Source organism: Mercurialis annua, linkage group LG5 (assembly GCF_937616625.2).
Source record: "Mercurialis annua linkage group LG5, ddMerAnnu1.2, whole genome shotgun sequence".
NCBI classification, from domain to species: Eukaryota; Viridiplantae; Streptophyta; class Magnoliopsida; order Malpighiales; family Euphorbiaceae; genus Mercurialis; species Mercurialis annua.
The window spans coordinates 46986445-47057330 of NC_065574.1; the positions used below are offsets into that span (position 1 = coordinate 46986445).

Below are 70886 nucleotides of genomic sequence, written 5' to 3' on the forward strand. Positions count from 1 at the left end.
AAAGTTTCAGGTCAATCGGAGACCTTTTAAAATTTGGACGCGGATTCATTTTGGGCTAAATTGTCAATTTTGAAGAGTTCAAGGACCAAAGTGTAAATTAGCCAATTTAGCCTCGAGAATAGAAATAGGAAGATTATCGACGGAAATAATTATTTTTGGAGTAGTATTATTTATTGGGATATAAATAATACGTAGATAATCGAGTTAAAAGGATAATTAACCGTTTGGTTAAAATTAAAAGTTTAAAAGAGAATTGGTTTAAGTTAAAGAAATGAAGGATTAAAGTGGCAAATTTGCCAAACTATATATATGTTTCCTTAAGAATAAGGAATGATCAGAAGGTTATAGAAACAGAGAAATGGTTTTTAACGAACGATTTCGATCCGCCGCGGTTTCGCCGTTTCTCGTCCGAATCGAGTGATTCTCGCGCCGATGGATTGAGAATTCAATTCTCTATCTTCTACGAGCGTCAATCGAGGTAAGCTTGACGTTTTGGTTTAAGGTTTCGAGCGGTTTTATCGTTTTAACGATTTTGGATTCGAATTTGACGTTTTTGAAGTTATTATGACGTTTTTGAAGAAACCGAGATATGGGTTTTGAGTATGGATGTGTGAAGCATGTCGGAATGGTGATAAAACCCCGGAAATCAACTTCCGAGGAGCTGTGCACGTGGTGCACGACCGTGTACCATGGGTGCACGAACGTGTACTGAAAGTACACGAACGTGCACCTAGCAAGGTACACGATCGTGTACCTAAAGTACACGAACGTGCACTTTTCATGGTGCACGAACGTGTACTAGAAGTACACGAACGTGTACCCCTGAGGTGCACGAACGTGCACTTGGTTGCACGATCGTGAACCCACCTCGGGGCACGCCCGTGTACCCCGGCTCGTATTCACGAGTGTATGACGTCTATTTGATCTAGAGATTTGATATTTTCGAGAAAATTGGATTAAAATATTATCGAAGTCAAGAATCGTATTTGAAATACGATTATGTTAACCTAAGTTTATAACTTAGAGTTTTGATATTAAGCCTACGTTTATGAATTAAACGTACGTATGATTTGAATAGGAAGTGGATGCATCGACGAGGTACGAGATCGACGAGCTGGAATAGTTAAAAGAGTGAATGACGTGTGGAGCTTACGTTTGGATATAAGGAATAGCGATCGTTGTGAGTTAAACTTTACTTTGAGTATTATTACGCAATAGATAGTTTTTATATTATAAACATAATATTAAACTACATCGCATGCTATAGTATTGTATCGATAGAAATGAATTTGTACATCGTATTATCGAATATATATATATAGATTGTGAAAACTAGTATATGATCCGGGGGAAACAAGCTACCTATTGGGTGTCAATAGGCTGTGTGATCACCAGCGTCCGGGTAAGTCATAGATAGAGATTGCATTGATTGTTTATCGTACTTGTTCGTGCATGCGATACAAGGCCTACTTGGTTGAACTATCCCGGGGCTTGTATCTGCGAGTTGACTGGTTGAATTATCCCGGACTCATATCGATCGATCGTTAAATGTTGTGATGGTGTTCAGTATGCATGCTAAGAGACTAGGGTTTCGATCGGATCAAATGATTGAAGTATAATATGTTTGTATATATGTGTTTTGTTTTAAATGCGATGTTATTTTCTATAATACCTTAGTAATGTGTTATCTCACTCAGTATTTCCCCAAATACTGACCCCTCACATTGATGTTTTCCAGGTGTATAGAGTCGGATCAGACAAACCGTTTTTGGTGTGCTGGGTACAAGTCCCCTTGGTGCTGCAGTAGTATACGTGTGACGAGTCTTAGCCTAGTATAGTTAGGTCTTATAGGTTGTGTACGTGTATAATGTTTGTTTGATGTGACATCTTTTGGTTGTCAGTTTTTGTATTGATCGATAGATGGGCTAATACGTACCAGTTACGGAAGTGAAATGCCCACTACGATTGTATCGATGATGTGTTTATATATGATGTTATGTTATGATTGTAAACGTGTCTTTCTTAGTATATGTCTATAGGATAGTTGTGTTTGCGTTTCCGCGAGAAAAAAGTTAGAGTGGTTTTAGGCTTGCTACGGGTTTCGGAGCTACCACTCCCATTCCCTAGCGCCGGTCTCGGCTCAATAATTTGGGTCGTGACAAAGTTGGTATCAGAGCAGTTGGTCCAGTTACCTCTGCTAATATGTGATTTGAGTGCAGTTGGTCCATGATACCACTGCGAGTCTGTGATTGATGTTTGCTTGTTCCTAGGTATTATGTCATTAGACTAAGTTAGGAACTACTGCAGCTATAGAATTGAGCCATGTCTGATCCAAGTCGTTTGTATTATTTGTTTTGTGATCGAATTGATTGATTGTGAATTCTTGTAGGTTTCATTATGATAAGTATGATCGATGGATTGTGAAATTCTTGTTTGTTTCATTATGACAAGTATGATCGATGGATTGTGAAACCTTTGTTTGTTTCTTTGCGAAATACGTATATGACGTATAGATGGTATCGAAATCGAATTATCGAAATGTCGAGATGTGCATGAAGAAGAAGTATGAAGTTATAGAAGTGGAAGAACCTACCGTTTACAGAGTTTAAAGGTCTAGAGAACTTACAAAACTCGAAGTTTAAAACTTTTTGAAAGTTGTTTGTTTAAACAATTTGGAAAACATAATTGTGCCTAGACCCGCGATAGTTATCGATAGGTGCCACGACATTGATAGAAATGCATCACTACATATATCTATACATACATCGATAGGACATGCATCATATGCATTATGTTCAGACAAAGAGGTGAGATGTGGCAACTCTTTGGGGATGAGAGACGTCATCACCCTAGTGCACAATTTTGTTAAAATGAAAATGAAATTTGATTTAAAGTTCAAGATGAATCGTTTTGTCGAAAGAGTTTTGAAAGAGTTTTGTTTTCATATAAGTATACCTAGACCAGAACTCTGTAACGGAAGTGAAGTGCTCGCGAGCAAGCTGCGGTCAAGACCAAGAGGCGAATGAATACGTATAGTTGCGAAAACATAGACGTTATGCTTCTAGGATATGAACTTAGTTTCGAGTTAACGAGCTAGTATATAGTTAAGATCGTGAATACGTTGGACAGTGATATGTACCCGATTAGTGATGTGTTAGAAAGTAAGTATCTCTTTGACGAGATGTCAAAGATCTTAAACAAGGATATAAGAGAAGAAGTGGATATGAAGGATGAAGTTTGTATAAGAGAAGTGAATGATAGATGTACGTGAATAGCGGAATGAAAATGATTGGACGGTGAACTAGGACGTTCATATTGTATGATAGGAGTATGAAAAGAGGATAGTTGAGTATAGGAATCGATTTATAGTTTATGCTTTGAAGATAGAAGATTGCCCTTATGATAAGATGAGGTGGATATTGTGTGATATTAGAAAGACGTCGGATTTAATAAGGATATCGACGATAGATGTACAAGGATAGGAGCGACGAGTCAAGAAAGCGTGTGATGGAATACAAAGTATATAGTATTGAATGTTAAACAAGGAACAAATGAAAAGGGTCAAGAGTTTAAGATAAGTAAAAAGGTTGTATGAAAATTCGAGGACGAATTTTTATAACGGGGGAAGAATGTAATACCCTGTAAGTTCAAGTGTCGTTTAGTGCAACGTGTCCGGCAGAGAAGGACCGGAGTTGCAGAGATAAAGATATTGGATATTAAAGAAAAGGATAATATGGAGTAGGACGTAATTGTTTATGGATTGGAATAAGAAAATAAGGAAAAATATCAAGAAAGTCACAAACTAGAGTTCAGGGACTAAAGTGGTAATTTAACCAGTTAAGTCCGAAAATGAAATTATTTCGCCAAGGTCCGCGAAATGTTTTATAGTATTGGTGGTAAAAGTTTCAGGTCAATCGGAGACCTTTTAAAATTTGGACGCGGATTCATTTTGGGCTAAATTGTCAATTTTGAAGAGTTCAAGGACCAAAGTGTAAATTAGCCAATTTAGCCTCGAGAATAGAAATAGGAAGATTATCGACGGAAATAATTATTTTTGGAGTAGTATTATTTATTGGGATATAAATAATACGTAGATAATCGAGTTAAAAGGATAATTAACCGTTTGGTTAAAATTAAAAGTTTAAAAGAGAATTGGTTTAAGTTAAAGAAATGAAGGATTAAAGTGGCAAATTTGCCAAACTATATATATGTTTCCTTAAGAATAAGGAATGATCAGAAGGTTATAGAAACAGAGAAATGGTTTTTAACGAACGATTTCGATCCGCCGCGGTTTCGCCGTTTCTCGTCCGAATCGAGTGATTCTCGCGCCGATGGATTGAGAATTCAATTCTCTATCTTCTACGAGCGTCAATCGAGGTAAGCTTGACGTTTTGGTTTAAGGTTTCGAGCGGTTTTATCGTTTTAACGATTTTGGATTCGAATTTGACGTTTTTGAGGTTATTATGACGTTTTTGAAGAAACCGAGATATGGGTTTTGAGTATGGATGTGTGAAGCATGTCGGAATGGTGATAAAACCCCGGAAATCAACTTCCGAGGAGCTGTGCACGTGGTGCACGACCGTGTACCACGGGTGCACGAACGTGTACTGAAAGTACACGAACGTGCACCTAGCAAGGTACACGATCGTGTACCTAAAGTACACGAACGTGCACTTTTCATGGTGCACGAACGTGTACTAGAAGTACACGAACGTGTACCCCTGAGGTGCACGAACATGCACTTGGTTGCACGATCGTGAACCCACCTCGGGGCACGCCCGTGTACCCCGGCTCGTATTCACGAGTGTATGACGTCTATTTGATCTAGAGATTTGATATTTTCGAGAAAATTGGATTAAAATATTATCGAAGTCAAGAATCGTATTTGAAATACGATTATGTTAACCTAAGTTTATAACTTAGAGTTTTGATATTAAGCCTACGTTTATGAATTAAACGTACGTATGATTTGAATAGGAAGTGGATACATCGACGAGGTACGAGATCGACGAGCTGGAATAGTTAAAAGAGTGAATGACGTGTGGAGCTTACGTTTGGATATAAGGAATAGCGATCGTTGTGAGTTAAACTTTACTTTGAGTATTATTACGCAATAGATAGTTTTTATATTATAAACATAATATTAAACTACATCGCATGCTATAGTATTGTATCGATAGAAATGAATTTGTACATCGTATTATCGAATATATATATAGATTGTGAAAACTAGTATATGATCCGGGGGAAACAAGCTACCTATTGGGTGTCAATAGGCTGTGTGATCACCAGCGTCCGGGTAAGTCATAGATAGAGATTGCATTGATTGTTTATCGTACTTGTTCGTGCATGCGATACAAGGCCTACTTGGTTGAACTATCCCGGGGCTTGTATCTGCGAGTTGACTGGTTGAATTATCCCGGACTCATATCGATCGATCGTTAAATGTTGTGATGGTGTTCAGTATGCATGCTAAGAGACTAGGGTTTCGATCGGATCAAATGCTTGAAGTATAATATGTTTGTATATATGTGTTTTGTTTTAAATGCGATGTTATTTTCTATAATACCTTAGTAATGTGTTATCTCACTCAGTATTTCCCCAAATACTGACCCCTCACATTGATGTTTTCCAGGTGTATAGAGTCGGATCAGACAAACCGTTTTTGGTGTGCTGGGTACAAGTCCCCTTGGTGCTGCAGTAGTATACGTGTGACGAGTCTTAGCCTAGTATAGTTAGGTCTTATAGGTTGTGTACGTGTATAATGTTTGTTTGATGTGACATCTTTTGGTTGTCAGTTTTTGTATTGATCGATAGATGGGCTAGTACGTACCAGTTACGGAAGTGAAATGCCCACTACGATTGTATCGATGATGTGTTTATATATGATGTTATGTTATGATTGTAAACGTGTCTTTCTTAGTATATGTCTATAGGATAGTTGTGTTTGCGTTTCCGCGAGAAAAAAGTTAGAGTGGTTTTAGGCTTGCTACGGGTTTCGGAGCTACCACTCCCATTCCCTAGCGCCGGTCTCGGCTCAATAATTTGGGTCGTGACATGTAACCTACCGGGTTCACATCTTTAGGTGTGAGGACAACATGTCCAAACACACTTCTCTTGTTAAGAGATTCTAATTCAACTTGCATAGCGTCTTTCCATTTATCCCAATCATGTCTATTTTGACATTCAATAATTGATCTCGGTTCGGGATCCTCATTTCCATTTATGATATCACATGCAACAGCATAAGAGAAAATTTCGTCAATATTTTCCATTGTGTCTCGATTCCACACAATCTTTGTATTATTGTAATTAATTGAGATTTCTTCTTTATTCTCATTTGTGTCCTCTTCTGGGGTACTGTCTTGATTAATTACATTCATATCCTCTTCTGGGGCATTGCCTTGGTTAACCTCATTTATTTCCACTTCTGGAGTATTTTCTTTATCTTGTGTTTCTTCAGGAACACCTTTCTCTTTGCTAGCATGATCGAGATTTTCTGCTCCTTTTCTTTTCCGAGGATTTTTATTTTTTGAACCGATCGGTCTTCCACGCTTCTGGCGTGTCTTTGATTCATGAGCGACTCTATTTTCAGAATTCTCTTTTGGAATCTCAACTCTAACAGGGGCATTAACTGCTGGTATATATGATTTAGTCACTCTTTTTGTATTTGTAAATGCATCAGGTAATTGATTTGCAACAGCTTGCAAATGCACAATCTTTTGAACTTCTGTTTCACATTGTTTTGTGCAAGGATCAAGATGCAATAATGAAGGTTCACACCATGCAATATTTTTATCTGATTGTTTATTTTCTCCCCCTAATGGTGGGAACTCTTCTTCATTAAAATGACAATCGGCGAAACGTGCTGTAAAAACATCACCTGTTAAAGGTTCAAGATACCTAATTATGGATGCGGACACATAACCAACGTATATTCCCAATCTTCTTTGAGGATCCATTTCTGTGCGTTGTGGTGGTGTAATTGGCACGTATACAGCACAACCAAAAACCCTAAGATGGGCAATATCTGGTTCTTGACCAAATGCTAATTGTAATTGGGAGTATTTATGATATGCACTAGGTCTAACACGAATTAATGATGCAGCATGTAATATAGCATGTCCCCATATAGAGATAGGTAGCTTAGTTCTCATCATTAATGGTCTAGCAATAAGCTGAAGGCGCTTAATTAGAGATTCAGCTAAACCATTCTGTGTATGTACGTGTGCAACATGATGCTCAACTGTGATTCCAACAGACATGCAATAATCATTGAATGTTTGAGATGTGAATTCACCAGCATTATCAAGTCTTACCCTTTTAATTGTGTAATCAGGGAATTGAACACGCAATTTAATAATTTGGGCAAGAAATCTTGCAAATGCAACATTGCGAGTTGATAATAAACAAACATGTGACCATCTGCTGGATGCGTCAATCAATACCATAAAGTATCTGAATGGTCCACATGGTGGATGAATTGGCCCACATATATCACCTTGAATTCTTTCAAGAAATAAAGGTGATTCATTTTCAATTTTAGCCGGTGAAGGTCTCACAATTAATTTTCCAATAGAACAAGCTGTACATGACATATTACTTACTTGGGGAATTTTCTCACCTTTCAGTGGATGTCCTTGTGCACTGTCAATTATTCTCCGCATCATTATTGATCCTGGATGACCCAATCTTTCATGCCATAATTTTAGTATTGAAGCATCGCAATACTTTTTCTTTTCAGCCATATGTGACTCGACCACATTTATATATGTATAATATAAACCAGAAGAAAATGTGGGTAATTTTTCAATTACATGTTTCTTACCTGAAACATTTGTTGTAATATGAAGATATTCCATATTATCATCATTTTTTGTCTCAATATGAAATTTATTCAGACGAATATCTTTAAAACTTAACAAGTTTCTTTGAGACTTGGGGGAAAATAATACTTCATTAATGGTAAGTATAGTTCCCCCTTGTAATAGAATAATAGCTCTTCCGGAGCCTTCAATTAATTTTACCTTACCAGATATTGTACTGACATTTGTCTTACATCTTTTAAGATTTGAAAAATATTTTTGGTGTTTGAGTATAGTGTGGGTTGTCGCACTATCCACAAGGCATATGTCTTCATGACTGAACTTGGACGAAACAATATGCTGAGTATTATCCATATGCTTCTTCATTCAAACAAAGAAAAATTCACCATGAGAAATTATAGAATAACATAACAATACATAAGTAAATAAAAACATTACAATACATGCTGGATTAGTTTTCATTATTATTGTTCTCAAGAAAATCAGAAACATCTAAATGTGTCATGTCTACAGAGTCATTATGCATCAGACTGTGGTCAAAATCATCATCAGAAACAAAATTTGTTTCTATATTCTTTCCATTTTCCTTGAGGGAAGCTTGGTAAAGCTCAACAAGATGTTTGGGCGTACGACAGGTACGCGACCAATGCCCAGTCATGCCACATCGATAACATTTACTATCGACATTTTTCACTTGATGTTTGTATTGTCCACTGTTCCTGTTTTCTTGTTTCTCCTCCTTCTTATCCCACTTCTGGTGGTGATTCTTATGCCTAAAGGAGTTATTATAACCGACATGGTTGTAATTATTTCCACCTCGACCGTAACCATGACCACGACCACGACCACGGCCACGACCACGACCACGAGGAGATCTATATGCGCTCGCATTTACTTCAGGAAATGGAGCAGAACCAGTGGGTCGTGCCGCATGATTTTTCATTAACAGCTCGTTATTCTGCTCAGCCACTAGAAGGCAAGAAATCAGCTCTGAATATTTCTTAAACCCTTTCTCACGATACTGCTGCTGGAGTACCACATTAGATGCATGAAAAGTGGAGAATGTTTTTTCTAATAAATCTTCATCAGTAATTGTTTCTCCACACAATTTTAGCTTTGAGCTAATTCGGAATATTGCAGAATTGTATTCACCAACACTTTTAAAATCCTGCAATCTTAAATGCATCCAGTCATAACGAGCTTTTGGAAGAATTACAGTCTTCTGATGGTCGAAGCGTTCTTTTAAACTATTCCAGAGAACAAGTGTATTATCTTCACTGAGATATTCATTTTTTAATCCTTCATCAAGATGATGGCGAAGGAAGATCATTGCTTTTGCACGATCTTGAGTAGAGGCATTATTTCCCTCTTTAATAGTGTCCTCATGACCAGAGGCTTGCAGATGTATTTTTGCATCTAGTATCCATGACAAATAATTTTTTCCAGATACATCAAGTGCCGTAAATTCAAGCTTTGTAAGGTTTGACATGATTAAACTTTGGAATACTTTACCGAATTTTCTTGAATTAGGGAATCGTAAACTGATAGAACGATCGTGCTGATAACGTGTTATAAATTTAATACTAATATAAATAATGCTTGTAGACTAAACTAATGAATATTTAGTGAACACTTAATAATGCAATAAGAGAGCAAATATTTGGGAGGATTTTACTACTTTTGTAAGTATATTTTCACTTGTGAATTTTACATGGAATGGAACCTATTTATAGGCAATTTCACCCACCATGTAATTAATGCATTTACATGCATGTCAAATATGGAGGGTTGAAATATTTTCACCTAATTAGATAGGTAACTTTGAATTTGTCATCCATAATATTTCACACACTATTAATAACAAAAATCATATTTCATCGTGTTTGAAATTTATTTTTATATTTCTGCCCTATGAATTTTATTTCAGATATGATTTTAACGTGTTTTTATTAAAAAAATTCAAACGAATTTAAAACTCATTGACAGCCGTCTTTTAAAAACAGTTTATAGAAGGATTCCAAACATTTTTTAAAATAAAATTTTGTAACCGGTCTTGAAAAATAGTGTTGGACCAAGTCCCATTTGAACCCTAATTTTGAGTTTGACAATCAATTTAAAGAGCCTAATCATGTTTATTAGTGTGTAGGAACATATAGAAACCATCCCGGGTCGAATCAGAGCTTTCTAGCGAGAATCGAAAATTCCATATTCCGACTAGTTCCAGTAGCATATCGCGCCCGAGATCCCTTTTCCATCACGGGCGTGATACATGAATCTCGGGCGTGATACATAACATCACGGGCGCGATACACCATTCATCAAACAGCTTTGGTTTTCCAAATGTATCGCGGGCGCTACACGTACATCGCGGGCGCGATGAATATGAACGTTGAAGGTCCAACGGCTATATCAGAGCCCTCCATTAGTTGCTTGACAAGTGGCCTTCAACCATTGGTTGAATTCCTGACATTTGAATATCGCGGGCGCGACATAGGAATCACGGGCGCGACAGGGTCCTTTTCAGCACAAACTTGAGTTTTCTTCTAGAAGATTCAAGGGTTTGTTGTTGGGGTTATAAATACCCCTTGTCTACCTCATTTAAGAGGTTAGACACTCCAGCAACAAAACATATACTCAAGCATTCAATTTATTCTCTCTACATTTATTGTGCATCAATTAATTGATTGCTTACCTCTTTTGTTGATTGATTAATCATTGTGATTCAATTATTAGTGTTGTAGGTTTTTGTTTATCCTTAGAAAAACATTTTGTGAGTTTGAGATTATCTCTTGGAAATCTCTTTTGTAAAGTTTGTGTTTAGCTTTAAAGCACAATCCATTAGTGAATTCTAAAATCTCAATCCTTGATTGAGTAGTGGAGTAGGATTGGTTTGTAATCCGAACCACTCTAAATTGCTTGTGTCAATTTCTCTTCTCTTAAACTCCTACTAAATTTTAATTACTCACTAAACCTTATTCACCCCCCTCTAAGGTAGCTATTTAGGGATTTCAAATAGTTTATTAGAATTTCAAACAGTTTTTAAAAGGGTTAATTACATATAAAATCACCACCTTTACACGAAATTGCAAAAATAACTCGACCTTTAAAACATGGCAATTCAGGGCACCACCTTTCATTTTTTTTCAAAAATAACATGAACACATTTTTAGTGGCGTTTTTGCTGACGTGACATGACACGTGGCACTCCCATTGGGTGTCCAAGTCAGCAAAATTTTATCTAAAAACATGCCCATGTTGTTTTTGAAAATAAATGAAAGGTGGTGCTCTGAATTGACAAGTTTTAAAAGTCGTGTTATTTTTGAAAATTCGTGTAAAGGTGGTGATTTTATATGTAATTAACCCTTTTTTAAAAACACAATGTGTAACTTTTATCCAAAACAGTTTCAAACAGTTTATAAAAATTTCAAATAGTTTACAAATGTTTCAAACGGATTTAAAAGAACATTTTATAAAAGTTTTAAACAATTTGGAAGTCTCAAAAAAATCAAGTTAGTTTCCAACAATTTCTAAATAATTATTTTCAATGGTGTATAAAAGAATTTCTAAATCAGTTGCTAAATATTCCCTCCGTTCTAAATTTATAGTCAGTTAGGACAAACACGGGTTTAAAAATTTTAATTTAAAATTAATTACAAATTAAATCACGAACTTTACCCTAATTTGCAATTACAACACAAACTTTAAAGGCTTAATTTCTTAAAAAAACCCCACCTTGCATTTTTTTTTCGTTTATACCCTGACCTTGTAAAAACACCATTTGTACCCAATTTTGAGTTGTTATGTTTCATCTCTACCCAAAAGCATTAAATTGTACTCTTTTCATTTGGAAAAAAGTTTAAAACAATCCTTCATTTTTAACTTATATACGAATTAGATATTAATGTTATTAATAGTACAAAAATACCATCTTTTAAAAAAAATTAAAAATAATAATAATTTTTTTTAGTTTTTTTAAAAAATATTTCGAATTTTTTTTAATTTTTTCAACTTTTTTAAAAATATTTCCGACAAAAAAATTAAAAATAATAATAATTTTTTTTAGTTTTTTTAAAAAATATTTCGATTTTTTTTAATTTTTTCAACTTTTTTAAAAATATTTCCGACAAAAAAAATTAAAAATAATAATATTTTTTTTAATTTTTTATTATTTTATCAAATTAAAAAAATTAATTAATTATTTGGATGTATTTAATTATTTTTTAAGTTTAAGGATTTATTTGTATATTTTAAAATAGAAAAAAGTATGTTTTAAACTCTTTTCCAAATAAAAAAAGTACAATTTAATGCTTTTGGGTAGAGATGAAACATAAAAACCCAAAATTGGGTACAAATGGTGTTTTTACAAGGTCAGGGTATAAACGAAGAAAAATTGCAAGGTGGGGGTTTTTTAAGGAATTAAGCCAACTTTAAAACTTGACAATTTCAATAACCGACTTTTATTTTTTGACAAATTGGTACATGAACTAATTAAATGTTGGACTATGAATTGTACCTACTATTTTTTTTATAATATTTGCCTAGCGGTTGAACCCATTGAACCGGTGGAACCGCTGGCCTCAACAGTTTAGTTTTTAAAACACTGAAAAATTAAGATACTGTACATAAAATGCACCCAACACTGACAGCAACCAAGGGCACAGCTACTGAATTTGCTTACTTAGCCCATCAAGTAAAGTCTTATTTGAAGATGTCCAAGAGCAAATTACAACAAAATCTGTTCAAAACATGATTTGTCCCTAGGTGATCATCAAACGAGAAATTCTACACAGAAAATTTGACTCTTGTATTTGGAGTCTATACCCATCAGCCATCACTTTCAGTCTCTACATGCAGCAAGAATTTCAAGTTCAACAAGAACCATTACTGAATTATACTGAAAAAAACAAAAAATTTAAATACAAATCTTCCAAGACCCAATATACAGATCTTTTATTTTTCATGAGAAAATTTTGGTCATCAACTGGCAAGAGATATCAGCGGTAGAGGCTCTCAGATCTCAGGTTCTCTGCAATCTCTGTTTCCCAACGGTCTCCATTCTCAAGTAGCTTCTCTTTGTCATACAGAAGCTCCTGTAATATGCATCAGAGTATAAGCATTTGCACTTATTTCATTAAACGATCAAAAATAGGCTAAATGGTTAAAGCAACTCTGCTTACCTCATGAGTCTCGGTTGCAAATTCGAAGTTGGGTCCCTCAACAATTGCATCAACAGGGCATGCCTCTTGGCATAATCCGCAGTAGATGCACTTCGTCATGTCAATATCATACCTGCAGGATGAAAACCTGTGTGTGTTAGAAGCAACAAAGAGGCACGGGAAAGGAATGAGCTGTGGAGTATCAAAAGGGCATTATAGTTAAATCCTTCACCTTGTTGTCCTTCGGCTTCCATCTTCACGTTCCTCAGCCTCAATTGTGATGGCTTGTGCAGGACATATCTGGAAAACAATGAAGTCTCATGACAAAGCCACTAAATACAGCAAGTGCGGAAAAATATGATATTAGATGGTATCATACATGAAATATTTAGATGCCACATATAAAACAAAAAGTTACACTTTTGTGTGCCCAAATTAAGAATGTTGTTTTGAAACATGTGCAAAGCAAAAACACAGAGTAAACATAGATTGGCATATACTGAGATTTAGTTCATGTAGATTAATACTGCTCCATTAGGGATCAGTATTAGTCATGCGATGCGGCGGTGAATGGGGCTTCACTACCTTAAATTATTAAAGAGAGAGAGAGAACAGAAAGGTACAGAACACAGATGAAACATAGCCTATGGAGTTAATTTGCCGAAAACTTCATAATTAAAGGTGTGCAAAACAAAAATAATGAAATTTTACCAAAGAAGTTTCCCAAATCATACAGCAATGACCCAGATAATAAAATGATATTACTAATCAAAAGAATTATATGAAAAATAAGAATATTGCAGCTTGATGCAATTATACAAAATTTTATGTCATACAAACCCTAATGAAGTTTTTAGTTGTGACCTGGTGTAATTATTGAGTACTGAAAAAAGATTGCAAATTCTGCTTCCTGAAATTTATCAGGACAAATAAATCTAATCTAGATATTACTAAATTTAACTTCTTACAGCTTCACAGAGTTTGCAGGCAATGCAACGTTCCTCTCCAGTTGGATACCGTCGAAGGGCATGCTCCCCACGAAAACGAGGGCTCAGAGGACCCTTCTCAAATGGGTAATTGATCTGCACAACATACGAAATTATTTATATCTAGATGCACCAATATTGACTTAGTCTTAATGAAAGATGTCCAGACAGAAACTATGAAGACTTACGGTGACTTTTCTCTCAAAGAAGTACTTGAGGGTCAAACTCAAACCACGAACCATTTCAGTAAGAAATAGGGTGTTTATGCTTTGCTCAAAAACTGCAAGTGTTCAAAAGTATCAGACACCAATCATCAATTTTTTTAGTAACAGAGGATAAACCTAATAATAAACAAAATGCTTCAATAGATTGAGTATTACTAGAACTCCAATCCTTGGAAAGCTCCTTTTCAAGCTGCGCTCTCTCTCTATCCTCTGCAGTTGACGAAAGTATAATATATGAGCATAAATAATGCAGTCAGTAAGCATACAATTAACACGGATAATTCCAAATGTTTGTCAACGTAACCTATATCATGACATACAGCTCAATATGCACAGTTTATTCTAACAAATTCATTACAGGTGGTCTCTCAAATATATAATAAACATCTAACAATTCAAAATTATCAATAACCTTAGCATTACCAGTAGTTTTTACACTACAATCATCCTTTTCCCAATACAACTTTCAATTTCTTCATTTACAAATATTATGCAACGCTGCCTCCACCAATCATAAACCTAAATTACATAGCGAGAAACGCTGTAATGGTAAACTGCAGAAATTAAATAGATCAAAAGAGTACCTTGTTTGGTGGAATAAAAGTGTGCACCAGATCGTAGTGCATATTGATTGGAAACTTCTCCAGACACAGCCTGAGCAAGCAAATCATGGGAAACAAACAACAAGGATGATAAGAAGCAATGCATAAATCACTTCCATAAAAAAATGCCAATTACAACATACAAAAACTATCATAACAATTTTTTTAATTTAATAAAGATTAACATCTACAATCTATATCTGTAACATTACAAGCTAATCTTCTCAGTAATATGATGTGAAACCTATAATCCATTAACAAAACATTCATTTGCAATCACAGAGACATGAAATTAACTATAAATTGGATGAAATTTACGAATCAGATACACAAATTCGAAAACTAAAAAGCAAAGCAAGAGAAATAATGAGAATAAGAAGCTAGGGCAAAAAGAGTACTAACAAGGCGACGAGCGGCAAGTGCGTAAAGAGACTTGCGAGCTAAGATGGCAGCCATTAGCTTCCGACTGAGCCAACGAACACGAATAAAAGTTTCGTTCTGTTCTTCTGGGCGAGATTATTTTGGTAGACCAAGAACAGGGAAATTAACTATCAAATTGGGGCATTTTGATTTGGCCTAATTACTTAAAAAAAAACTCACCTTATAATATTTTTTCGTTTATACCATGATCTAGAAAAAAGTTCATTTGTACCCTTTTTTTGATTTTTCGTTTTCAACTCTACTCTAGAACACTAAATTGAACTGTTTTTATTTAGAAAAAAAACTTAAAACAATCTTCCATTTTTTAACTTATTTTTATTTTTTCAAATAGAAAAAAGATGATATAACCCTTCTATTTAATTATTTTTAATGTTTTCATCCTTTAATTAATTAAATTGTCAAAAAATAAAATTTTGGGGTACAATTGAAAATGAAAAATCAAAAAGACCTAATTACATAAAAACCCCCCACCTTTCACTTTATTTTCGTTTATACCCTGACCTAGGAAAAAAGTCTTATATACCCATGACCTTGTCTATAAATTTCGCCTATACCCCCAAACTGAAACAGCACGCGCATTCGACCAACGTGGCAGCCATGTCAACAAAAACGTTTAAACGCACCGTTTTAAGTGCAAGTCTTGTTTTTGAGGTTTACCACATACTGATCCTCACCGGAACTGACTTGAAATGCCCCTTTTGCAAGTTTTGCTTCACAAGTTCTAGTCATAGCCTGATTCTTGTCTATTCGCTGCCTGACCAGTGGACAAATAGCTTCGAAATGGTTATCCATCAACTCCGACTTCAAGGACATCCTCTCCATCAAAGATGATTGAATGTCTTCGAGCATGTTGATTGCTTGTAGCTGCCTCGATTTTGAAATGTAACCGTTGAAGGTCTCCACCAAATTGCTCGTTATCGCATCACATTTTGAATGGGGCCTAACAAAGGCTTTGCAAAAGATATTTTCTAACTGCTTCATGAAATCATCGTAAGCTGATGTCTTTTCAGCCTTTATCATGTCCAACACACTCTCAAATTCTGCAAGATTTGTGCAATTCACAGCTTTCCAAAACAGTCGCTTCAGCTCCGGATCCTTGTGCTTCTTCTTCCAATTCGCATATATATGTCGGGCACAATTACGGTGCTCCGCATAAGAGACCACTTTCCTAATTGCATTTTTTAATCCCTGTTAAGAAGAAAAAGATAACACCTAATGGTTCTCAAATTCAATAAATACAACTTCATGGCAACTACAAACAGGTAGATAGTAAAATAGTGATAAATAATTGACAACAAGAATAAAATAACAAATAATTTATTTGGCATATGGAAATGGTGAGGCAATGAATTTGGCACAATAAGACTTTTACCATACTCTTATTACTATTAAAAATTGACAAATTAATAAAACTAAACTTAAATAAAACTAAACTTAAATTAAAAATTGAATAAAATAACAAATGAACTTAAACATCTATTTTCCAGAATATAGAAGATAATCAAAATTATTTTTGGTACATATAATTAAGTTATGTCAGCCTAACAAGTTATGTCAAAAAAAAAAGCTAACCAACTGAACTTAGGAGCATATAATTATACCTAGCTATACAAATATTTGATTCATTCTAGCAACTACGAACAGATAGCTAAAACACAGTGAAACATACCAGAATCGTCATAAACAATCTATGTATAAATAAACTAATTCTATTTATATCATCAAAATACTTAACCAAGTAAAGAGAAAATCAGATAAATACCTTCTGTTGGTCGCTGATCAGAGTCAAATAGAGACCCTCCCCAAACCCCAGATCTGAAATCAACAGCTCCATGAACCACGTCCACGTTTCTTCATTTTCAGCTTCAGCGATTGCCCACGCCACAGGGTACATTTGGTTGTTCGCGTCGCGCCATACGACACTTAACAGGACACCAACAACCAATGTCTTGAGGAAACATCCATCCACACACAACACTGGCCGACAACCCCTCGTAAAGCCTTTTCTTAACCCTGAAAACCCAACGTAGTATCTCTGGAAAACTGGATCGCCGGTTGATGGGTCATTAATAAAGTGGAACCGGAATAACCCTTCCGGGTCTACCCTTCTCAACTTAGCATCATACGCTCTGAATTTGGTGTAATGGGTTTCCAGGGACCCTCTGATGATAATCATTCCTATAGTTTTTGCTCTATAGCAGCATGAAAGTGGGACTGCTAGTCCTGAGTACTTGTCCTTCAAATCACCTTGCATATAGCACGGTTTGTACGAAGGCTGTCGCCTAAACTTCTTAATAAATTCAATCGCCACCCACTCTGATGTAGCTTGTCTGTTCTTTGATGCTCTCTGACACGTGTGCTCATTGTGCAGCCCCGTGATCCGAAAGGAGGTGCATGATTTTCTCCTACTTGCATATAATCTCCACGAGCAACCAGCTATGCATCTAGCTTCAACTTTATACCGCTCACTCCTTTTCCAGCGTATGTCGTGGCCATGACAAATAGCCCACTACTGGACATCATGTTTCACTTGTACCTTGTTCATGAAGATCATGTACATTTCAAATTCCAAGTCTTCATGGTTCCACTTTGGGTTATAAAAAACTTTGGTTCGTCGCTTTCTCTTTTTGATTTCCAAATTATCGCCATCGCTGCTAGATGGCGTGAGCATCTCGTCTTCACTATCCGCATATGCACTTCCGGCGTCAGACTCTTCAACCCCAGCATGGGCATCCAAATTCCCAACTGCCCCTCCTTCCCAATACTTTCTGTTAACACTGGCAACACCTCCGGGAGCTTTAAGCATGGCATCCAACCCCAACCCATTAATGCCATCAACTTCTTTAGTTCTTAAATTTTTCTTTTGTTCCCTAGCACTTGTGTACTCATCATCAAAGTCACTCCCACCTTCGCTAACACTTACATCATCACTGTCTTCTTTGCTTCCACATACATATGTGCTGTCAGACTCATCATGTGCATTATCATTCCCCATTTCAATGGCTGTATTGTCAACTGCTTCATTTTCAGTGGCCACTGGACCTTCCTTCTCAATGGCTGCATTTCCAATACCCACATCAGCTTCCTTCTCAGCCTCATAGCTCCTTATTGCATCCAAAACACTTTCACCTCGATCGTAATTTTCAAACTCTGCAATTGCCTTCTTAAACTCTATAAACATTTGTACATATCCAAAATTGTACCCTTCGCTGAACATATTTCTAAGACTGTTATCATCCTTCACTAGTGTAACCTTATTCCAATCACCACTCGGTTTGTAGTACCCGATTCGACTGATTTCTGGGTACCCCATTTCATTAACCCTTTGTGCTATGTCGCTCATCGTAAGATTCTCGTCCTGATACCAATACTCTTTTAGTGTCTTCCCACCGGTAACGGTAAGGTATCGTGTCCCCGACATCTCCACATCGACCCAAACCTGACATGGTGGCCTGCCAAGGCAAATAACAATCACATCAACAAACAACACATACTACTACCTATACAGCCATACTAGCACCAACCAATACAACTATAGTAGACTAACTCAGCTATCAACAAGTTTATAATACATAACACCAACAGGTAACAAGTTCATAATGCAGAAAGTTCGATAAATTCAGTAAAACCCGCAATTTATCAAAACAGATTCAGTAATTGGGTAAGCTACAATCACAATGAAGTTCAAAGAATTCAATATAACGTGATTACGTAAGCTACAATCTCAAAGAAGTTCATGTTAATTGAAATAAAGAGCCCTAAACAGTAATTTACCAAAGCAGAAAAATAAACCATAAAACCCCAAATTGTACATTTCACATGAAACCCTAAAACCACAATTTTACAAAATCCCTAAAATTGCAGCAATTTACAGAAACCCTAACAGCAGACATTATCAAAATAACATACATTTACACCCATTTACAGTAATAAAAATTGTAAATGAAACTAACAGTTAAATTAGAAACCCTAAAATCAAAATCAGAAACCCTAAAACCAAAATCAAAAACCCTGAAATCGAAATAACAAACCCTAAAATCGAAATAAGAAACCCTAAAATCGAAATAACAAACCCTAAAATTAGAACCCTAAAATCGAAATAAGAAACCCTAAAATCTAACTGCTTTAATTCGACATAAAAAACCCTAAAATCACAATTTATCAAACAAAAACAACAATAAAACCATACAACCCCAAATTAAATGAAACAAAAACGATTAAACTCTTACCTGAAATTGTCGGGCCATTCTGTTGTACTTCGTCTCCCAGATGGATCTACTTTTCCTTTTCCTTTACCCATTACAGATTCAGAACGCTTCTCAAAACACAGTCTTCTCTGTCGTCATCGTCGTTTGAGGTGATGTTGTTTGAGGTGATGAACAAGTGCAGAAAATAAAGAGTTTTACGGTTTCAGGGATGAAGGAAAAATCGTTTAAGGTTTCAGGGAAAGGAAGAGTTTTAGGGTTTTGATTTTTGGCTAAGGCAGATGGGTAATATGTTTAAAATGATAAAACGCACCGTTTCATTATTTGCCACATAAGTAACCATGGTTTGGTCAGTTTTTTGGTGCGTCAGAGACCAAAACGGTGCATTTAAACGTTTTTGCTGACATGGCTGCCACGCTGGTCGAATGCGCGTGCTGTTTCAGTTTGGGGGTACAGACGAAATTTATAGACAAGGTCATGGGTATATAAGACTTTTTTCCTAGGTCAGGGTATAAACGAAAACAAAGTGAAAGGTGGGGTTTTTTTTTATGTAATTAGGCCAATCAAAAAAAGGGTACAAATGAATTTTTTCCTAGGTCAGGGTATAAACGAACAAATGTTTCAAGGTGGGGTTTTTTTTTAAGTAATTAGGCCTTTTGATAAATAAGAATATTTAATTTTCTTCTGGGCGAGATTATTTTTACTCGCTCTGCACTGGTTGAGTCGGCATATTATTTCTTTAGGGGTGGGCAAAAGATTCAACCGAACCGATTAACCGAGCTGAAATTGAAAAATCAAATCAAAAAATATATTTAATCGGTCCAAGTATTTACATTTAGATGTTATATTTTTAAATTTATAGTAAATGATTTATGTTTAGAATTTAAAGTCATAGTATATAGTTAACTGATTAACCGATTCAAAATTTTTTTATTTAATATTCTTATTTATTAAAGAAAATTAAATAAAATAGAATTTATTACACTATATTTGAAATTTATTATTTTTTTATGGTTGTATATTTAAACTTTGAATTCGATAATTCAAACTATTCAAAATAATTGTTTGTTTTAAATTTTAAGTGTTTAAAAACTATAAAAGCATGGACCGGTTTATAAATAATGCTCACTAACCGATTAACCGGTCTATGCCTACTAATTTCCTTCCTTTGAAACGTTGCGTTTTTGCTATTTCGCGTCATACGACATTATGCGACGATGTCGTTTTCCCTGAACCATAGGGTTTAAGCAATGTTTTTGTTTAGGGTACTTCTTTCTTTCAGTATCCTCCTCTCTTCTTTACCCTGCAAGTAAACACACTAAAATGGCGTCGTTTTGCAGATCTGCTTTAATGGCGGGATCAAGGTCCATAGCAGCGACTCGATCAAGAACCTTTACTACCGCAAAATCAATCTCTTCGCCATCAACACGAGCCATCTCTAACGCTTCAAGGTACACCTGTAATTATCAATTTCAAATTTAATATTTAATGTTTTTATTGTTGTTTTTGTACTGATTACATAATGCAATTGTTTGTTTGAATCAATTCCAAACGAAACCTTATCGATTATTATTTTTGTTCTGGTTTTGGTAGGGTTTTATCGTCTTTAGGAAGCGTGGATTCGTTGATGCCGTTACACAGTGCCATAGCCAATGCTCGGCTCAAATCCAGCATTGCCGTCGATACCTCTTGCTGGAGCTGGCTTTCTCAAGGTGATTTCCTTTTCTTTTCGTCACTTACTTTTTAGTGTTCAGTTCTGCTGGTCATTATTCGTAATCCGGTAGCGGAACGTATTCTACGATAGGTCCAAAATGAAAAACGGACATTTTTGTGTGAGTTTGAGCAAAATTGAACTATTAGATGAGTTTCTGTTTATGTGTTTTTGGTCAACTTCTGACTTAATTTCTTTACTACATGGAATAGGGTTTGCAACCACATTGTGACACAGCCTGCGGATCTATGTCGGATGTTTTTAAGGAAAATAAGTCCTTTTTGAAGTGCTGTATTTGTTTTCGTTGTAATTTTCAGCATAGAAATTATTAAATTTTTAAATGAAATGTGCTGTTATCTTCCTTCTTCTTTGTTATTGTTCCTCAGCTTCCGTCATTATTTTCTTGATGTGTTCTGTTATCTTTTCTCTGTTATTGTCCATCGGCTCTTATTTTGTGAAAAGAGAGAGAATCGATTTATAGAGTTGTCTCCGGTTGCTAGTGTATGTTGGGTTCTTTATGTTTTTCTAAATACTACTTTTTTTTACCTAACATTTAGCGGGATACAGAGAAGTAGTCGAGTAGTATCATTCGCCAATTTAACTGGCTAAGGTTTCGAGCATGAATCGGCTGCTTTAGATGCAGTAGCAATTATACTCTGTATGTAAAGGCAAGATTATTGGTACTTTTAGTTCCAGACATCGTTTCATTCTGGAGGTTTAAGATTTTTGATTAATGGATGTGGAAGAGTTTTGAAAATTAGTCATTGAACTTAGTGACTAGAGAAAGATTTTTTGGCTTGAGTATCGGGTAATTCATATATGTAATTTGCTCTTTGAATAACAATGATTTATTAGAGGCTTGGTGAAGAAATGAATAATGAATAGAGCATCTAACTTGAAGGTTCTATTTATGAACGCTATTTGTTTAAGTCGGGTGTTTTTTTGTCTTTTGGTAATCAAATCAATTTCCTGTTGATGTAGTCGTCTTTATCCCTCCAAATTCACTTAATTTACATGTCTTGCTTACTTCCCCTTGGTTCCAACATGTTTTAACCTTCACGTTTTGTGACCCGACTTTATTTTTTAATAGCTCCTTCAGTTACTAATTGCCTTCCATGTCTTATACTTTGGGATTTCCTAGATTTTGCAGTTCCTCGGTGACAAGTTCTTCGCCATTTCAGCCAAAATTAGCTTTGCTTCCGTGCAGTTTTTCATCCCCTCTGTCAGTTCTTCATCCTCTTTGTCCTTCATTTCATTATTTGCTTGGCACAAGTCATCTCCCCACTCTTTATCATGATCAATTGTTGGTATTAAGTGGACACTGTATCGACTACAACTGGGTTTGTTGATGGAGTTTGCTACTTTTGCTTAATTTTCATTTTCTATAGTTATTTAGTTTGATTCGTGAAAAACCTTCAAACGGCATCTCAGCACTACGAGGAACTACACTTTTACGCCGTTCGGGCCAGAGGAAAACATTGGTTATTAAACACATTATCATCCATTTTGATGGGGACGATCTTTTGTAACTGATATTCACTAACATCACCATTCTGTTATAGCATGTCACATGTTAATTTGAGGTCGAAGATCTTTCTTAATGTCAAGGAGTTGCAGGTTTATTAGCAAATTTATTTGTTTTGCACCTTTGCATCTATTAGGAAGGTAAACGAATACAATATCTAGGAGTTAAGTGGCAACGGTCGAATTCGACCCAACGCGTCCAATAATTTATATTTAACTAGTTTCGCATTACGTGCTATGCACGTGGCTCGTAACGTAACTCGTCAATGAATATATTAATAAATTTATTATAATTATATCAATTTTTAATTATAATTAATAATAAATTAGTTAAAAAAATTTGTAAAAGTAAATATAATATATTCGGTTATTAATTTTTTTTTTCATATTGAGTTTATTCTTCTTTTAGTTTTATAATAACCATAATTAAATAATTAACCTAAATTTTTAATACTAATATCTTTAAAAATAATAAAATAGAAATTTAAATAATATTATATTGATCAAATAAAGTATTTTAATTTTGTAGTTCAATCAAACTAAAAGATAGGTATTTCTACTAATTTGGAAACAATTTAGTTATTTTTTACATATTAAAAACTAAATTGGAGATAATTTAACTACCTATTCTAATTAGAACTTAATTATAATAGTGATTAATTAAATAGCTAATTACTTAATGATTATAAAATATTTATTTAATAGTAAACTGAAAAGGATTATTCAATAAATCACGACTTCCTCTACGAGTTCCAGCGAGTATTCTTTATAATTTATTTATAACTAGTTTCGCATTACGTGCTATGCACGTGGCTCGTAACGTAACTCGTCAATGTACATATTAGTAATTTTATTATAATTATATTAATTTTTTTATTTATAATTAATATTAAATTAGTTAAGAATTTTTGTAAAAATAAATATAATATGTGCAGTTATTAATTTTTTTTTCCATACTGAATTTATTCTTCTTTCGGTTTATAATAACCATAATTAAATAATTTATTTAATTTTATTAATAATATCTTCAAAAATAATAAGATAGAAATTTAAATAATAATATATTGACCAAATACAGTATTTTAATTTTATAGTTCAATCAAACTAAAAGATAGGCATTCCTACTAATTTGGAGACAATTTAGTTATTTTTTACATACTAAAAACTAAATTGGAGATAATTTAGCTACCTATTCTAATTAGGATTTTAATTATAATAGTGATTAATTAAATAAGTAATTAGTTAATGACTATAAAACCATTATTTGGTAATAAACTGAAAAGGATTATTCAGTAAATTTGCCTGTCCCCCCTCCCCCCCCCCCCCATCCGTACTTTTATATATAGTATAGAAGTATAGATAATATTTTTTCTGGGAAAGATTATATGACCCCTAAACCAACAGAGTTGGATCTTTTTTAACTACGTAATTACAGATTGAACTCCAACCTTTGTGAACATTTATATCAATACCTCCATCGGACCACTAAGGAAAAACTTGACATAAAAAGTGTCTAAGAGTATTTTTAGACGCATTAAAGGCCCATATACCTATACGGTAGTGCTCCCCCTTTCCTTCATGCTTTTCTGTAGATATGACAATAGATTTACAAAAAGAAAAGACTTAGAACTCTATCCAGGAGTTCTTGCTTATCTATAAATTGTCTTTCTTCCGTGTGTATTAATGTCACTAAAAGAAAGGGTCTTAACATACTTTAAGAAAGTTCTAATTTATTTAAAACTTTTGGAGCATCCACAGAAAAGACCTGAGTGGTTGATCTTTGATTTTGCATGAGAATGAAAAAGAATGAACAAAGGATCACTTCAGGATGTGGTACAAGATACTGTCCTGGTTATGAAGGATACGCGAGCTTTGTTTTGCTAAGAGCGCTAAATTAAAGGCTTCTAGATTCCTGATTCCAAGACCCCTTTCCACTTGCTTTTATTTTGGACCAAGCCACCCACGCCAGACGTCTTTCTTCTCCATGCTTACTCCACCAAAATTGAGAAATGAGGCTGTTAATACGGGAGCAGAGGGACTTAGGAAGCATGAAGCACATCATGGCATATACCGGAATTGTCATAAGGACTGATTTGATAAGAATCTCCTTGCCACCTTGTGACAAGAACTTTTCCTTCCATCCACTTAGTTTATTCTGAAGAGTCATTAGAAAGCCTGCAAAAGTAATATTTTTTTTATCTATAGAACTGTCCAGGAAGTCCTAAGTATTTATCTTCTGCTTTCATCAGAGAAATGTTAAGAGTGTTCAGCATATTTTGTATCACTAACTCACTTGTATTTTAACTGAAGCAAACTGAGGACTTGGATAAGTTGATAATATGTCCACTTGCAGTTCCATACATGTTGATAATTCTTCTAATGGCAGCAGAGGTTGTGGGATTTATTTGAGCAAAAATCAGTGAATTGTCAGCAAACAAAAGATGGCTCATGACCAGGCACTACCGGTTAAGTCTGATGCCTGCTAGATGGCGTCTTGAGATTTCTTTCTTAATCAAATGTGAGAATCCCTCCGTACAAAGAACAAAAAGCATAGGTGAAAGTGGGTCACCTTGGCGTAATCCTCTGGCTGGTTGGAAAAAATACCTGAGTTCTCTATTAATGAGTATAGAATATGAAACAGAGGTAAACAAAATCTAATAAGAAAAGAGTTAATGTTAAAAAAATTACAAATTTTACATGTTTTTTCATTTTAATCACACATTTTAAATTTTGTCATTTTCATATACGAATTACCTTTTTTTTTTTCAAATTCATACATGACAATGAGGTGACACTCATTCATTGGTGTAAAATGACTTCCACCTAAGCAAATTACACCAATGGAGTTGTGACACTTCAGCAATGTATATGAATTTGAAAAAAAAGTGATAGTTCGTGTATGAAAATGACAAAATTTAAAATGCGTGATTAAAATGAAAAGATATGTAAAGTTTGTGATTTTTTTTGATATTCCATAAAAAAATGAAAAAAAAGAAAAGAATAAGAATTATATTTTGGGTTAATTACATATAAAATCACCACCTTTACACGAATTTTCAAAAATAACACAACCTTTAAAACGTGTCAATTCAGGGCATCACCTTTCATTTCTTTTCAAAAATAACATGAGCACGTTTTTAGATAAAATTTTGCTGACTTGGACACCCAATGGGAGTGCCACGTGTCATGCCACGTCAGCAAAAACACCACTAAAAATGTGCCCATGTTGTTTTTGAAAAGAAATGAAAGGTGGTGCCCTGAATTGCCACGTTTTAAAGGTCGTGTTATTTTTGCAATTTCGTTTAAAGGTGGTGATTTTATATGTAATTAACCCTTATATTTTTCATGTGTTTAGGGTATTTATAATGCTTGTAAAATAGTAATTAAAAACTTAGTGGTAGTATATTTGTAAGATGAAAAAGTTATAATTGTAGTATTTTTAAAAGAAAAGAATAAGAATTATATTTTTTGTGTTTAGGGTATGTATAATGTTGGTAAAATAGTAATAAAAACCTAGTGGTAATATACTTGTAAAATGCAAAACTATAATTGTAAATAAAATGATGTTACAGTATTTTAGTAATTATTTTAAATTTTTATAGCATACAGTGTAATTTTTTTAAAAAAATTGAATCAAGGGGGTCCAGACCTCCTTTGCCCAAATGTAAATTTGTCTCTGCAGGCAACCGTATTTTATATCAGATAAATTTATAGGTAGACTACGTCCACCACGACATCTGTGAACTAAGTCTATTATAATTATCACACGTTATTAAAATAGTAGCAGTATTATAATTTTTTATTCAAATGTGTAAAAAATTAATAAATAAAATTACGATAGTACCACTATTTTAATGATATGTCATAATATGATAAGTTAATCCATAGATAATTTGATAGACGGAGCCTACTTAAATATTTTTTTTATATCATTATAGGTAAGAGATAATAGGACTATATTTGGAGAGTTATTGCATGATTTTTTGACATTTTATATGATATTTTACATTTACAGGATCATTGCATGCTTTTTTTGTGGTCTTTTATTCATAACAGTTTCATGAAAAGTGTCAATTTTATTGGTTTCAAAAATATACATTGTACGTTGCAGACTTATAAATATTAACTTCTTTTGGCATTAGTGTTCTTTTAAAAATTTGAACACTTTCCAACTGAGATATTGGTGTAAATTAATAAGATGAAGTTTATTATCTTTCTAACTAAACTATTAAACCATTTTTCATTTTTCTTTTCACTATTGAACACAAAATAGCATTTATATAATAATTATTATATGTTTCTCTACTCTAAATGTAATCTATGATGAATATTATAATAAAAGACATCTAGAAATCAGGCAAAGGCGTTTAAATTTGTACAATTTTAAATAATCACCATATCTCTCGAACATTCTGAAAAGATTAAATAGCATTTGTATAATAATTATAGTATGTTTCTCTACCCTGTAAATCTAATATATGCTACAAATGATAGAGATAATAATAAATGATATCCGTAGATCTATTAAATCTATTTAGATTCGTATAAGTCTAAATAATCACATAATTTTTCAAGATCTCTAAAAGTATGAATTTTATTCTTATGTAACTACTGTTTGTGCGGCTTGTTTGTTTGTGACAAGTGTTTTCATTATTTTTATGTTTGTACTGAAATTAAAAAAAATCAAATATTCGAAAAGCTCATCAATATGAAAACTCTAAAAAGTTTAAGAAGTCTAAAAGCCTAGAAACAAATATTCTAATCTAGCAAGTTGCACTTAGTTTATCAAAATAGTAGTTTTATTAAAGCGGCAATTTTCAAGAATTGATTTTTGTGCAAGTTGAAAAAAAAAAACCGTGGAAAAACATAAATGCCACAACCTGAAATTTTGAGTTGAGACCGGCGTTAAGAAATAGAATTGGTTAATCTAAAACCCGTACCAAACTTAAAATCACTATAAATATTTCGCTTTAAAATAGAGATGTATGAAACATTTATTAAATAATTAAAGAGACATTATTTATATAAAACATCAGAATTTAAATCCACTTTCAAAATATTTATACATTGATTAGACAACACTAGACTACTGCAGACAATTAGAACTTAAAAACTTTTTTACAGTCTTTTATCAAAATAGACTTTCTAGAAATAAACGTCCGGAAGTCTTCGTCAAAATCGGATCAGTTTTGCCTGAAAAGTTTGGAGGAGTGGGTAATTATAAAATGATGAGTTCATGCTGTTACAAATAAATATCGTATAAAGTTAAAAATGTTTTATTATTAAAATAATTTTATATTTTTTCAAAATCCTTTGGAAACATTTTATTTAAAATTCTGCACTGTTTCTCTATCATATTTTATGAACTAAAAATCATAAAATTGAAGTGGACGTCGATAGATTCGATTTGACATAAGGATCATTGAATTCTGATGTCGGAATGAAAATATATGAATTTTGGAAGTTCGACGTAACAAAATTGTTATTTTATTATATTTATCTAAAAATCTCCAAAATAATTTTTTATTATTTACATATTTTTATGGGCTTTCTTAAGTATTTAAATTCTCCTTTTGAATTTAAATATCATTTTTTATAATCCGATCATTCAAATTATGACATGTAGGTTAATTTAATAATTCAAATTTTCGGGTATTACAAAGAACATGGGAGTTTCAAGAGGAGAGAATAGATGACGATTTTCTAAAATCAACGTATAAAAGCGGGAGAAGACAATGATTGCAAAGTTCGAAAATCAATCAAGAGATAGAGATAAACTAACAATTTTTATAGTTTTCAGAATTCAACAAACACTGTAATTCTTAGTTTCTTAATGCAAATTTGTTTATTTCAATTTCAATTACAACAATTGTCTTTAATTTTAATATTCATCTAAAAAGCACGGAAACTTCGACAAAATTGCGTTTCCCGTTTCGAAAACATTTCGGGCCGTTTCCGTAAATAATACAAATTTAAAATTTGTAAAAAAAATTAAAATTATTACCCACAAATAAAAAAATCTAACTAGTTATTCATAAATTTTACATTCGCATTGCCCACAATACATCAAATATACTTATTTGTGTTGAATTATATTATATTTTTTTATATATTTATAAAATTTTAAATATTTAGTATATTAAAATGAATTATTTTGTTAATTATCATAAATATTTTTATAAATATATCCCTACATTTTTGTTATTTACATGTTTCCCCCACGTTTCGTGTCTTTCATTTTGAAAAACTTCCGTTTCCCCGTGTCCGTTTCGTATCGTTTCCCTTTCCCATTTCCGTTTCCGTGCTATCTAGTTCATAGATAATTTAGGAATTTAATATCATTTTTAGGTCTTTTTAAAATGATCACATTCACTTGGTTATCATCCAAAATGACTTAAAGGTATAACCTATAGCACGCTCAAACATAAAAAGGCCGCACGGTTTTTAAAAATTCAACTGAAATAATCCGGCATGTCCAGTGGGACTATTTGAAACATGGCTCCAAAAACTCGTAGTATTATGAGAAAATATGCAGCAAACTCTCAAAAGACGGGCAGTACACCTGCAATAACATGGCCATATGGAATTGTTCACCAAATGGTTGAATAGTTTGAAAAATAAGCCCCTCCAATGTTGAATGTACTTATTTCAAATAAAAAAAATTAATTTTTTTTTTCAAATTTGGAAAATAAAGATAAGTTGTACTTGGAGAACAGCCTCTTTGAAATCTTGTAGGATCTACATATCGACAAGATATAGAGCAAATAAACCTCAAAAATCTTCTAAGCTATTCTACAACTTTTTTGAAGAGACTCGTAAAATAGCAACATAATTCAAGGGCAAGTAAAGCTGACCCCAAATCATACAATCACCCTAATGGTAGGGTTGTGAAATTTTAAAAATCTAAGAAAATTTGGAGAAACCAAACTGGAAATGAATTCTATAAAATATGGGTTCCTAAAAGATATCTTACTTAAGGAAAAAAAACATACTCTTTTAAAGTCTCCAAGTACAAAAAGAAGGATATTACACACTTCAAGTCATCGAACTTACTTGTTATTACATAAAGGGTATTAAACTTCATTTTGGTACAAAAAAAGTCACTAAACTATACATTTTGTTACAACGAGATGTCACTAAACTATACATTTTGTTACAACGAGATGTCACTCATATAAAACTCACCGTTTTGACACTAAAACGCACCATTTTTACTTATGTGGCAAGCCAGAATTACAAATAGGAATATAACTCAGTGACTTTTTTATAATTCACGATAAGTTTAATGACTTTTTTGTAATAAAATTTGAACGAATCCGCCATAGTGACCTCCCGTTGTAATAAAATGTATAACTCAGTGACCTTTTTATAACAAAATGAAGTTTAGTATCCTTTCTGTAATAGTAGGTAAGTTCAGTGATTTAGAGTGTTTAATATCCACAAAAAGAGAAAATTTCCACATTCTCCGAAAAGACAACCAATAAAAATTCAAAAGATTGAGTTTGAATGTATAATGACCCTGGAGAGATGTACATGCTAGGACAATATTAGTAGATAAAATTCTAGTAATTTCAACAGACGGTTGCCTAAAATAAATAATAATGTTAACAAGTAGATTGTTGTTAATGATAAAGGAGACTATGGAAGCGATATACATGTCTTACAAAGAGCTTTAATCCATCTTGATACTAATGAAAATAAGAATGTTAAGAAGGAAATTAAAATAAAAGGAATTGATCACTGGTTCAATATAAAGTCTTAACCAATGACATTGATTAGATAAGTCATTTTTCTTCTTGTTAGACCCATCATTGGATTTTTGGCAATACCCACAAATATAGGCCCACCTACACTTAATGCCTATTTTATTGAGAGATTTAGGAATTTACCTAAAATATAAAAATAATAGAATTTTATACCTCAATAAGGAAAAGTTAACAAAAATACATCATAATTTTTGCTTTTTTAAAGTTATACTCTCAATATTTTAATATTTGTGGTTTTGCTCTGATAATATAACATGTGTTACTTTCCTCTCTCTATCTCTCTCCTTTTTTTTTCTCTCTATTTCTTTCTCTTTCCCCGATAAATTGCACATGCCATATTTTTTTGTGCAGGTAACATTTTTTTTGTTTTTTTATCAACCCTTTGTTCATTTCTTTTGTTTATTCCATTTTTATTCTTTAATTTTTTTTATTTTTTATTTTTTCATCATTAATTAAATTAACAAAAGTGCAGATCACACATTACCAATAAATTAAACTTTTTTTCATTTATTTTAGTATTATCAAATATTTTTTAATTTAAAAATATATACTACTATTTAAATATTTTATTATATAATAGTATATTCAAAAATTATATGAACTAGATAAAAAAGCATAGTATCACATTATTATATAATTATCACAATTTCACCTTTACATGTAATTATCAGTGTATCATATTACATTGACATCTTATTATTATATATGTAGCAGATTATTATCATCTCGTTATCATAATTTTTCTATAATTTGTTTTTCATGTCATATTATCATTTTATTATCAATAAGAACCTTATCATACTATTTTCTTCACATTATCATCTCGTTATCATAATTTTTATATAATGTTTTTCCATATAGGTATCATATTATCATACTATTATCATAACTTTGTTATTTAATTATCATCTCGTTATCACTGGTATCATGAATTTTTTTGTAATTATATTTTCACGTACGTTATCATACAATTATCATAATATTATCATACTTCATTATCATCTAGTTATCATACTGCAATGTTATGATAACGACATGATAATCAGAAACTACATAGCATTATCATTATATTATCATGAAATTCTTCTATAATTTTTTGTATGTACGTTATCATAATCTTATCATCCTTCATTATCATATAGTTATCATAACATTATCATTTAAGTACAATAATACATTATCATCTCGGTATCATATGACTGTATTATGATAACGAGATGATAATACAGTAATAGCAACATGATAATCAATTTTTTACTTTGTAAAAAATCTTTTTTTTTTCATGCAGTGTTATGATAACAATATGATTTTATCATAATATTACCAAAGTTTTATTATGAGAATTTATTTGACTCACTTTATAATAATTTTATCATTATATAATCGTAATCTTATCATTATCTTATCATTATCTTATCATTATCTTATCATTATCTTATCATAATTTTATCATAACCAAGAAAATAAAAGAATTCACTTGTTTTCGTAGTAAATGGCATCAGATACAACTTGAGAAATTAATTCTTCATTTTTTTTATGTAGATATGATTTGTATTTTTTTTAATGTTAATACCTACCTCCATTTATTTCCCTTTTACTCATTCGGCAGCTGCATTTAGAATAATCAAAGTCCAACCAATTAATTGAAATAATAAAACCCTAAATAAATTGAATTACCTATCAAAATAATGAAACACACAGATATTAGAGGATATAATGGCAGAGCCACAACAAAAGTCTTAAAGCGAGCATCAACAACGACTCTTCTCATCTACCCTAATTTGCGGCTTCACTACATCTCCACCACTGAAGATCGCCTTCCGCCGTCGAGGATTGCCGCCTCCGCCGAGGATCGCCTCTGCCGCCAAGGATCGCCTCTGCCGCAGAGGATCGCCGCCGCCGTCGAGGATCGCATATTACTCTACTCTTCTTCTAAGCTCTCTTCTACTGCTGATCTAATCAAATCATTACTTATCCACCGCTTCCCGCTCTACTGCCACCGGCGACGACGATTTGCATAATTCAGAGAAACGAGCAAATAGTGAAAGAGAAAGTAAAGAGTAAAGAAAAATAGATACAGCGTATTAGTTTTAAATTAGAAAAGTAAAAACATAATTAAAATAAAGGGTTAATTACATATAAAATCACCACTTTTACACGAATTTTCAAAAATAACACGACCTTTAAAACGTGTCAATTCAGGGCATCACCTTTCATTTCTTTTCAAAAACAACATGGGCATGTTTTTTGATAAAATTTTGCTGACTTGGACACCCGATGAGAGTGCCACGTGTCACGCCACGTCAGTAAAAACCCCACTAAAAATGTGCCCGTGTTATTTTTGAAAAGAAATGAAAGATGGTGCCCTGAATTGCCACGTTTTAAAGGTCGTGTTATTTTTGCAATTTCGTGTAAAGGTGATGATTTTATATGTAATTAACCCTAAAATAAATTATAGAGTAAAAGATAAAGCTAAAAAAACCGAGAGTATTTTGTTTAACTTTTTGCAAGTGAGGTAGGTTTTACAAATATTTTAAAAATTGGAGTATTTTTCCTAAATTTCTCTATTTTATTTTCAAACAGCCCATGTCTTTGCACAACATAGGAAAAATGGGAATGGAAGTTAGAAATCAAGAGGCTGCGAATCAAAGATCAACTTTATCCATATTACTCGACAAATATGCAGCAAATCATGAATGATGCGTACATGTAATACCCCAAGTTTTTCCGACAATTTCACCGAGGTTTAGAGGATATTTTGGTTTAGATTCCGATTGTCCACGTATTTATTGTTTTAAAGGATAATTGTTTGGTCGATGGTGTGGCCTTGTGCGTATTATGGTTAGGGTTTATTCAATAAGCTTTTGATTCTTTATCTGGTGATTATCGTTTTTGCGTTCGCGTGTTTTTGAAATGTTCGCGTGTTTTTGAAATCTGTAATGGTTTAGAAAACTATCGATATCTCCCAATTAACCGTTGGATTGGACACATTTTGAGATATGTTGTTCCTAAGAGGTTTATCTAGCTTTCAATCGTTGGGATCGTAGTTTGGAGGTTCAGATGATCATCTATTGAGGACAGACAACTGTTTGCATTTCGCTGAATTCTGCGTGCTCTAGACGTGCAAGCAGATGACTGTCTGCATGTCACAGACGATCGTCTATGATTACAGACGATCGTCTGTTGCGTCAGGTCTATAAATAGACCTCATTCGTTTTAAAAATGCAAAGCTCGCCATGTTCACTATTCACCTTCTTTCTTAGTGCGATTTTCACCCTAAATACCTAATTTCTTCAATGTAAAGCCACCAAACTCAATCATTTTGATGGATTAACTTTTCTTCATGAAGAATTGACACATGGATGGAGTTTTAATTTGGTGACTGAAGTTTGAAACTTGATCATTTTAAGTGGGTCTTTGATTTTTTTTCGCGGACTTTGATTCCTTGTTTTATCTGCTTCAAGAGGTTAGTGTCTTGCTTCATCTCTTGAATTTGAGCTTTACATGTTGGATTTAATGCTTAATTGAGTAAGTTTGGTGGATTATTCATGTTATATGGTTGATGATCATGCTCAAATATCTCTAGATGGTATTGATTTGATTTTCTATGACATGCATAGTGTTTAGGAGGTTGATTAAATTCTGATGCATGTGGGATTAGTGGGGATTGAAGATGATACAAGTTGAATTGCATGACCTTTTCTCAGTATTTTGGTGAATCATGTCTTAATTTGATTTTATTGTGATTTGTCCACAACATGCAAGGGGATTAGTGGATGTTGATAATCTGGAAATTTCATATGTTTGGTATCTTTTCATGTTAGAATGGTAAAATGGTTGATTCTGGCAATGATAATTATGATTAAGGGCTAAGTTGTCATGTTTGAAAGTTTGAGGACCATTATGGTATGTTTAACTAAGTTTTGGCATGTTTTATGTTGCTGAAATTTATATGAAGGCTGATTATGTATGTTTGGTTAAATTGGTGTGTTTTGGTGTTTTTGGCAAAAGTCAAGTTTAGGGATCAAGTTGCATTTTTTTAGCAATTTGAGGAGCTAAATGTAATTTTTTCAAATATAAGTTTTGATGCCTTAGGGGATATTTGGTATGTTCTTATGGATGGTTTGGATAGTTGAATTCAATTTGGTTTGATTTGAGTGGTTTTGGTCAATTTTTAAAGTATAGCATTAAAGTGCATTTTTTGCAAAATTTAAGAATTATTTTGGTATTTTGACCAGTTATGGAGATTTTTCCAATGGGCATTCTGACAAAATATTTTGAGTTAAAATATTTTATGAAAGAATGTGATATCGATTTGAATGTTTTAACTTTAAAAATCGTTTTGACGATTTTCGATACATAAGGAGTTTTTGGCATTTTGGCCAAGTAATAATTTTGAAGCCTCTAAAGTTTTCCAATAGTGTTCTTTATAATAAATAGCATCTTCTCTTAAATAAAGAGCATCTTAAATTTAAAGACTAGTTTTTTTTTAATTTTACTCCAATAGACTCTCTAATTTTAACTCTTTATTTTTCCTTTTCTTAATAAATATTAATTAAATAATTTATTTTTATTTTTATTTTTATATTAGATTAGTAAAAATTATATATATTAAAAAGATATGTATTTAATTTAATTTAAAAATTAAATATAGTTGATGAAATATGAAATAAAGAGTGAAAATTGGCTCTCCACATATAGAGAGCCAACCTCACTCTTTTCTCTAAATATACATAATAGTTAATTCATTGGACGATTTGTTGTCGGCGGGTAAAAAGAGAGGAGGGGTTCGCCATCCGAATTGGTTGATCGATGGATTTCGAAATGCAATGTTTAATTGTGGTTTGAAAGACGTTGGGGCTATGGGGTACAAGTTCACGTGGCATCGAGGCAGGAATGAGGTTGGGCGTATTGAAGAGAGACTTGATCGGGCGTTGTGCTCAACTGAGTGGATTGAGCTGTTTCCTGATGCAATTGTCCATAACCAAGAATTCTCTACATCTGATCACCTGCCCGTTTTTTGAAGGTGGAGAATAATGCTTCGGGCCCTACAATTAAACAATTCAGATTCAGTAATGTTTGGTTAGCAAAGAAAAAGTGCGTGGAAGTTGTAGACTCGGCTTGGAGCAGTAATCCAGTGAGAAATATTGCTGATAAACTTGTAGGAGTGAAGGAGGCGCTGATGTATTGGGGTTGTAAGCAAGGTCCGAATTTTAAAAACCGTATTGAGGGGTTGAGAAAACAAATGAGTTCGCTGCAACAATTCACTGATAATAGCAGGTTGATGGAATATAATAACTTGTTTCAAGAATATCAGGACCTGTTGAAGGAAGAAGAGACATATTGAAAGGAAAGATCTAAGTGTCATGGGCTTTCAGGGGGAGATGCGAATACAAGGGTTTTTCATAACTTTGCGTCATCTAGAAATCGGAGAAATATGGTGTTGAAGCTTAGAGATGAAGGCGACATTTGACAGTCAGATAAGCAGGAGATAGATGGCATTGTTTTGAGGTATTTCAAAGATCTATTTGTTGATTATGTTTCGACCCCGATAGATATTGTCCATACTGAGCCTAGAATCTATGATGATGATAATGTCTTGTTGCTGAGTCCGATTGAGGAGGGAGAAGTGAAAAATGCGGTATTTAGTATGTATACTGATAAATCCCTGGGCCTGACGGTTTTAACCCTGCATTTTTTAAGTCTTATTGGAATATTGTGGGAAGGGATGTGGTTGTGCTGTGTAGAGATTTTATGAATAATGGTTTTTTTAGAGATGGCTTAAATGACACTGCTATTGTTGTTATTCTCAAAGTAAATTAACCGGAGTCTATGTCTGACCTTAGACCGATATCCCTGTGTAATGTTTTTTATAAGATCATTTCTGAAGTGCTGGCTAACAGAATGAAGAGTCTTATGCCTAGAATCATTTCAGAAAATCAGAGTGCGTTTGTGGAGAATAGACTGATTACTGATAATTTTCTTATTGCCTATGAAATTGGCCATTACTTGAGATGTAAGAGAAGGGGAAAATATGGTATGGCAGCGTTGAAAATTGACATGAGTAAGGCGTATGATAGAATGAAATGGGAGTTTTTTGAATTTATGCTTCGAAAGATGGGGTTTTGTGATAAATGGGTTCATTTGATTATGTATTGTATATTCTCTGTCAGGTATACGAGTATTGGTGACTGTACCAATATGAATCTGCTCATTCTGAGTAGAGGGTTGAGACAAGGAAATCCATTTTCCCCATATTTGTTTATTATTTGTGCGGAAGGACTCAGTATGATGCTAGCTTAGGAGGAGCGGTTGGGTAATATCCATGGGGCGGCTGTCTGTAGAGGAGCGCCTGCGATTAGTCATTTATTCTTCGCGGATGATTGTTTTCTTTTTTCCCGTTCTTCAATGGATGAGGTGATGGCGGTGAAGAGAGTGCTAGATGGGTATGAAAGTTTCTCAGGTCAGAAGGTAAATTTTCAAAAGTCCAATATTATTTTTAGTTCTAATGTTGATGTTTTGGATAGAAATAATATTAAGAATTTGATCGGGGTCGATGAAGTTAGTGAGACTGGCAAGTATTTAGGGCTACCATTGTAATATTCCGGAAAATTTTTAAAATTTTATTATTGAGTTGCGGAAATAATTTGAGTCGTTCTCGGTATCGTGGATCGTTTTGTTTGCGTGTAGGATTTTATTTGGGTTTGGTTTTAGCCCTATGTGGTTTTGGTTGGCCCATGGGGTTTGGTCCATGGGCCAAATAAAATTTTATTCGGCCTAACACAGGTCTCGAACGAGACCTGTGTCAAATGAGGCCGGTCTCGTTCGAGAATTGTATTCTCGAATGAGACCCTAGCTGAATTCAGCTAGTCTCGTTCGAGAATTATAATTCTCGAACGAGACCATGGCTATTATCAGCTGGTCTCGTTCGAGACCAGCTCCACCCTTTCGTAGGGGTATTTTTGTCTTCGATTCTAACCTAGCTACTCCCTATTTTTACGATATTTTCTAACCCTAAATCATTTCCCACGCTGCAAACAATCCATAGCCTCCATCATCTCGTTTTTCCTCTAAAAATTTACTGATCATAATCGCTCTCAAAGTTTCAGAAAAAGCTTCGGTAAGTTTGTATTAAGATTTCAGTTTTGGTTTTGAGCGGCATTCCGTATTTTTGATCGTTCTCTTTCGTTTCTAGATCGAAATCAAAATCGTTTGTTTCCAGACGTTCTAGACTCGTGTACCTTCGATTCCCCACCTCGTTTTCGTTGAACGGTACGCTATCGATCTCGTTTCATTCGTCATCCGGTTTACCGTTTTGAGTTATTATAATCTGTTTTGATAGTTGAAGTTACTGTTGTATCCCTTTTTACTTTCTTTTGCTTGATCTTGTTGTGTAATATTGCTTATTCTATGGATTCTGAGTAGGTTAATCGTTTAATCTCAGTTGTGATTTGTTTCGGTTTCGTTTGGCTTTGTTTTCATTTGGTTGTCGTGTTCTTTGCTTGAACTGACATCTTCTTTTAATCATATTAATAACACATGTTTCTCTAGGTGATGATTGATTGAATAACATGGTTAAATCCAAACTTGGTTTTGGAAATGATAGCTTGATTAAGGGATTTGTTTACGGGATTGTCTTAAAAATGGAGTTTTGTTTTAATTTTGTGTATGGCGGGGTGAGTTGGTTTTGAAAAGAGGAGATGGCCAATTTGCCATTTTAATCACAAAAAATGTTCACCTAAATAAAGTAAATGCTCAAGGTTAATTATAAATGGATTTTGTTTTAATAATAACTTTCGAATCTCGATTGGTTTATAAATTGATGTTTTGTAAACAATAAGTGTTTTACAATTTAAGTTAATATAGTTACTAGGGTAATTATATTTGTTTTCGAATATCAAAGTGGCTAAATTACGTTTTTTTATAACTTATTTAATTAAGTTCTTGGTTAGTAAGTTCATATTTGGTTTTAATTATAAACAAAAACAATTAATTTGATTTCGGATATCAAATTGGCTAAAGTACAATTTAGTCCCTAATTGGCTAAAGTACAGTTTAGTCCCTAATTGGCTAAAGTACAATTTAGTCCCTAAACTTTATTAAGACTTATTTAATTAAGTTTTTGGGTTGTAACTTGGGTTACTTGAAATTGAAGTTATTGAGTTCCGCTTTTAAAATGGATTATTTTATCGAATTATTTTATAAATATAAATTCGGGTTTATATTCGATAAACGTTTGAGTCGGATTAGACTTGGGTCACCCGACAAGTAAGGTTAGATTGGTAGTTATTGGTAACTCGGCTAACCCACTATTTGGAAATTATTATTATTTAAAGATTATTAAATAATAATTGTAAATCAGATTTTAAGCGAGAACTCAATAGACTTGTAATAATTGTGCATTGTTACCTTTGGGGTATTTTTGTATTGTTTTTTATTATTTAATTCTGACGTGTTATTTGTGCTAGTCCTACGTGGTGTTTAGTACTCTCTAGAGTTAGGGTATGTTTTTAATAATTATTTTATTTGTCTAGACCCGTCTACTGTTCGCGCTTCAGAGGCGAACCAGGATTAGTGCTTGCCGGTTATCACGTGAATTAGCAAGTAGTGAGTTTGTACTTACTATTTACCGCTTTATTAAGTAAATAGTTATTTTAATATTAAATATATATAGTACGTATATTGCGAACTGTTTTTATATTATGGCTCTTAGTTGGAACGTGCCACCTAATGGGCATCATTAGGATTGCGTGCGCACTGGTAATGATCTGGGTATGGTAATGTGGTAACTCGGTGTGAGCATAGCTCTCGGGACCAAATAGAGTAATTCAGTGTAGCACAGCTCTCGGGACTCTGGATATGGTAAAGTGTGGTCGGTGGTAACTCGGTGTAGCTCAGCTCTCGGGACCAAGCCTATTGGATTATGTTTATTATTTAGAATTGTGGATTAGGGTTCCAACTATTATTCGTAATATCGTTATTAAATGTTTTAAATGGTTTTAAAGGTTTTCCACTTAATAAATGTAGATAGTGGTATAAACTCATCTCAGTATATCTGACCCCGTTATTTTCCCAATTTTTCCCAGGATTATGATCTGAGAGAGTCTGGTGATCTCCGCATTTACTTTTCTTCGGAGGTTCTATTTATTTTTGATAAATTGTAAAACTGTTTTATTCTTAGACCGTAGTAGTAACTAGACGTCTTTATTATTATTATAGTTTTTGTCGGATTGGTTCGACTAGTTATATTGCTTTGGCGTGTAACATTATTTACATTGGTTTATGTTAAATCTATTTTAGACTCGGAATTGGATAAACATATTATATTAACTGTTGAATATTATAATTGCTAGATTTAGGCTGAAGTCTCGGTTGCCCCCGAGTATTGGTTTCTGCAGGTTTATGTGTTTGTATGTTAATTGAAAGGTTAGTTACGGGTTTTGGTACTATATTACCCATACCCTAGCGCCGGTCGCGTATCATGAAAAGGGTCGTGACAACCATCTTTGGTGGGAAGGAATAAATGTCATATTTTCAAATTTATTAAGGAGAAGGTTTGGAATAAGGTTAAGGGATGGAACTCAAAAAATTTATCGAGAGGGGGGAAATAAATTCTTATTAAAACGGTTGCCCAATCTATGCCGAATTATGTTATGAATGTTTTCTTGATCCCGCTTAGGCTTTGTGATGAGCTCGAACATATGTTAAACTCTTTTTGGTGGGGTAGGGACCAAGAAAAAAAGAAGGGTATTAGTTGGGCGAGGTGGGAAAAGTTGTGTGTGCCTAAGAAATTTGGAGGTATGGGGTTCAAGAAGATTAGAGAATTTAATCTTGCTATGTTAGCTAGACAAGCATGGAGGCTAATTAACATGGAAGATAACTTGATGGTGAGGGTGTTCAAAGCAAAATACTTTCCGTCGTCGTCCTTTTTAGAGGCTAAGATGGGGTCAAATCCAAGTTTTGTGTGGAGGAGTATTATTGAAACTCAATCGGTCATGGCCAAAGGTGCTAGGGTGCGTGTAGGGAATGGTTTGAATACATTAGTTTGGGACAACCCTTGGTTAGAAGAAGTTAATGGGGGTCTGATTTCTACTCATATGCCGGTTAGTTTAGCAAACGCCAGAGTTAGTAATCTTCTTGAGGTGGATGGTAGAGGGTGGGATGTGGGTCTTGTGAGATATGTGTTTAGCGAAAGGGATGCGGAAAGAATTCTGAAAATCCCTCTAAGTAATAGAAATGTGGAGGATGGTTGGAAGTGGATTTTAGATTCGAAAGGGAAGTTATCTGTTCGGAGTGTCCATAGAGCTGCCTGCGGTGAGGTTGTGGGGCAGCCGTGTAGATTGTGGAACCGAATATGGAGCTTATCCATTCCTTTACATGTTCTTAATTTTTTGTGGCGCTCGTGCTCGGGATACTTACCTACAGCTAATAATTTAGCTTCTACGAGAGTATTTATAAATAAGCAATGCATGGTATATGTGCAGGTGAGAAGGAGAGGCGCCGCATCTGTTTTTCTTTTGTCCGGTGGCTGCTGCTTGTTGGGATAAAGTTACTGTTCTAGCTATGGGGTAACAGAGGATTTGTTGCATGGTGAGCTGCTGGATTGGAGAAATGTCGAAGGAGGAGAGTTCTCTGATTGCGTTTATCTGTTGGTTCTTGTGGGTTAATAGGAACGAGGCCGCTTGGAGAAATAAGGTGGGGACTGCAAATTTGATAATAGCTGCTTCCTATAACCATTTGTCGGCGTGGAAGCTTGCTCAAAGTTCAGTAGGGGAGTTGAAATATGTAAGAATGTTAGAGAATGATGGAAAGCTGAAGTGGGTCCCTCCAGAAAGGGGCTGGTTAAAGGCGAATGTTGATGCTGCGGTTTTTGCAAATGGGGAAGGTACGGGTATAGGAATTGTTGTTAGAGATGATGAAGGCCGAGTAGTAGGAGCTAGGCAAGTGAACCTTATTGGTAGTTATTCTTCAAGGATTGCAGAAGCTGTTGGTATCCGAGAGATGTTGAGCTGGCTTAAGGGAGTCGACAAGCTTGTTGTAGAGTCTGATGCTATGGAGCTTGTGGTTGAGATAAGGAATCAATGTCTTGTCTCGTCGGATCTCGTTTTCGAGGATTGTGTTAATTTAGTAAAGCAGTTTAGTAACATTTTATTTATTTTTGTGAGGCGATCTACGAATCAGGCTGCGCATGTTCTGGCGCAAAAAGCCCGTTCCATTTCAGGTCATCAAGAGTGGTCATGTAACTTCCCTTAATATCTCACTGTTGTAACTACTTTGGATTATTAATGAGATTCCGTCTTTTGTTCAAAAAAAGTTAGTTCATTGGACTTGCATTTTATTATTGCACTTTTTAATTTAAATAGTTTGACTCTTTCAAAGAGTCTATTGGAGATACTCTTAAGGGCTGTTTTAAAATAAAGTTTTTATGAAAATGAGTTTTAAAGGTTTCTGGATTTGTCCTAAAGTTTAGACGAACTCCGAAAGTGTATTTTGACGTGTTTACGAAAAACAAGATTTTCGTATTTTAAGCCGAGATTAGTTTAAGTTGGAACTCGTTCTCGAAATGGAAGAGAAGTATTACATTTTTTAAGAATTTGAGTTCAACTATGTTTTTGAGATGTTTTTACAGTGTTGATGGCGGGCCTAAAAATTTGGTTGCGGTCGAAATGAGCGCATCAATACCCCAATAAAATGTTTAAAAGTTTTAGAAACATGTTTACACAAGCTCTAATTTTTTTATAAAATATTTATTTAATTTTAATTATTCTAACATTATAGTTTGTTTAATTTTTACCAAATATAAAAGTTATTATTAGAAAAATATTAATAATAGAGATACTCAATAGTTTTTAAATTAATTGTTTAAATTATATTTAGTATAATGAGTGTTCTAATCTATAATAACTATCAACTTTTAATATACAAAATATTTATTTGATCAAATACATCTTTAAAAAATAAAATAATATAAAACTTTTATAAGCTCACATTTATATTACATATTTATTTAGTTTATTATTTTAATATTACAGTTTATTTGATTTTTACCTAATATTAAAATTATTATTAAAAGAGTATTAATATTTGACACAATCAATACTTTCAAATAATTTGTTATTAATATTAAAATAGATTTTTATTTTATTAGATTGTATATAACAAAATTTCACATTTTTTCATATATATTTTTTATAAATTTATTATTTAAATAAATATTAACTTGATTCCGCATAAATACGCGAGACTTACGATTAATTTCTGAATAGTGTGTATTATTAACATCGATGTTGTAATGATAATATCCGAAATTATAGATTCAGAAATGCTATAAATTCTCAAGATACGAATAAAGTCCTTTTCATTTCTATTGAACCAACCCAACCTACACCTTTTCTTAAATTAAAATTTTAAGAATATCATTTGTATAATTGACCCCACTTCTACCATTTAATTAAGGTTTAACATTAACTCCCGCTAACCCCGCTAACAATTAAAGTAGACTATTTTTGACAAAAAAAAATACTTTAAAAACATTAAACTTTTTCGATTTAGATAAATTCTAACCAAACTTTAAAAAATTATATTTGTAATAATATATTCTAATTTTAGCAAATCCATGATAATGACAGGAATGAGCTTAGCCGAGAAGTCTCTCCTGAGGAAGTTAAGGAGGCTATCTTTTCCATCAATATAAGGCCCAGACCCTGATGGATACTCTTAGTGCTTTTTTAAAAAAAAAGCTGGAATATAATGGGGGAAGATATTACAATGGCTATTCTGGAGTTTTTCAAAACTGGAAATATGTTGAGACAAACCAACTCAACAACAATCACTTTAATCCCTAAAGTTGATTGTCCTAGCACCATTGGAGATTACAGGCCAATAACATGTTGCAATGTGATCTACAAGGGGATTTCCAAGATAATTTCAAAAAGGATCAGTAATGTGTTGAGCAAGATCATAAACCCTTGTCAATCTGCTTTTGTGCCAGGAATAAGCATTGCTGACAACATCCTTCTAGCTCATAAAGTTGTGAGAAACTACCACATAAGTAAGGGTAATAACTGTGCAATCAAGGTGGACATTCAAAAAGCTTATGATTCTCTAAGTTGGGACTTTATAGAAGAAGTTCTTATTGGATTGAGATTTCCAGATAGGATCACCAAGCTAATTATGACCTGCATTAGAACCTCAATTTTTTCAGTTATGGTGAATGGTGAAATCACAGGATACTTTGCAGGAGGTAGGGGCCTCAGACAAAGGGATCTGATATCCCCTTTACTCTTTGTTATGTGCATGGAGTATTTCTCCAGATCTATGATTAGGAATACCAAGGAAGGCACTGAGTTCAAATTCCACAAGAGTTGTAACTCCATAAACCTGAATCATCTCTGTTTTGCTGATGACATGTTCATCTTCTGTAACGGAGATAGTCAGTCAATCCAAATAGTGAAGAATACTCTCAGTTATTTCTCAGAGATCTCAGGGCTCTTTCCTAATCATAATAAGAGTACCATCTTCTTCAATGGAGTCTCAGAGACAACCAGAAATGACATTTTGAGAATTATAGGGTTTCAGGAGGGATCTCTGCCTGTTAAGTACTTGGGGTTGCCCTTGATAAATTTCAGACTCTCTAAAGATCACCGTAATGGTCTCATTCAGAGGATAACTAGTAGAGTGAGCTCATGGTCTTCAAAGAGCCTCTCCTATGCTGGAAGACTCCAGCTCATCAATTCAGTCCTTCTTAGTATGAAAGTATATCGGTGCTCAGTATTCATGCTGCCCAAAGCTGTGATCAAGGGGGTGGAAAGCATTTGCAAGAGCTTCCTTTGGAGCAACAACAGCTCTAACAGGAAGAATGGTTTAGTCAATTGGAACAAAGTCTGAAATAGCAAGATGTCAGGTGGGCTTGGTGTAAAATCTGTCTTAATCTGGAACAAAGTTGCTTTAGTCAAGCATATTTGGGGGCTCATATCTCAGAAAGCTTCTCTATGGGCTTCCTGGGTTACTGCTAACAAGCTGAAGAGGCTCAGCTTTTGGGGTATAGACAAACCTTTTGATTATTCTTGGGTGTGGAGACAGATTTCAAAAATCAGGAACTCAGTTAATCACATGTTTTAGTATGAATTGGGGGATGGAAAATCTTTTTCCTTCTGGTTTGACCCCTGGATAAATGGAAGATCCCTTAGAGACATATTTCCTGTAATTAGCTTGAAGGATTTTGATGTCCCAAAAATGGAAAAAGTTTCTGATTTGTGGAGAGGTAACAGGTGGGTGCTACCAGACCCTATGGATGATCAAACTTTGAGTGCCTGGAAGTTAATTGAGAATAACTTCAGAATTAGAACAGAGAATAGAGATACCATTAGATGGAAAGGGAGCAATAATGGTATTTTCTCTGTGAATAGTGTTTGGAGAAGTATGACTCCTGTGCTTAACAGAGTTCCTTGGTATAACATAGAGTGGTTTGCAGGAATGATTCCCATGCACTCTTTTATAACCTGGCTTGCAATCATGGGAAAGCTCAATACAAAAGACAAGATGTTGAAATGGGGAGTTATCTCTGCAAATGTCTGTTCTTTGTGTAATCAGCAGGAGGAAAATGCAGGCCATCTTTTTTTTGGCTGCAAGTTCTCTTCTGAAGTTTGGGAGAGGACATTGAGGAATTCTGGTAAAAACAGACATGGTTTTACCTGGAGAAGAAAGATCAGCTTCTTGACAAGAAGGGCCAGAGGTAAGTCTAGAAGAGCAAAATCCAGAAGGTTATGGTTCAATGCCACTGTGTACCACTTATGGAAAAGCAGGAATGATGATGTCTTCAACCAAGGAGTACAAAATTGTGTTCATATTTGTGCCAGAATAGCTAGTGATGTCAAGAATAGTCTGAGCTAATTTTGTTGGGGTTATGGTTCTCTGTAGGGGTTTTTGTTATCCCTTGTGGTCTTTGTAGTTGGGTAGGCTGTGTGTGCCTTTAGGCCTGTTGGTCTGTTTTGTTTCCCATCTGGGCTTGTAATTCCTTGGGCCTTTTTTTGCAATATATTTGCGCTTTGATTGATTGATAAAAAAAAAGATAAGTACAAAGCTTGAATTTATTTTACGGTAGAGACTTCACAAAAAAAAATGGTAAAATACATAAGTCTTAGGATGATTTTAGTGTTTAATTTTAGCTAGTTTTTTTATTTAAAAGTGCCAATTTTTCTGAAATAATTCTAACTAAATTTAATTCTTTCTATTTGACAAATATTTATTAAAATTAGATATAACAGATGAAATTGTTATGATTCAAACAAATTCAAATGTTTTGATATTGAAAAAGATAATTGGTCAAAATTAAAATATACTAGTTGAAAATTGAATAAAATTAGTGTTTATGAAAAAATTGATGATTTCATCCGTAAATATTTGATATTTTTAATAGAGTCAACGTGCCTTCTGAATTTATAATGCAGGGTCATTTAACTCAATTTTTATTTTTCTTGAACAACTAGTTATAAAACTCTTCATTTTTTGGTCAGATAACCCATAATTTATATTTATACAGCCAAAAATAGGTTTAGGATAATTTTATAGAAATAATTAGAGAACTTTTTAATTTTATTTTGCATCTCTCACTTTTGATTTGTGTTTCACGCGTTTTAAAAATATAATTGTGGGATATTTTGGTTTAAAAATAAAGAATTTTGGAGTTAATTATTTAAAAAAATAAAAATTAAATTAAATAACTGAGTGTTATAAGTTCAGAAAATGCATGGACCCTTTCATAGTTTTTATACACTAAGCTTTTAATTAATTACACCCTTTAACAAAACAAACTAATAATTTATTACCAACGAGCTATACCTCAAATGGTATAAGCGCTGGCAGCAAACTGCTAGGTCGTGGGTTCGATTCTTCCCACAAGCGCTCCTCCCTCCCCAATTATCAAAAAAAAAAACTAATAATTTATTATCTACAATTGCGTCACGGGTTGTTTTTTAATTTTGAATTAATCTACTTTCATGATCAAATTAAACCATCCAGATTTAAACCATTCAGATTCCGTTTGTGTAATTTCAAGAATGGGCTACTTTTTAGTTTTTTTTTTGAACTTTTTACTCAAATAACCAACATTTAGACTTGATTTACTTTTATATTATCTCATATTTGACATTTCAAAACTATCATATAAGAAAAAATTTATTACTTTTATACCATTCATATAAATAAATTCCTAATAACCAAACCCTCATAATTACAATATATTCTCTCTTGTCAAAATTTTCTCCTTTTTCTCTCTCAACTCACTTTTCACACATTCATATCGTCGTTCCGCCTCCTCCTCCGCCATTCCGCCTCTGCTGTTCCATCTCCGTCGTTCCGCCTTCGTCTCGCCGCCATCTTTCTTTTATCTTTTTAATTTTAGATCTGAAATTTTTTGTTCTTTTTTTTTTATCATATTCAAATCTATAATTTATGTTTTTTACCGTTTTTTCACCATTAAACATGTATAAAGAGTATTTTTAAAGAATCTAATACTCATTTCATGTTATGTAGAATAATTTTGTAATTTTATGGAATAAAATTCTGTTATTTCTGCATTTTTCTTGTATTTTGTTGTATTTCTGCGTTTTTTATTCTGCACAACGATTTGTTGATGATGATTGATTGCGGAATTATTATAATGTTATAGTGTTGTTGATTTTATGTTGATATTATGTTGATATCAACTGATTTTTTTTATTTTAACATTGACAAATAAGATAATATTGTCTGTGAAATAAATTTAAAAATTAAATTAAATTAAATTAAGACTAGATATTGATATGGTATTATCGGGGAAAAAGACAAATAATGATGTTGAATTATTGCAATGTTACAGTGTTGGTATTGTGTTGATTTTCAGATGATATTTTGTTGATTTTAGCATTGGTGAAGAAGACAATAATAATGTTAAATTATTGTAATGTTACAATGTTGATCTTATGTTGATATTATATTGATATTTAGTTGATTTTAACATTAACAAAATAGAACACATTATATGTGAGATAAAATAAAAAAATTAAAATTAAATTGAAATTGAAATAATGTTGAAAATATAAAAATTAGTGTAAAAAAGTATTGAAAACTTTAAATTTTTTAGTTTATTATATATGTCGATTTTGTGTTGATTTTGTGTTGCTTTCGTGTTGATATTAAAACTGATGAAAAATATTAACAGCAAAAAAAAATCAAAATTCAAAAAAAAATTCAAAATTTGAATATGTGATAAATATTAAATGCAGGAAAATAATGGCGAAAAAAAATTAAAAATGATAAAAGAAAATATTGTAAAATGAGAATTAATATAAAAGGTAAAGTTTTCTCAAAAAGTAGTATAAAACAAAGAAAAATTGGTATAAAAAAAACTTTATTTCCTTTATTGAATCAACTCAAAATTCAAAGATAATTTTATTTTTATTTTTTGCTTTGTTTTTTTGTTTAACAAACTGGTTACAAAATAAATTGCATGGCTATAATTCTTCACTAGAAAATCAAAAATCTCACTTCTGATTGACTGAAGGAGACTCAGGAAAGCATTATATTAGTGGTTTTTGGTGGTAAGTTTTATTTTATTTAGTGTTATTTTCAAGATGCATAAATAATTATATATGACGCATATAATTTGTCTTTTATTGTGACTGAACTGTTGGAAACAGTGATGATTTGATTTTGTTCTTCTTGGTACTTTAATTGACACTGAACAAACTTAAATTTTCAAACTTTAAGTGACTGAGTGAATAAATTCATGTTGTTTAGTTTCTTTTATTTGATTATTTGTGTAATTAGCCTGAGTTTGATTAATGCCATCTTAGTACTTGACATTATGTCTAAATCAGTTTTCAAAAAAAACCATTTTTATTCTGGTCTGGTGGTCCAAGCCGCCATCTGGGCGCCATGATCGCAGGCTCAAACCCCGTTACGCTCTTTTTTAATAAATAGAATAGTTGAAACTGGACTGCGTGCCATTATGTCCAGAATTGTTATGGGCGGTCCATGTCTCGGAATTTGACACTAATCTGGACTTCGGCTCGGGGAGTGAGTCCTCGTCGCCAATGGGTGGTCCATGTCTCGGAATTTGACACTAATCTGGACTTCCGCTCGGGGAGTGAGTCCTCGTCGCCAAAAGAAAGATGCAATTTTTATTTTTGTTTGAATTGTTACCGTTAGGAATGAGAGAGTGTGAATTTATGGGTTGGAGTTTTGTAGTTTAGCTTACAAAAGTTGGTTTTCTTTATCTTCTTATCACTTTATCTTTTTGTTTCTGCTTCTGCTATCATAGCTGTTTCCTTCTTACCATTCCCTTTACCATATTGTTCACTCTTAGGTTCTCTGTCTCTCTGGATTCAATTTAGTTTCATTTTCAATATATGTTCAACTTTTCTAATAGAAAATGTTCCTTTTTATTCTTTCCATGTAGATTGCTTGATTCAATAGTTTAGATTAGCTGGATCAAATCTTCTCTTTTTTTGCTTTTAGCTTCCTTTTGTTAGCCTTTTTCGACGAAAAACGGTTTAATTGTATCTTTAAATCACAATTCTTGCTCTTTTGTTCTATGTGTATAGCTAGCATTTCTATGACTTTCTGTTTGTTGGCTTTTGGATGACTATTTTAGGTTGCTTGAAAGGTTTGTGAATTGACTTTATTGACTGCCTGCAGGTTATGAGCTGCGGAAATGGGATTCGCGTATATGAGCGACTCAAACTGGAAGGATTCGATTGAGAAACAAGATTGAACTCTTTTTGTAATCCATGGAGAATTCCTGTAATGGAAACGGGTTATCGGACAATGGCCATACAGTTATGCGACACTCTTTGCAATCGAGTATTAATGGGTCGTTATCTTGGCTCGACTTAAGAGTGTTTTATGTTCGTGTTAGCAAATGTGAGATCGATGATTCAACTCCCGAATACCTTACTGTAAATCACATCCCTTTACATCCTGATATACTTCTTGAAGTGAATGGTGTTAGAACTTCTGCTTACTCCGATGGGCCATCCATCCTTCTTCGGAGGGATAGGTTCGACAAGAAATCTGAAGAAGCTACATTTGTTAGCACTGACAGCGTAAGGGTTACGGGAAGCCTGAAGTTCGAGGTTTTTGATAAAGAAACTCTCTTGCTGTCTGGGATTCTTGAACCGTGTTATAACAATGGCGGTACGGGAGAATCAAGAGGGCATGGTCAGAAATGGAGCATGAATTGTGAATCAGATATAGCTGTTGGCACTAGCTTCGTGAAGGCGAAACAGCATAGCAGTCCGGACTCAGCTTTACCGACGATTGAGGTCTACGTTGCTGGATCCTTCTGTGGAACTCCAATTATTTTGACTAAGACTTTGCAGCTTAGTTTCCGTAAGAGGCAAATTAGAAAAGGCGGGTTGGATTCTATACCAGAATACGAGGCGACTGAGACCCCGGACTATGCTCGATCTGGGATTCCTTCACAGGTACATCTTGATTTAATATTGGTATTGCAGAGATGTCAATTATTTTATGCTTTGTTCTTCGGCTTTTATTGATACGTTTTATTGGATATTTGTGTTGACACAGTTTTCAAATGCTTATTATGCTTCAGTTTTGCAACTGATTCTGTGAAATGTCTTTCAAACTTGCCAATAGTTAGTGATAGAAATATGTTCCTACATTGCAGTATTCAGAAGAATACCCGAATTTCAAACCAGAAAATGAAGATTACAGTTACCATTTCTCAGAAAGAGACTATTTTGAAGGTGAAGATGGGGAACTCTCGTGGTTTAATGCCGGTGTCCGGGTAGGAGTTGGCATTGGTTTGAGCGTTTGTGTCGGAATTGGGATTGGCGTAGGCTTGCTGGTGCAAACCTATCAAGGCACCAAGCGGAACTTTAGAAGACGGTTACTGTGACTAAGATAACAAGTTGAGAGTACTTCAATAACAAATTTTATAGCTTGTAATTCTTCTCACTCAAAATTCTAATGTAGCTGACTCTGTTTCTGACAAATAAACACATAATTGCAACAGGGACAGTGTATATCTTAGCTGTTGCTCATTCAACTTTTTACCTGAATTCGAAATAAAAAGGGTATTTTCCGTTCATTTTCAGTGCATCATTGGATTCTTCTGTTTATCTGTTTTCTTCCATTTTTGTGTTTCTAGCTGTAAACAGTGTTATTAGCTATAATTTGATTGCCCGTTGTCCCGTTGTCAAACTATAGATATAACCCGAGATGGCGTGCATTCCATTCAAATCGTCAAACCTTTTAAACAAAATGTAATTAAACTAAAATTCCTGAAAAATTTTCAAACAACTTATTCCATTTGTCTAAGAAAGCTAGCCATGCTTTACGATAAATATTGTCATGTTTCAATGCTTTGAGATCGGAACCATTATCCAGTGAAGAGTGAAAGGATAATTTTCTCTCTTCTTTACATATTACGAGCTGTTTTGTCGAGCTCAATAAAGAAAAACCGCGATGACTTTGACTTCGAAAAGAGCTTGATTTAAAGTAATCTAGCATCATAATAACGTTTTTTCCACTTCGTACAACCATTGATAGTAACCATTCGGACAAGACATATTAAAGACACATTTGATACATGGAATAATAGGGGTGCCTGAAAATCCAGCACTTGTGCAGTTGTAGTTTTTCAATTCCTAGTAAGAATATACCTTACCCTTACTCTTTGATTTAGTTATTCGGTTTGGTTCAAGTTTTGTGAGCCCCAAACTGTACATTGCTCCATTGATGAATTGAACGGCTATGTTGAGGGACTATCAGGATAAATAGACGTTCAATTCATCACCTAATATAGTCAAAATAGCGATAGAGATTTTTAATACAATGAACTCAAATTGAGGAATTATGTTATTACTTATAAAAAGAAACTATAATAAAAGAGAGAAGAAGTTGAGGCCTTGAGGGACTATCAGGTGTAAATTACCTAAAATCGGTCCATAACCAAAGAAATTCATCAAATTAACAACAATAAGATTGTTAGAAATGCTCATTCAAAGCGGCAAACCAGAGAACTATTTACATTACATGGCATAATAAGCTACAAGAAGTAGGCCACCGTCGCTGACAAGATAACGAAGTTAGTGAACCAAATCCAAAATGGAAAAAAACAAGAAGCAATCAGATTCGCTCCTGATGCAAAGTCTAGGTTTAATATGCAGAGTAAACTACGCAACAAGCCAACTAAAAACAGGCATTAGGTAAAAAATATTTACAGTAATTGACGGTTGTTCCGGAACCTCCATGTGAAGCAGCAGGCAAGGTAAATTGTTCATCTATCGCCATAAGCACACACTGCATCATTCAGTCTGAAAAATGTTTCCTTATGAGGGTCGCATTGCACGGCGGAACCATGTGTTAAATGCAGTGATTAGATGGGGGCAATCTTCGACATTGCGAGTTGAGAAGATTATGCACTGTTTCAGCAGCTCTTGTGCATCTGACATCGGCAGGGTGGAGATAATTCTTAAGAATGTCCCTTCCAGTTCTAAGTACAGTGACTTATGACTCGGCAATGTTGGCGATACATTATCTTTGCATGCAATCAGGACGGGAAGCCAGTCCTTTACAAGCTTCATTCTCACCTGCAGTCCAAGTATTGAATTAAAACAACAGCTGGTACACTCAATGTAAATGTTAAACAAGAAGACAATTTTTTACGTAAAATGCCTGATACACTCGATGTAAATGTTACACAAGAAGACAATTTTTTTATGTAAAATGCTAATACACGGGAATATTCCATGCATTCATGACTTAGAGATTCTTATAACAGACATCCCGACAGATTGGAGAAGTTAGTAGTAGTATCACATGCCAATGCCATCATACAAAGAAAGATGTCATATTAGAATCATCATTGTGTTTACAAATACTCTAGTCACTCTTATACTATTGTAATTATTAAATTGTGTGGTTACGAGTCCAGAGCAATGTTTTAAGTCTCTAAAGAATGGTAGAATAAGTTTATAAGGACACAAATACCATTTTTCTGTTTCTAACGAGCATATGGTAGGTTAATAATACACTGATAGTTCACTGTACAAATAAGGCCATGTTTGGTTCATGGAATAGGTGCGGAATGGAATAGCTATTCCGTATAGAATGACAATTCTTTGTTTTGGTTCATGGAATAGGTATTCCAAAGAATTGCTATTCCATGATTTTATGGAATAAACACTCCTCTCAAAAACTAAAGAATGGCTATTCCACTCCTTATGGAATAACTATTCTATTCCATGAACCAAACATGGCCTAAGAGTCGATCAGAAGACCTATGCCCTAGTTACTCATCTATCCTAATTGTACGAGCCCATGAGATTTATGTTCGCTTTCGTACATCTCCTTAGATTAAAAAATTCATTATTATAGGTTCTAAAAATCACAAATCTAAGTTTGAATCTAAAATTAAGTAAATTTGTCCAAAACGAAGTCTCTAATCCCTACATTATCCCAAACTGTTTAATTAATTGCAGAGATCAACACCAATTTAGCATCAAACAGCTTTTCAAATCATAGAAATACAGCTAATAAATCAGAGGAAAACATTCTTGGGTTCACAAAGTAACAACAGCCGTACTCTTCATGAATAAAACATATGCGAAGTGATTCTTTGCCCTCTTTCAAAGATCTCACCTTTGGCGCCAACGATGTCACTTGCAATTCTAAAATGTAAAAGAAAAGTGCAAGCAACAGCAGAAACCTCCACTAAAACTAAAGTTTAAAGTTTAAACCGTTAGATGACACACAAAACGAGCAAATTTGATTTAACAATGTTAGGTCATACAAGTATATCTTAACACAATAAAGCCAAACATATAAAGCCGTAACAACTTGACAGCAGTATCATCAACCATATAAAGTAACCGATCACTAAACAAAAATCAGCAAATTAGCCAATTACCTGTCTAGCAGCCAAAATAGTTCCACAAGCAACAGCATTCGCGAGTTTAGCAGTACAACGAAGCATAACAGCAGGAAGACCAGGAACGAAGTTCCTCCAAGCATCATCTCTAAACGCACGCTGCAAATCACTCGTAAAACCACTCTGTTCGCTCCATTCTATCACCGCATTATCCGCTACTCTCAACTCAAGCATCCTCTCCACCAACCACAGCAAATGTTTCCCAACAGTCAATGCTGTATGCAAATTCAACCTCTGAATAGCTTCTGTCTCAGTATAATCCCCTCCTACACCACCTAATCTAAAATCAGGACTCGCATAATCCTCTAACGACCCCTTCACAATCGTCAAACTCTCCACAAATGCTCCATCCAACACAGTTTTCGCCGACTCACGAGACGGAAAATCTCTCAAAAGCTTAGCTACAAATGCTTTCACAAATGCCGAATTTGAATGGTTATGCATAGCAGCATAAATCAATCCGCGAAGCATTTTCTCGCACGAATTATCATTATCATTATTATTTTCCTTATTTCCCTCCGTTTCTGCTACCGAAACCCTAACCCTAGCGAGCAGTAAATCCGATTCATCTTTGTTGATAAATGGAATCAAATTAATCACACGATTCTCCTCTTCTTCGCTCCACGGCACTGCTTCCAGAAATTTCAGGCAATTTTTAACGCAATCTTCGAACAGCAACTGTGAAGCAACGGGTAAAATATCGAGAGCTGTTGATACGGAATTAATTACCGCGGTAAAATCCTGAGTGTAGAGAAGTTTGAGCACGGTTAAATAATCATCAATGGAGTTTTGTGGTATGGTTAAGTTGACGGAGGTTATATTTGTAATTGTGTCATGTTGCCAGCGATCGGATAATAAAGCGGAGAAATATTTGGCGCCGGTGAGGATATGAGAGTGGAGATAGATCGGTTCCAATACGTCGTCGTTTTGAGTGTTATCGAGGGAGGAGGAGGACAACGAATCGTCGGTGGATGAAGTTGTGGAGTCTAAATGAAGGTTGAGGATTACATCAGCGGTGGTCGGATCGTTGAATGCAGCGGTGGTCGGGTCGTTGAATGCGACGGTGGTGGAGGAAGAGGAGGTGCGGTGGGGTTTTTGGGAGGTTTCGGTGACGGTTTTATCTAGTAAGGAATCGATTAAGGGGGCAGTAGGGGAGGTGTTGCGAGCGTCGGTGCTACTGTTAGAGGACCAGTTGCGGTGGTTAGTGGAACGGTGACGTTTTTTCGGATTAGGTTGCATTTTTTGTTTTGGATAAGGGATGAGACTTTGTTTTCCGTATCAAAATGGAGAAGATGGAGATGATTATTTTTGAAAACTATTAAATACCGTCCCTAAATTATTAAATACTGATTTTTTTTTATCTAAATATTTTTTATTTATTTTTAATTCTAAAAGTTGTAGATATTTTTTGATGATGAAAAACTATAGTGGCAATTTCTTCATACTAATTTTTCGGTCTATACTATATATTTTGGGTGGCTTATTTGGTGACCGACAAATCCTACTGAATGACAAAATTCGCCAGCAAATCTTCTCAACTCATATCTAAACACAAATATATTTATATTAATTTTTTATTAAAAAAATACATTTATATTACTTTTACATACAGACTATAGGCTATTTCGTTTAATTTTTAAAAAAAATTGTTTAATTTCAATAAATTTAATTCAAATTTTTTTCATTTAATTTCAGCTAATTTAAAAAATTTAATTTCGAAATTTTTTCGTTTAATTTCAAAAAATAATTCATTTAATTTCTAAAGTGCTTCTCGTTTAATTTAAAAAAATAGTTTAATTTTTAAAAGTGTTTTTCGTTTAGTTTGCTGGTTTGGCAGGGTCAGGAATGAAGAATTTGAAAAAAAGAATTATCTTATTGTTTATAGATAGATATAGAATATTTTATATATAAACAAGAATTAGAATAACGCGACTCAAACGGGCGGAAACTCTCTATTTGCTTACAATGTCGGCTGTTCGCCTTTTCGAAAAGTTTTCGCCTATTTGATTCAAAAGGCACTATTAAACTACTGTAGTACAACAGAATGTCGTTCGCCCCGACTTCGTATACAAGCCCTACTGAAGTGAAGTACCAAAGGCGCGCTCAATGACTTTCTTAACTCAACTCTATAGTAGTGAGTTTGAAAGTGGTAGGTCGACCTTCTGTATTTCAATAGTTGGTGAACAAACAAGCCCACTAATTGATTTTTTTTCACTTTTGTGTAGTTAACCCTATTGACTCAAGGTTAGACCAAAAATAAATTCATGCTCATAAGAATAGTGAACGTTTCTGTAGTGGGATGTACGCTTCAGTTGTTTTGGTACTTTTTCACCACTAGTTATTATTTCATTTAGTAGTAATCGGTAGTGTAGGCTTGCTCCGCCCAACGTGTAGCTTAACGACTTACGGACAGACATTTTACCAAAGATTTTAATTATATCAACTGCCCTTGTGTTGATCGCTATGATCGTTACTGTATCCGTATCGAAGAGATGCGACAAAGTGTTCGGATCATTGTGCAATGTCCGCATTCCGTTCCTTGCAACATGATTCTAATTATAAACACCGCATTACCTTTTTTCCGTGTCGCTGACGTCACAATTAAAGCTCGTTCAGTGTCCGGAATCGGGACCGGGGTGGTTTTAAATTTCCAGAAACCACACGATTATATAGCCAAAGGGAATAGGCCGCGCCTAAAATCATCCCAAGCGTTGCTAATGTGGCTACTAAGCTATTTTTTTGGAAAGCTCCTACTGAGATGAGAAATTCTTCGAACATAGGAGTTGCTAAGAGTAAAATTCGAGAAAAAGAGCCAATTGTTTGGGAAATACTTCAGGAAGTTATGCAGGGGCATCCGGTATTACTGAATAGAGCGCAAAACAACCCTCCTCCAAGAAGAATTGTGCTATGCCCCCCCGATCCCTATAGAGCGAAAGAGATGCCTGGTGATCCCTAGGTTGCAGCACGCCCGGTCGTTAACTCCTCGCGCCGCTGCCGTCGTTTCTAGTTACGACTGACACCTCATCTGCACAGATACCTACGTCTTTCTTTCTATACGCAATTTCGAAATAAGGGAAAAATTCATCTTGATAGCATAGGAAAGAGAGAACATCTTCCTTCTGTGACATTTACCCCGAAAAAAGCCTATATACCAGCTTCTTCTATAGAAACCTATAGCCGCAGAAGTAGGAATAATGGCACCAGAAATAATATTGTTTCCATAAAGTAGAGATCCAGAAACAGGTTCACGAATACCATCAATATCTACCGGAGGGGCAGCATCTAGTTACAAGGGAGGACTAGATCAAGCGCATCTAGTGTTAGAGAAAAAGCACATCCCGTGTCTCCGGGGCACAGTTGAATGTAGATATCATAAACGCGAGGTGCAGGATACCAGGCCGAGAAAGCAGGGTAACCATTATCTAAATTATATATTATCTAATTCTATTTAAATTATATATATTTTTAAATTGTATATATTTTAATTTTATTATTCTAAATATTTATATTAATATCACTAGTAATTCCTGTTAAAGCATATACTCGGGGGTGGTTGCAGGGTGGACGCTTTTAAAGTGGACTCTCCATTCATTTGATAGAGAAGATGACCAAATATTCATGATCCGTTGCCGAACTTATTCCAATTCAATGAACATTCTCAATATTATACTTTGAAGAGGACTCGAACCTCCACGCTATTTAGCACGAGATTTTGAGACATTGATCTGCAAGAAGCTCAGCAAACTCTTGAAATAGCAGAAGCTAACTTGAGGAAAGCTATTGATAGTATAAGGAATAAAGTAGGTTTTTTTCTGAGCTTGCTTGCCGACAATTTGATTTGCGACACTTGTACAATCTTAATTTATATGGGGCTTCACTTCATGCTTACACCTGTTGGGCGGGGGAGCACCGACAGAACTAGAAAAACCCCTGGTTTTAAAGAGATGAGGATCTCGAGAAAAAAATCAAAAAAAAAATCCCCGAAAAATCTCATGGGGACGTTACTTGACAACGTCTCCCCATCCGGATAGACAAACATCTCACCAGAGGGGGGGACGTTTACCGAAAACGTCCAGTTAATTTTTTTTAGTTTTAATTAAAAGGGTAGGGAGGTAAAAAAGGGGGCAGTACTGTCACGACCCAAAATATTGAGCCGCAACCGGCGCTAGGGAACGGGAGTGGTAGCTCCGGAACCCGTAGCAAGCCTCAAACCACTATAAATTTTTTGCAAATAATATAAACAAACAGCGTAACACAACAGAAGCAAATATATAACATATATAAACATTTACACTAACTGTTATGTTAACCTCGCGGGCTCTAGTTACCGTACCCTGTTTGAACTGGCCTCGCGGTACTATATACATCAGTTAGTGTCTCAAAACATCACACCGGCATCTAGGGCCGTGGATCATATACAAAACACGTAGCCTATCAAAAAGCATATAAAACGATAACAGCAGTTAATATATACAATAAAAATAAACTGTTGTTTAGGCTACTGTTCTACCGACACAAGACCACTACTGCAGCATTCACAGAAGTCAGAAACTAACATATACAGCTGACTTCTGGACTTCAAAATTTGGCCTCTAGCTAAGTCCACAAGCTAAATACCTGAAAACATCAAAGGTGAGGGGTCAGTATTTGGGAAAATACTGAGTGAGTTGACATTTACTAACGGTATTAATATAAAAACATAGCATCGCATTTCAAGAAAACAATAATATAAAACATATAAACATGTATTCGATCCATACGAAACTAATATCCTAGCATGCGACACATTTCTCCAATAATCATTATCATTCAACCCAATCGTAAATATCAATCGCGAGTCTAACTCGCTGGTGGCCCAGCCACTAGATACAGGGACTCCAGACTACACCGTAGCCGAGTACTCACTCGTATCAAAAACCCAATCGTAAATATCAATCGCGAGTCTAACTCGCTGGTGGCCCAGCCACGTAAATTTTATAATCATCACCAGCTCCCAGCTGTGTCAAGTCATTTCTCAAATGCAAATATACTAGACTGACTCGATACTGGTGATCACACAGCCTATTGACACCCAATAGGTAGCTAGTTTCTTCGGATCGCATACTAGTTCTCGTATATAGAAATTAATAAAGCATATAACATTTCGATCAATTATATATAATGCGATGCGTGTAAACAGTATATATATATCTACACAAAATAACTTTATATATATAATACACGAAAGTAAAGTGCAACTCACAGTGACCGCAATCCAATCAATAATGTGGTCGATGAAATGATATGCCCTCGCTATCCCACGTCTACTGACCTCTCTGCTCTGACACGTCTGATAAATAATTAACGTTTAATGATTAGACGTGAATCTCGTATTCCTATACGTATAACACTTTTAAGTTTTAGGATTTAGTTTTATTTTTAATATTATTTATAATCTCGATATTCCTTAACCATAATTACGATATCTCGAACTCTGTTTCTCGTATTCGAGAAACGTATAATTTCCTTGATATTTCTCGTTATCGTAGCTCACGTAAAACGTTGAGCTAAAACTTTATTTTTTAGTTTATCAGGGTCCTTGATCGTTTTTAGGGTCTAATATTCAAAAATATTGAAATCTCATTCAATTAGGGCTAAAAGCCCAATTAGGTCCCTGCGGACCCACTATGTGCGCTCGCACACTTCAGTGTGCGTCCGCACACTTGGGAGTGTGCGTTCGCACACCACAAGTGTGCGTGCGCACACTTGCTCAAGTGTGCGTCCGCACACTGCAAGTGTGCGTTCGCACACTTCGGTGTGCGATCGCACACCGAATGCAGCTCCCGCACAGCCCCGGAAACGTCGTTTCCGGGCTTCCCGTCGTGCTATCACTCCCCATACACGCCAAACACTCCGTTTCCAACAAAACCCGTAACTTTGTTTTTCCAAAAACGCTAAAATCGAGTTTAAATCGATAATTCCAATTTCTAAACTAAAACAGCCCGTATAACTTGAATTCGGCACCAATTCTCGAAATCTTACCTTGATTTGAAGCTAGAGATCGATAAAGCTTTCAATTCCGAAGAGATTGCCGCTTGAATCACTCAATTCGGACGTCGGACGGCGAAACGGCGGCGAAACGATGTAATCGGCGATAACCTTTCCTTTCTCTCGATCCTTCCTCTGATTCTTCATTTCATATTTTCTTTCTTTATATTTCTTGGCTAAAGTGCCACTTTAATCCTTGTTCTTTTTTTTTCTTATCATTTATCCTTTAAACTTTTCTTTTATACGATTTAGTCCATAGCTAAATCGTTAAACTCTTTTATTACGACTTATACGCATTATTTATATCCGATAAATAATACAAAACTCGATATTAACACTTTCCCGTCAAAATTCAATATTTCTATTTTCGACACAAAGTGGCTAAATTACCACTTTGGTCCCTGTACTTTATTTTGGACTTTTCTTAACATTTTTCCTTCTAATTTCAATTCTAATTTTAGAATCGAAATATAACCTTAATTTTCTCATAATTTATTTCCTGAAACCGACCTACTTGAAATTTATTTATCTTAATTTATCAAAATCTTTCCGATTTCGCCACTCTGGCTAATCTAAACTGAACACGTGGTCCAATTAGATAATTAGATATTTTGGGGTATTACATTCTTCCCCCCTTATAAAAATTCGTCCTCGAATTTTCATAAATCTTGTTGGGATCTTAACTTATCCTTATTGTCTCCTTAGCGTCCATTAATACATATTAGTTGCATCTTTTCTTGTACTTTAACTTTTACTTCTCTTCTCATAACTTCCTGTCTTGTATAGCTGTTTGTGGTCACATCGTTGAAAATTCTCTTATTGGTACCTTCGTCTTATCTATTATCTTTTCCAAAACAGTATGATCCTTGGACGCATTCTCGATACTGTAGTTCTTGCATTATTGCTACCTAGTTGGCACTAATTATAATTTAATGTTTTCTTGTTTCCTCATTTCATTCTTAGTAGCTATAGGTTTGCTACTTGTCTCCTTGATGCGTGAATAGTCACAACGTGTTGACTCCATCTTTAATAACGTACTCACTTGATGCATATTCCTATGAATATTTTCTCTTGTAATCATAACTTGCATTTATGATTTTTACTATCGTCTGTAGTTATTACTTTCCTTTCTTATCTGGTTCTGGTTATTTCTCACTCCTTGCTATCATTGTCTGACACTTCATTCTTCATCAATCAATCTTTTTTGATTTACACCTTGTCTAACACATCTGTTCTTTCTTAACGTAGCTAAATTTGATACATCCTTCACTATCTTCCATTTCTTATTCTTTTGCTTCCATAAGCTATCGTGAACTTCACGTCGTTTATTGATCATGATCCTTCACTCACTTACCATTGTCTTAAACGTTTCATTTCACGTTACCTTCGATTATATGGCTAGTACAGATGCCCTTGTTTGCTAATACTACTCATATTCTTATCTTCTTCACCTTCCCTCTAATTACTCTTTTGAGGTTCATTTTGAGTTTCTTATTGACTTTTCAGTCAAAGCTGTCTTTTCTTTACGTCATAATTCCTTATTTATTATAACTTCATAAGAATCTCATATGTTTCTTTAACGTTTATCTATTTCGAGAATCTTTCTCGTTAACTAACTTTTACTTAACTTCTTTCTCATTCTTCAAGGTATCATTTTAATACTAGTTACGATTATTTCTTAGTTTGTCCTTATTCCTTCCTTCCTCTTCTTCTCGAAGTGTTTTCTTAGCACTTATATCATGATTCTAGTTGTCCTTTTAAATAACTTGATTTCTCCGTGCTAGCATCATCTCTTGTCCTTATGACATCGTAACTTCTTAGCTGCAATTCACTCCTTTCTGTTAACGCAACGTATAGTTCATGATGCTGATATTAGTTACTTTACCTAATATCAGTCATATAGCATCATTATCTTTCTTGATTTATTTATATCTCTTCTTCTTTCTACTTCTGTATTCTTCGAACTCTGGTATTATAAGGTTATATATCCTTTAAATATCACTTGATGTTCATCATTCATATTACCATCTTTTCGTCCTTCATACTTTTAATCTCTTTCCTCCAATTATGACTTTGGATTGCTACTTTCTTTATAAAAACAATCGTTATATTCTTCATCCTTGCGTGCTTGTACGTTTCTTTCGCCTAACATAACTCTCTATCATTTCATTCTTCGTTTTATCATAAGGATAAATATTGTATCCTTAAGTATTGCCAGTGCATTGCAGCTCATCTGCATATGCTCTCCGGCGATAAGTCCTTATTCACGTTCTTCTTTAGCTCCACTAGCTTCGTCGCAATAATTATTAACATGGCTTTATTCTGTTATTGGAGCTTCTTTTACAATTTTTATTCTTATTTAATAAGAATCTTTTACTATTTGTCGCAGGGCTTTACATCAGAGTTTACTCACTGAATAAAACGATTTTTAAAACTTCTTTTGGTTGCGCAGCTCTTTCTAAACCACTTTTCATAAATCATTTAAAATCGTTAGTACAATTGTTGCTCAGAGTGATGACATCTCTCATCACCAAGGAGTTGCTCAAAATCGCAGTTTCTTTTTCCATTACAAAGATATGATGCATGATCTAAAATTTTGAAAATCATTCTTTTATGCATTTCTATCGTGATTATGCAATGTCACATGCGATGCCTGAGCACAATTGTACTTTGAAAAATCTTAAAAACTTTCAAAATCTTCATAGAATCGTAAGTCTTACTCTAGATTATACGCTCTGCGACTATTAACGGCTTTCTTTATACTTATTGGGTATATTTCAAATTTTTGTATTGCTGTCATTTTTCTGTCATTTATAGACTGTTCGTCTGTCACATCCCTTTTCTCTCCATATCTCTGACAACTCAATTAAATTCAAAATTTCCTACTGTTGTACTTACCACATCCGTTTCTGCAACATTCTATTCTACGTCATATACAGACGCAGGTACCGATGTTTCACATCGACTTCCTGTAAGCAATCCATTTCTTTCTTCAAGTTCTAAAACGTAATATAGGAATTACATTTGCGATAATTATATGTTGTGACGTTTATTGTATTATTGTTTCTGTAAGTTATATTTATATATATATTCTTTCATTAGGCACGTATTTAATAACAGCGCTTCCTATAGGTTCTCACTTTCTGAGGTATTATCCTAAAGGCAAAACCTATTACTGATATTCTACTATGCAATGCAGCAATTATATAAACACAATAATGCAAACACATAAACACAATACTTAAAGCACGTAAATCACTAATACCTGGAGGTGCCTGGTGCGGAACGTTAGGTTCCCTAATAACTACGCCAGTGTGTCGGCCCCTAATTGTTCTACCGGAGTTTCTTCCACCTCTCTGCACGAAATAGGGGTTGGTTCTAATTCTAGAGGACGTACTGACGTAATCTGGGTGGTACTCACGTCTAAAGTAATAGGGTCGTACCGGATCGCCCGCCCATTCATGCTCTGTTTCAATCCTACGGGCCATTGTAGTAAGTGTGCTGAAATGTTCGTCCACATGCTCATACAGCTCATCAAACTGAGGTCCTAAACCCCTGACATATCTACGATTAATGGTTCTATTGCTTTCGTTCAGATCAGGGACTCCCTCTGCCATCCGCAGAAAATCAGTAGAGTACGCTCCTACAGTCAACTTCCCTCTAGAAAAAGAACGCATCTGCCTTCTAACCTGATTTAAAGCTATTTGCGCCTGACCGTTAGCTATGTCTGCATCTTCCCTCAAATTGCGGTATCTCCGCAGACTTGACCAGAAATAGTCACCTCTGTATTCTTCGACGTCTAACTCATCTAACTCTTCTTCTTCTTCATACTCTTCTTCCTGAGGATCTTCCTCTTCTGCTTCTTCTTCTAATTCTTCTTTTGGATCCTCCTCAGGATCCTCCTCAGGGTCTTCCTCAGGATCTTCTTCAGGATCCTCTTCCGGATCTTCCTCCGGCTCCTCTTCCTCTTCTTCGCTGTATTCTATCTCCGGTGAATGCACTCTAACTCTGCTTCTAGAAGAACTACCTATCTCCGACACAGACATAAAACCATTTTGATATATTTCTGGCGATGCTCCATTATTTGCGTGGAATCCATTCTGATGGACCCCAGACGGTTCGCCTACTTCGTTATGAAACCCGTTTTGAAATATAGGAGGCGCTTCCTCCCGTTCTTCCTCAGCATGCGACTGAGCTCCGTTTTGCCCAGACATGCTGAAAAGAAACAATTTCAAACGTAAGCGACCATCTGAGCCCATTTCACACGCAATCCCAATATCAGTTTATAAAATGTTGTAAACATTTAGCATTTAATCCTGTCGCACGTAATTTATGATCAAATAATCACTTAATTACCTCAATCGTTCGTAATTTGCAAACATATAACCACTTTCTATCTCTTAGCGTAAATAACAAATACTTAATTACCTTAGTCGTCCGTATAAGCTAACACTATTCACTTACTAGCTTAATAGTCATGGTTAGCGCGCGTCATACTACATATTACCAATGCATATATCACACAATAATAGACAACTACGGTCTGACTCTTGCTGCAGTAATTCCTAGGTATACTTACTGACAAAATACTTTCAATCAAACAGACAATCAGACAAATCTAGCAGTGGTAACTGGACCAAACTGCTCTCAAACAAACATTGAAACAAATTTGCAGTGGTAACTGGACCAACTGCTCTGATACCAACATTGTCACGACCCAAAATATTGAGCCGCAACCGGCGCTAGGGAACGGGAGTGGTAGCTCCGGAACCCGTAGCAAGCCTCAAACCACTATTAATTTTTCGCAAATAATATAAACAAACAGCGTAACACAACAGAAGCAAATATATAACATATATAAACATTTACACTAACTGTTATGTTAACCTCGCGGGCTCTAGTTACCGTACCCTGTACGAACTGGCCTCGCGGTACTATATACATCAGTTAGTGTCTCAAAACATCACACCGGCATCTGGGGCCGTGGATCATATACAAAACACACAGCCTATCAAAAAGCATATAAAACGATAACAGCAGTTAATATATACAATAAAAATAAACTGCTGTCTAGGCTACTGTTCTACCGACACAAGACCACTACTGCAGCATTCACAGAAGTCAGAAACTAACATATACAGCTGACTTCTGGACTTCAAAATTTGGCCTCTAGCTAAGTCCACAAGCTAAATACCTGAAAACATCAAAGGTGAGGGGTCAGTATTTGGGAAAATACTGAGTGAGTTGACATTTACTAAGGGTATTAATTTAAAAACATAGCATCGCATTTCAAGAAAACAATAATATAAAACATATAAACATGTATTCGATCCATACGAAACTAATATCCTAGCATGCGACACATTTCTCGAATAATCATTATCATTCAACCCAATCGTAAATATCAATCGCGAGTCTAACTCGCTGGTGGCCCAGCCACTATATACGGGGACTCCAGACTACACTGTAGCCGAGTACTCACTCGTATCAAAAACCCAATCGTAAATATCAATCGCGAGTCTAACTGGCTGGTGGCCCACCCACGTAAATTTTATAATCATCACCAGCTCCCAGTTGTGTCAAGTCATTTCTCAAATGGAAATATATTAGACTGACTCGATACTGGTGATCACACAGTCTATTGACACCCAATAGGTAGCTAATTTCTTCGGATCGCATACTAGTTCTCGTATATAGAAATTAATAAAGCATATAACATTTCGATCAATTATATATAATGCGATGCGTGTAAACAGTATATATATATATCTATACAAAATAACTTTATATATATAATACACGAAAGTAAAGTGCAACTCACAGTGACCGCAATCCAATCAATAATGTGGTCGATGAAATGATATGCCCTCGCTATCCCACGTCTACTGACCTCTCTGCTCTGACACGTCTGATAAATAATTAACGTTTAATGATTAGACGTGAATCTCGTATTCCTATACGTATAACACTTTTAAGTTTTAGGATTTAGTTTTATTTTTAATATTATTTATAATCTCGATATTCCTTAACCATAATTACGATATCTCGAACTCTGTTTCTCGTATTCGAGAAACGTATAATTTCCTTGACATTTCTCGTTATCGTAGCTCACGTAAAACGTTGAGCTAAAACTTTATTTTTTAGTTTATCAGGGTCCTTGATCGTATTTAGGGTCCAATATTCAAAAATATTGAAATCTCATTCAATTAGGGCTAAAAGCCCAATTAGGTCCCTGCGGACCCACTATGTGCGCTCGCACACTTCAGTGTGCGTCCGCACACTTGGGAGTGTGCGTTCGCACACCACAAGTGTGCGTTCGCACACTTGCTCAAGTGTGCGTCCGCACACTGCAAGTGTGCGTTCGCACACCGAGTGCAGCTCCCGCAAAGCCCCGGAAACGTCGTTTCCGGGCTTCCCGTCGTGCTATCACTCCCCATACACGCCAAACACTCCGTTTCCAACAAAACCCGTAACTTTGTTTTTCCAAAAACGCTAAAATCGAGTTTAAATCGATAATTCCAATTTCTAAACTAAAACAGCCCGTATAACTTGAATTCGGCACCAATTCTCGAAATCTTACCTTGATTTGAAGCTAGAGATCGATAAAGCTTTCAATTCCGAAGAGATTGCCGCTTGAATCACTCAATTCGGACGTCGGACGGCGAAACGGCGGCGAAACGATGTAATCGGCGATAACCTTTCCTTTCTCTCGATCCTTCCTCTGATTCTTCATTTCATATTTTCTTTCTTTATATTTCTTGGCTAAAGTGCCACTTTAATCCTTGTTCTTTTTGTTTCTTATCATTTATCCTTTAAACTTTTCTTTTATACGATTTAGTCCATAGCTAAATCGTTAAACTCTTTTATTACGACTTATACGCATTATTTATATCCGATAAATAATACAAAACTCGATATTAACACTTTCCCGTCAAAATTCAATATTTCTATTTTCGACACAAAGTGGCTAAATTACCACTTTGGTCCCTGTACTTTATTTTGGACTTTTCTTAACATTTTTCCTTCTAATTTCAATTCTAATTTTAGAATCGAAATATAACATTAATTTTCTCATAATTTATTTCCTGAAACCGACCTACTTGAAATTTATTTATTTTAATTTATCAAAATCTTTCCGATTTCGCCACTCTGGCTAATCTAAACTGAACACGTGGTCCAATTAGATAATTAGATATTTTGGGGTATTACAAGTGCCTAGTAATCTAGGAGTGGTATTTAGTAATATCTTTATCTTTTTGAAAAGGCAAAATAAGTGTTTTTGCTTATGAATTTTAACATTTTGATGACTTATACATCTCAACTCTTAAAATGTAATTCATCTAAACTAAACTTTTTTTATAAGTAAAAGATACAAACAAATTTATTGTTTTTATAAAAGTACATATCAATTGTTTTACTTTTTTTTTTGGATACAATTAAGCCTTCTTTATTTTCGAATAGAACAGATAATCCCTTTCATCCAACACCATTACAAATACTCGTTAATGACTGACATATCTCTCATAATCATGTAGGAAAAAAGTTCAAAAATAATTTTAATGTTTAAAATATTTACCGAAAATTTGAACAGGTAAGTGTTCAAAAAGTAAGCTAAGAAAGTTTATTGTTTGATTTTTAAATAACGAGAGTTTAATTGTTCAATTTTAAAAGTACAAGAGCACAAATGTGGCCGAAAAATATAAAAAGGTTGATTTGTACTTTTGAGAAAAAATCGAGAGAGTTTTGTACCTTTTGCCTTTTTTTAATATATTACATTAAAACAAAATTAACACTAGTAATTACATCAACAAAATATGAAAGGACATTAAAATTAATTTTTAAGAAAAAATAATCTAATTGATCCATAACTTTTAATGAAAAAAACGATTTTTTTATCTTACTTTTTAGAAATTAATCTAAATATTGTATAAGTCTATTGTTTAAATAATAAAATTATCATAAAATCAATACTTTTATAAATTTGTTTTAATTTATTTATATAAATAATTAAAATTATTAAAAATTATGTATCCATTTCGAGTTTCAGTATTGTCAGTTGTTTAAGGCCGATTAAGAAAAATGAAATTCTAACTATTAGTGGACTCGCCATTTTGGACGCAGAAAATCAGCGGGAGTTTCATTAACACGAGCAGCAGCGGGAGTTTCATTGGCATGAGTAGCTTTTCCCCATCAAACTTCATCAAACTCAAACACAATATTCCAGCAGTCCATACATTTTTTTTACAGCAGATTATGGAATTCTAAAGCTCTTTCAGGAGTGCAGTTTTTCGTCTGGCTGCTTCATAAAGACATAATTGCTTCAAATTATTCCTCTTAACATTAATGAAGAAGGTAATCATTGTTTGAATTGCTTACCAGAAGTGGAAACAAAATTACATATCATTTTGCATTGCCCTCTCTTGTGGAGTTTCTGGTGCCATATCCTTCGTCAATTGAAAGTGAATGCTTGGACTTTTCCGTTGGATATAAAAAGTTTTTATAATCAATGGATGGTTTTGGTAGCGGAAATATAAAGATCTTTGGGAGTTGATTTGGTTTACTGGCATATGAGAGGTTTGAAAAGCTCGGAATAGAAAGGTGTTTCACAACGAGATTACGGATTATCATATTTAGTCTTCGTTTGTATTAGCAAGAGTGTGATTTCTTATAAATATCACAACTCTTCTTTTGTTTACGATAGTAATGGCTAATAATCACCCATGGACCCTGACTTTAGGGGTACCTTACGACAAACCCCCTGATAAAAAAAACGATCAGTAAACCCCCTGATCTTTATGGCGGCGCTCGTTAAACCCCTTATGAACGAAAATACTCCTGGCGTCGTCATTTCTAGTCAACTGACAGTCTTTAAAAAAAAATTGGCAGGCGCCACGTCACCTGCCACGTCACCAAACTATCATAAAAAAATTAAAACACCCAAAATATCCTAAGTTTAATTAAAAAAAATTCACCCAACCCAACCCAAACCACTCAGTCAACCCGACCGCCGCCACCCAACCACCGCCATCTGCCGCCGGAATCCAGTCATCTTCTCCGACTTGTTCTTCAACCATCTGCCGCGGTCTCCGGTCATCTTCTCCGTTCTTCATGAACAGCTCGTTCATGAAGAATCGTTCTTCATAAACGACATGTTCAGAAGAACATATCTGTTCAAATATGCTACTCTCACCATCATCAATTTTCATCAAATAATCGTCGGCCAATTTGCATAACTATGGACATTCATTTGGATCTAAAAGACCCAATTGCCTAGCTGCACAAATGACAATTATCAGACTAAAATTAACCCATTAATCAAACAACAAGGACTAAATGCAGGCCCAACCATAAGTGGGGAAACATAACCAAAAGGGTATTGGATTAATCCAGCTGCAGTAACCAAATTTATTAGTGAAATTGATAGTGGAGGTTGACCAGAAGTGAAATCAAATTGTTGATAAACTGAGAAATAGAAAATTTAGGAGATGATAAAATGTCAATGGAAGCCGAAATTTGATTGTCAAGCACATCATCTGGAGATCTGTTCCTCAAGAACAAATCCTGTTCTTGAGGCATATCCTATTCTTGAGACTGATATGTTCTTCAACGAAAAACAGACTCAGATGGGTATGTTCTTCGTTAAAGAACAGACTGAGGATGACCGAAAAATTTTCCAGTCATCTCGAAAAAGATGAATGGAAAATTTTCTGGTAGTGGTTGGAGTGGCGGCGGTGGTTGGGCTGGTTATTGTCATTAACCAAGTGGTTATTGGGTTGATTTGTTTTTTTTTTTGTCTTTTTCTAAATTAAATTAGTCGTATTTTGGGTGTTTGAAATTTTTAAGGTATTTCGCTGACGTGGCAGCTGACGTGGCGCCGTTAGATTTTTTTTAAGAATGACAGTTGACTGAAAAAGACGGCGCTAGGGGTATTTTCGTCATATTTGGGGTTTAAGGGGTTTAGGTGGCCCACAAAAATCAGGGGGTTTACTGATCGTTTTTTTTTATCAGGAGGTTTGTCGCAAGGTACCCCTAAAGTCAGGGGCCATGGGTGATTATTAGCCGATAGTAATGGTGTTTGTAGGAGTCTGGACTTTTTCTCGATTTGTCGGGTTTGTACCTCCTTTTTTTGCCTTCGACACCTAGTGGGTGTGCTAATTCATTTATCATTTATCCAAAAAAAAAAACTATTTACGCAATTAAATTCTATCTTTGTTAAAAAAATATTATTTTATATTTTTAGTAAATAAAATTTATAAATGTTAGTGAATTTGTTAGTAAAATACGGTAATGATTTTCTAAATATCTTATTAAATTTAAAATATATTTTAAAAATTTATATCACCGGTTATAACTGTTAAGCGAGGTAAAATAAATAAAAGATTTCAAAAAATTAAGGCTAATTCCCTGAAAAACCCTCCACCTTTCAATCCCCCTTCGTTTGCACCATCACCTTTTAAAATTCTCAATTTTACCTCAATTTCGACCTTTCATTTTCAATTGCATATTCAAAGTACTTAATTGGCCTCTTTTTACTGAAAAAAATTAAAATCAGTACTTTGTATTTCAATAAATATTCTAAATAGTACCCAATGTTATAATATAAACAAAAAAATCATCTTCTCTAAAAATTAAATCTAATTAATCTTAATTTTTCTAATACAAATTTTAATTATTACAAATTTACATTATCTTCTTCATTCCTCTTGTCAATTTCTTGCCGCCCATCGTCACCACTGCCGCCCACATCATCACCGTCGCCGCCCAATCATTACCACCACTATCAACTAACAAAGACACGTTCAAATACACAAAAACACAAACATGCCCAAACTCAGTAATTTATATTCATTCAAATCATAAAACACACCAAAAATCACAAACCCAAATACCAAAAATTAATTGTTATAATTACCAGCATAATCAAAATCGAAACCCAGTAAATTAATTTTTGTTCCTTTTCCCTACATAGAAGGGACAATCTTCTATCACCGCTGCATCAATCTTCCTCCACCGCTGCATCAATCATTCGTCGCTGGAGAAAACGAGAAGGCAGCTTTGGGGATGGATCAGCTGTTTTTGTTGTTGTTGCTGAAAGACGACTGGCGATTATTTCTCCTGGAGGACGACGGTGGCCACCGCTGCTGCTACTAGAAGACGTGGTTCAACCCGTCATGACTGTTGTTGCTATTGGCGGCGGTTTTGTTGCTAGATGCAGCTGGGGGTGATGGCGACGGCAAGGACAAATAGGTGTGGGCAAGGAGGCGACGCTGGTAAGATGAAGATGATGATGCCGGCGGTTGTTGGGTGAGTGGAGAAGATGGTGATGTCATCCGCGATACTTAGATGGATGAGGAAGAAAATGGTGACTGGAGTTTGAGAATGGAGAAGAAGCTAATAGTTTTAATGGTTTTAGGGTTTTAATGGTTAAAGTGATTTTTTTGTTTATATTTTAACATTGGGTATTATTTAGAATATTTATTTG

At 34.4% G+C, this 70886-nt stretch overlaps 8 protein-coding genes and 1 long non-coding RNA gene across 11 annotated transcripts; 4 read left to right on the plus strand and 5 right to left on the minus strand.

The window, feature by feature from the left end:
- Positions 1 to 8277: 8277 nt before the first annotated feature.
- LOC126681961 (uncharacterized) lies at positions 8278 to 9315 on the minus strand. The gene has a single exon (XM_050377515.1). The coding sequence runs from the start codon at positions 9313 to 9315 to the stop codon at positions 8278 to 8280; it is 1038 nt and encodes a 345-aa protein (XP_050233472.1).
- Positions 9316 to 12504: 3189 nt separating this feature from the next.
- Positions 12505 to 15367, minus strand: LOC126683406 (uncharacterized). Its single transcript, XM_050379283.2, has 8 exons — positions 15197 to 15367; positions 14777 to 14846; positions 14349 to 14402; positions 14157 to 14248; positions 13951 to 14064; positions 13215 to 13282; positions 13004 to 13115; positions 12505 to 12916 (listed from the first exon to the last, which is right to left on the minus strand). The coding sequence occupies exons 1-8, from the start codon at positions 15248 to 15250 to the stop codon at positions 12821 to 12823; spliced, it is 660 nt and encodes a 219-aa protein (XP_050235240.1). The 5' UTR covers positions 15251 to 15367; the 3' UTR covers positions 12505 to 12820.
- A 495-nt stretch (positions 15368 to 15862) lies between these two features.
- LOC126683489 (uncharacterized) lies at positions 15863 to 19535 on the minus strand. The gene is made up of 8 exons (XM_056105910.1): positions 19465 to 19535; positions 19309 to 19380; positions 19189 to 19246; positions 18947 to 19087; positions 18882 to 18901; positions 17841 to 18687; positions 16998 to 17744; positions 15863 to 16423 (listed from the first exon to the last, which is right to left on the minus strand). The coding sequence occupies exons 1-8, from the start codon at positions 19533 to 19535 to the stop codon at positions 15863 to 15865; spliced, it is 2517 nt and encodes an 838-aa protein (XP_055961885.1).
- A 1176-nt stretch (positions 19536 to 20711) lies between these two features.
- Positions 20712 to 22781, plus strand: LOC126680076 (protein NONRESPONDING TO OXYLIPINS 2, mitochondrial). Of its 2 annotated transcripts, none has more exons than XM_050375126.2 (3): positions 20712 to 20891; positions 21034 to 21152; positions 22293 to 22781. In XM_050375126.2, the coding sequence occupies exons 1-3, from the start codon at positions 20764 to 20766 to the stop codon at positions 22310 to 22312; spliced, it is 267 nt and encodes an 88-aa protein (XP_050231083.1). In that variant the 5' UTR covers positions 20712 to 20763; the 3' UTR covers positions 22313 to 22781. The 2 variants fall into 2 exon arrangements, with proteins under 2 accessions (XP_050231083.1, XP_050231082.1); XM_050375125.2 differs by lacking the exon at positions 22293 to 22781 and adding an exon at positions 21364 to 21512 and having other exon boundaries at positions 20713 to 20891.
- Positions 22782 to 35270: 12489 nt separating this feature from the next.
- On the plus strand, positions 35271 to 35788 carry LOC126681962 (uncharacterized). Its single transcript, XM_050377516.1, has 2 exons — positions 35271 to 35417; positions 35468 to 35788. Exons 1-2 carry the CDS (start codon positions 35271 to 35273, stop codon positions 35786 to 35788), a joined length of 468 nt encoding a protein of 155 aa, XP_050233473.1.
- Positions 35789 to 36077: 289 nt separating this feature from the next.
- Positions 36078 to 36744, plus strand: LOC126681963 (uncharacterized). The gene is made up of 3 exons (XM_050377518.1): positions 36078 to 36082; positions 36168 to 36255; positions 36319 to 36744. The coding sequence occupies exons 1-3, from the start codon at positions 36078 to 36080 to the stop codon at positions 36742 to 36744; spliced, it is 519 nt and encodes a 172-aa protein (XP_050233475.1).
- Positions 36745 to 47997: 11253 nt separating this feature from the next.
- On the plus strand, positions 47998 to 50547 carry LOC126683320 (uncharacterized protein At1g01500-like). 2 transcript variants are annotated; one of them, XM_050379176.2, is made up of 3 exons: positions 47998 to 48020; positions 49120 to 49907; positions 50111 to 50547. In XM_050379176.2, the coding sequence occupies exons 2-3, from the start codon at positions 49212 to 49214 to the stop codon at positions 50339 to 50341; spliced, it is 927 nt and encodes a 308-aa protein (XP_050235133.1). In that variant the 5' UTR covers positions 47998 to 48020; positions 49120 to 49211; the 3' UTR covers positions 50342 to 50547. The 2 variants fall into 2 exon arrangements, with proteins under 2 accessions (XP_050235133.1, XP_050235132.1); XM_050379175.2 differs by lacking the exon at positions 47998 to 48020 and adding an exon at positions 48690 to 48787.
- An 867-nt stretch (positions 50548 to 51414) lies between these two features.
- LOC126682535 (BTB/POZ domain-containing protein At1g63850-like) lies at positions 51415 to 54669 on the minus strand. Its single transcript, XM_050378255.2, has 2 exons — positions 53357 to 54669; positions 51415 to 52037 (listed from the first exon to the last, which is right to left on the minus strand). Exons 1-2 carry the CDS (start codon positions 54614 to 54616, stop codon positions 51777 to 51779), a joined length of 1521 nt encoding a protein of 506 aa, XP_050234212.1. The 5' UTR covers positions 54617 to 54669; the 3' UTR covers positions 51415 to 51776.
- Positions 54670 to 70021: 15352 nt separating this feature from the next.
- LOC126682866 (uncharacterized) lies at positions 70022 to 70837 on the minus strand. Its single transcript, XR_007641536.2, has 2 exons — positions 70317 to 70837; positions 70022 to 70188 (listed from the first exon to the last, which is right to left on the minus strand). It is a non-coding gene; the product is annotated as an uncharacterized LOC126682866 (long non-coding RNA).
- Between the last annotated feature and the right edge of the window lie 49 nt (positions 70838 to 70886).

What these genes read in the sequence shown, in the direction of transcription:
- LOC126680076 (XM_050375126.2), top strand. Translation starts at nt 20,764, where the DNA reads ATGGCGTCGTTTTGCAGATCTGCTTTAATGGCGGGATCAAGGTCCATA. An exon ending in GCCATCTCTAACGCTTCAAG is followed by an intron (nt 20,892 to 21,033) that starts GTACACCTGTAA and finishes TGGTTTTGGTAG; the next exon opens with GGTTTTATCGTCTTTAGGAA. An exon ending in CTGGAGCTGGCTTTCTCAAG is followed by an intron (nt 21,153 to 22,292) that starts GTGATTTCCTTT and finishes GGGATTTCCTAG; the next exon opens with ATTTTGCAGTTCCTCGGTGA.
- LOC126683320 (XM_050379176.2), top strand. Translation starts at nt 49,212, where the DNA reads ATGGAGAATTCCTGTAATGGAAACGGGTTATCGGACAATGGCCATACA. An exon ending in GATCTGGGATTCCTTCACAG is followed by an intron (nt 49,908 to 50,110) that starts GTACATCTTGAT and finishes CCTACATTGCAG; the next exon opens with TATTCAGAAGAATACCCGAA.
- LOC126681963 (XM_050377518.1), top strand. An exon ending in CTATTGTTGTTATTCTCAAA is followed by an intron (nt 36,256 to 36,318) that starts GTAAATTAACCG and finishes GTTTTTTATAAG; the next exon opens with ATCATTTCTGAAGTGCTGGC.
- LOC126683406 (XM_050379283.2), bottom strand. Translation starts at nt 15,250, where the DNA reads ATGGCTGCCATCTTAGCTCGCAAGTCTCTTTACGCACTTGCCGCTCGT. An exon ending in CCTGCAAACTCTGTGAAGCT is followed by an intron (nt 13,283 to 13,950) that starts GTAAGAAGTTAA and finishes ATTGTTTTCCAG; the next exon opens with ATATGTCCTGCACAAGCCAT. An exon ending in TTGCAACCGAGACTCATGAG is followed by an intron (nt 12,917 to 13,003) that starts GTAAGCAGAGTT and finishes TGCATATTACAG; the next exon opens with GAGCTTCTGTATGACAAAGA.
- LOC126682535 (XM_050378255.2), bottom strand. Translation starts at nt 54,616, where the DNA reads ATGCAACCTAATCCGAAAAAACGTCACCGTTCCACTAACCACCGCAAC. An exon ending in CTATTTTGGCTGCTAGACAG is followed by an intron (nt 52,038 to 53,356) that starts GTAATTGGCTAA and finishes CTTGGACTGCAG; the next exon opens with GTGAGAATGAAGCTTGTAAA.
- LOC126681961 (XM_050377515.1), bottom strand. Translation starts at nt 9,315, where the DNA reads ATGTCAAACCTTACAAAGCTTGAATTTACGGCACTTGATGTATCTGGA.
- LOC126681962 (XM_050377516.1), top strand. Translation starts at nt 35,271, where the DNA reads ATGTTTAATTGTGGTTTGAAAGACGTTGGGGCTATGGGGTACAAGTTC. An exon ending in AGCTGTTTCCTGATGCAATT is followed by an intron (nt 35,418 to 35,467) that starts GTCCATAACCAA and finishes CGTTTTTTGAAG; the next exon opens with GTGGAGAATAATGCTTCGGG.
- LOC126683489 (XM_056105910.1), bottom strand. Translation starts at nt 19,535, where the DNA reads ATGGGTAAAGGAAAAGGAAAAGTAGATCCATCTGGGAGACGAAGTACA. An exon ending in TTTAGGGTTCTAATTTTAGG is followed by an intron (nt 19,247 to 19,308) that starts GTTTGTTATTTC and finishes TTTCGATTTCAG; the next exon opens with GGTTTTTGATTTTGGTTTTA. An exon ending in CTTACCCAATTACTGAATCT is followed by an intron (nt 18,688 to 18,881) that starts GTTTTGATAAAT and finishes TTGCCTTGGCAG; the next exon opens with GCCACCATGTCAGGTTTGGG.